This window comes from Triturus cristatus, chromosome 6, assembly GCF_964204655.1.
Source record: "Triturus cristatus chromosome 6, aTriCri1.1, whole genome shotgun sequence".
NCBI classification, from domain to species: domain Eukaryota; kingdom Metazoa; phylum Chordata; class Amphibia; order Caudata; family Salamandridae; genus Triturus; species Triturus cristatus.
Genome location: NC_140589.1, coordinates 1859261150 through 1859322097, shown reverse-complemented (window position 1 = coordinate 1859322097; position 60948 = coordinate 1859261150). Strand labels below are relative to the sequence as shown.

Sequence of the window (60948 nt, the reverse complement as noted above, 5' to 3'; positions counted from 1 at the left end):
TGGAGAGAGAGCCAAGGGAGAGAGAGCGCCAAGGAAGAGAGAGAGCCAAGGGAGAGAGAGAGCCAAGGGAGAGAGAGAGCCAAGGGAGAGAGAGAGCCAAGGGAGAGAGAGCGCCAAGGGAGAGAGAGCGCCAAGGGAGAGAGAGCCAAGGGAGAGAGAGAGCCAAGGGAGAGAGAGAGCCAAGGGAGAGAGAGCGCCAAGGGAGAGAGAGCGCCAAGGGAGAGAGAGAGAGCCAAGGGAAAGAGAGAGCCAAGGGAGAGAGAGAGCCAAGGGAGAGAGAGCGCCAAAGGAGAGAGAGAGCACCAAGGGAGAGAGAGCGCAAAGGGAGAGAGAGAGAGCCAAGGGAGAGAGAGAGCCAAGGGAGAGAGAGAGCCAAGGGAGAGAGAGAGCCAAGGGAGAGAGAGCGCCAAGGGAGAGAGAGCGCCAAGGGAGAGAGAGCCAAGGGAGAGAGAGAGCCAAGGGAGAGAGAGAGCCAAGGGAGAGAGAGCGGCAAGGGAGAGAGAGCGCCAAGGGAGAGAGAGAGAGCCAAGGGAAAGAGAGAGCCAAGGGAGAGAGAGAGCCAAGGGAGAGAGAGCGCCAAAGGAGAGAGAGAGCGCCAAGGGAGAGAGAGCGCAAAGGGAGAGAGAGAGAGCCAAGGGAGAGAGAGAGCCAAGGGAGAGAGAGAGCCAAGGGAGAGAGAGCGTCAAAGGAGAGAGAGAGCGACAAGGGAGAGAGAGCGCCAAGGGAGAGAGAGCGCCAAGGGAGAGAGAGCGCCAAGGGCGAGAGAGCGCCAAGGGTGAGAGAGCACCAAGGGAGAGAGAGCCAAGGGAGAGTAGAGAGCCAAGGGAGAGAGAGAACCAAGGGAGAGAGAGAGCCAAGGGAGAGAGAGCACCAAGGGAGAGAGAGCACCAAGAGAGAGAGAGAGCCAAGGGAGAGAGAGCGCCAAGGGAGAGAGAGAGCCAAGGAAGAGAGAGAGCCAAGGGAGAGAGAGCGCCAAGGGACAGAGAGCGAAGGGAGAGAGAGCGCCAAGGGAGAGAGAGCGCCAAGGGAGAGAGAGAGCCAAGGGAGAGAGAGCGCCAAGGGAGAGAGAGAGCCAATGGAGAGAGAGCCAAGGGAGAGAGAGCGCCAAGGGAGAGAGAGAGCCAAGGGAGAGAGAGAGCCAAGGGAGAGAGAGAGCCAAGGGAGAGAGAGCGCCAAGGGAGAGAGAGCGCCAAGGGAGAGAGAGCCAAGGGAGAGAGAGAGAGCCAAGGGAGAGAGAGCACCAAGGGAGAGAGAGAGCCAAGGGAGAGAGAGCGCCAAGGGAGAGAGAGAGCCAAGAGAGAGAGAGCCAAGGGAGAGAGAGCGCCAAGGGAGTGAGAGAGCCAAGGGAGAGAGAGCGCCAAGGGAGAGAGAGAGCCAAGGGAGAGTGCCAAGGGAGAGAGAGAACCAAGGGAGAGAGAGCGCCAAGGGAGAGAGAGCACCAAGGGAGAGAGAGCGCCAAGGGAGAGAGAGCGCCAAGGGAGAGAGAGAGAGCCAAGGGAGAGAGAGAGCCAAGGGAGAGAGAGCGCCAAAGGAGAGAGAGAGCGCCAAGGGAGAGAGAGCGCAAAGGGAGAGAGAGAGAGCCAAGGGAGAGAGAGAGCCAAGGGAGAGAGAGAGCCAAGGGAGAGAGAGCGTCAAAGGAGAGAGAGAGCGCCAAGGGAGAGAGAGCGCCAAGGGAGAGAGAGCGCCAAGGGCGAGAGAGCGCCAAGGGTGAGAGAGCACCAAGGGAGAGAGAGCCAAGGGAGAGTAGAGAGCCAAGGGAGAGAGAGAACCAAGGGAGAGAGAGAGCCAAGGGAGAGAGAGCACCAAGGGAGAGAGAGCACCAAGAGAGAGAGAGAGCCAAGGGAGAGAGAGCGCCAAGGGAGAGAGAGAGCCAAGGGAGAGATAGAGCCAAGGGAGAGAGAGCGCCAAGGGACAGAGAGCGAAGGGAGAGAGAGCGCCAAGGGAGAGAGAGCGCCAAGGGAGAGAGAGAGCCAAGGGAGAGAGAGCGCCAAGGGAGAGAGAGAGCCAATGGAGAGAGAGCCAAGGGAGAGAGAGCGCCAAGGGAGAGAGAGAGCCAAGGGAGAGAGAGAGCCAAGGGAGAGAGAGAGCCAAGGGAGAGAGAGAGCCAAGGGAGAGAGAGCGCCAAGGGAGAGAGAGCGCCAAGGGAGAGAGAGCCAAGGGAGAGAGAGAGCCAAGGGAGAGAGAGAGCCAAGGGAGAGAGAGCACCAAGGGAGAGAGAGAGCCAAGGGAGAGAGAGCGCCAAGGGAGAGAGAGAGCCAAGAGAGAGAGAGCCAAGGGAGAGAGAGCGCCAAGGGAGTGAGAGAGCCAAGGGAGAGAGAGCGCCAAGGGAGAGAGAGAGCCAAGGGAGAGTGCCAAGGGAGAGAGAGAACCAAGGGAGAGAGAGCGCCAAGGGAGAGAGAGCGCCAAGGGAGAGAGAGCGCCAAGGGAGAGAGAGTGCCAAGGGAGAGAGAGAGCCAAGGGAGACAGAACGCCAAGGGAGAGAGAGCCAAGGGAGAGAGAGCGCCAAGGGAGTGAGAGAGCCAAGGGAGAGAGCGCGCCAAGGGAGAGAGAGCGCCAAGGGAGAGAGTGAGCCAAGGCAGAGTGCCAAGGGAGAGAGAGAGACAAGGGAGAGAGAGAGCCAAGGGAGAGAGAGCGCCAAGGGAGAGAGAGAGCCAAGGGAGAGAGAGCGCCAAGGGAGAGAGAGCACCAAGGGAGTGAGAGAGCCAAGGGAGAGAGAGCGCCAAGGGAGAGAGAGAGCCAAGGGAGAGTGCCAAGGGAGAGAGAGAACCAAGGGAGAGAGAGAGCCAAGGGAGAGAGAGCGCCAAGGGAGAGAGAGCGCCAAGGGAGAGAGAGAGCCAAGGGAGAGAGAGAGCCAAGGGAGAGAGAACGCCAAGGGAGAGAGAGCCAAGGGAGAGAGAGCGCCAAGAGAGTGAGAGAGCCAAGGGAGAGAGAGCGCCAAGGGAGAGAGAGCGCCAAGGGAGAGAGAGAGCCAAGGGAGAGTGCCAAGGGAGAGAGAGAGCCAAGGGAGAGAGAGAGCCAAGGAGAGAGAGCGCCAAGGGAGAGAGTGAGCCAAGGGAGAGAGAGCGCCAAGGGAGAGAGAGAGCCAAGGGAGAGAGAGAGCCAAGGGAGAGAGAGAGCCAAGGGAGAGAGAGCTCCAAGGGAGAGAGAGCGCCAAGGGAGAGAGAGCGCCAAGGGAGAGAGAGAGCAAAGGGAGAGAGAGAGCCAAGGGAGAGAGAGCGCCAAGGGAGAGAGAGCGCCAAGGGAGAGAGAGCGCCAAGGGAGAGAGAGAGCCAAGGGAGAGAGAGCCAAGGGAGAGAGAGAGCCAAGGGAGAGAGAGCACCAAGGGAGAGAGAGCGCCAAGGGAGAGAGAGCGCCAAGGGTGAGAGAGCACCAAGGGAGAGAGAGCCAAGGGAGAGTAGAGAGCCAAGGGAGAGAGAAAACCAAGGGAAAGAGAGAGCCAAGGGAGAGAGAGCCAAGGGAGAGAGAGCACCAAGGGAGAGGGAGCGCCAAGGGAGAGAGAGAGAGCCAAGGGAGAGAGAGAGCCAAGGGAGAGAGAGCGCCAAGGGAGCGAGAGCGCCAAGGGAGAGAGAGAGAGCCAAGGGAGAGAGAGAGCCAAGGGAGAGAGAGAGCCAAGGGAGAGAGAGCGCCAAAGGAGAGAGAGAGCGCCAAGGGAGAGAGAGAGCGCCAAGGGAGAGAGAGAGAGCCAAGGGAGAGAGAGAGCCAAGGGAGAGAGAGAGCCAAGGGAGAGAGAGCGCCAAAGGAGAGAGAGAGCGCCAAGGGAGAGAGAGCACCAAGGGAGAGAGAGCGCCAAGGGAGAGAGAGCGCCAAGGGAGAGAGAGCGCCAAGGGAGAGAGAGCGCCAAGGGAGAGAGAGCGCCATGAGTGAGAGAGCCAAGGGAGAGTAGAGAGCCAAGGGAGAGAGAGAACCAAGGGAGAGAGAGAGCCAAGGTAGAGAGAGCACCAAGGAAGAGAGAGCGCCAAGGGAGAGAGAGAGCCAAGGGAGAGAGAGAGCCAAGGGAGAGAGAGAGCCAAGGGAGAGAGAGCGCCAAGGGAGAGAGAGCGCCAAGGGAGAGAGAGAGCCAAGGGAGAGAGAGAGCCAAGGGAGAGAGAACGCCAAGGGAGAGAGAGCCAAGGGAGAGAGAGCGCCAAGGGAGTGAGAGAGCCAAGGGAGAGAGAGCGCCAAGGGAGAGAGAGCGCCAAGGGAGAGAGAGAGCCAAGGGAGAGTGCCAAGGGAGAGAGAGAGCCAAGGAGAGAGAGCGCCAAGTGAGAGAGTGAGCCAAAGGAGAGAGAGCGCCAAGGGAGAGAGAGAGCCAAGGGAGAGAGAGAGCCAAGGGAGAGAGAGAGCCAAGGGAGAGAGAGCTCCAAGGGAGAGAGAGCGCCAAGGGAGAGAGAGCGCCAAGGGAGAGAGAGAGCAAAGGGAGAGAGAGAGCCAAGGGAGAGAGAGCGCCAAGGGAGAGAGAGCGCCAAGGGAGAGAGAGCGCCAAGGGAGAGAGAGAGCCAAGGGAGAGAGAGCCAAGGGAGAGAGAGAGCCAAGGGAGAGAGAGCACCAAGGGAGAGAGAGCGCCAAGGGAGAGAGAGCGCCAAGGGTGAGAGAGCACCAAGGGAGAGAGAGCCAAGGGAGAGTAGAGAGCCAAGGGAGAGAGAGAACCAAGGGAGAGAGAGAGCCAAGGGAGAGAGAGCCAAGGGAGAGAGAGCACCAAGGGAGAGGGAGCGCCAAGGGAGAGAGAGAGAGCCAAGGGAGAGAGAGAGCCAAGGGAGAGAGAGCGCCAAGGGAGCGAGAGCGCCAAGGGAGAGAGAGAGAGCCAAGGGAGAGAGAGAGCCAAGGGAGAGAGAGAGCCAAGGGAGAGAGAGCGCCAAAGGAGAGAGAGAGCGCCAAGGGAGAGAGAGAGCACCAAGGGAGAGAGAGAGAGCCAAGGGAGAGAGAGAGCCAAGGGAGAGAGAGAGCCAAGGGAGAGAGAGCGCCAAAGTAGAGAGAGAGCGCCAAGGGAGAGAGAGCGCCAAGGGAGAGAGAGCGCCAAGGGAGAGAGAGCGCCAAGGGAGAGAGAGCGCCATGGGTGAGAGAGCCAAGGGAGAGTAGAGAGCCAAGGGAGAGAGAGAACCAAGGGAGAGAGAGAGCCAAGGGAGAGAGAGCACCAAGGGAGAGAGAGCACCAAGAGAGAGAGAGAGCCAAGGGAGAGAGAGCGCCAAGGGAGAGAGAGAGCCAAGGGAGAGAGAGAGCCAAGGGAGAGAGAGCGCCAAGGGAGAGAGAGCGAAGGGAGAGAGAGCGCCAAGGGAGAGAGAGAGCCAAGGGAGAGAGAGCGCCAAGGGAGAGAGAGCGCCATGGGAGAGAGAGCCAAGGGAGAGAGAGAGCCAAGGGAGAAAGAGCGCCAAGGGTGAGAGAGCCAAGGGAGAGTAGAGAGCCCAGGGAGAGAGAGAACCAAGGGAGAGAGAGAGCCAAGGGAGAGAGAGCACCAAGGGAGAGAGAGCACCAAGAGAGAGAGAGAGCCAAGGGAGAGAGAGCGCCAAGGGAGAGAGAGAGCCAAGGGAGAGAGAGAGCCAAGGGAGAGAGAGCGCCAAGGGAGAGAGAGCGAAGGGAGAGAGAGCGCCAAGGGAGAGAGAGAGCCAAGGGAGAGAGCGCGCCAAGGGAGAGAGTTCGCCAAGGGAGAGAGAGCCAAGGGAGAGAGAGAGCCAAGGGAGAGAGAGAGCCAAGGGAGAGAGAGCACCAAGGGAGAGAGCGAGCCAAGGGAGAGAGAGCGCCAAGGGAGAGAGAGCGCCAAGAGAGAGAGAGCCAAGGGAGAGAGAGCGCCAAGGGAGTGAGAGAGCCAAGGGAGAGAGAGCGCCAAGGGAGAGAGAGCGCCAAGGGAGAGAGAGCGCCATGGGAGAGACAGCGCCAAGGGAGAGAGAGAGCCAAGGGGGAGAGAGTGCCAAGGGGGAGAGAGAGCCAAGGGAGAGAGAGCGCCAAGGGAGAGAGAGCCAAGGGAGAGAGAGAGCCAAGGGAGAGAGAGCCAAGGAAGAGAGAGAGCCAAGGGAGAGACCCACGTGTTAGGAATCAGACAGGTGCTGAGACTCAGAGCTCTACCATGAGAGGGAAGGCTGCACTGGGACTTGGAGAAGCAAAGACTAAAGAAGCCAGAAAGCACAACAAAGCAAACAAGGAAACCAGGACCGGATCAGAGGTCAGACGGAGGACAGTCCGAAAACCATATATGGATCAGTCCGTGGATCTGTAGAGTCCAGGAACCAAGATTAAAACCAGGGCTCCATCTCCAGAAGGTGGTGTTGGCAAAAACCAGAACTCAGTTTGGCATCCTGAATACCAGGACTGGAGTGAAACCGTGGACTGGGGATTGCCGGTGTCTGGTGGCACTCTGGTGTAAACTGTGGCAAGGGAAGGACCTAGAAGGGCCTTGTGGTGGCCAGATGAAAGAATTCCGACAGGTAATCCATGCTAAAGGCAAAGAGGCGAGATGGGAAGACACAAGTGAAGGAAAACGAATACGGGTCTCAGTTTTTGTTGGAAACGGTAGAAGACCACGCAGAGTTATATCCCAGTAAATTCAAAAGAGGGAAAGGCCATGAACATCTGGGAAGACAGGAACTTGTCTGCTGCAACAAGAGTATTCAAATCCATCTTTCCCCGTTGGTAAAGAAAATGGTGATGTACCAATCTCAGCGTGAAGGGGTGACCTCTGACCTCTCTGGGAAAGGTCAGCTTGAGTGTGCGACTCTGGATGGTTCAGGTTATTCCCTGGGAGTCCACACTCAGCTCCCAGGAGCCCCTGGAGCCTTGGGACCCTCTTCAGAGGTGGGCTGAGAAATGCACCAAGTGGAATTATTGTTCTAAAAATGTTTCCAAGGGGGGCAGAGAGAGGCGGACCCACCAGACTGTACTCGGAAAGGCTGGGCAGGCTCTTTCCCTGCTCAGTGCCATGCAGAATATGGCTCAAAGTGTTAATGTATTGATGCATATTAATCCATATGTGTCTGTAAAGGTCAATGCAATCAGGCAGTGTCCTTATTCCAGAGTAACGCTGCTGCCTCCTCGTGTCCTGGGCTCTGTGCACCGTCACCTACGACAAGGATCTTCATTTAATGCTTCCTGCCGCAGCTGTAAAGAGTTCTAGGCGCTGCACGTGGTCGCTGGTACTTTCATGTGTGGCTTCCAGTCAGACTGTGTGTTGTATTGCCTGGCTGTCACTGGGCATGTTTTTGTGAACATTGCATTGGGTTCACAAAAACAAGAGCCAGCGTCTCTCCAAGATATCCAGTAACTACACCTTCAGTTCCCACTGAAAAACACAACACAGAGAAATCTGGGCTGTTGACAGTTTTTGAGGTTTTCTTGCAGGCACTGGAGAGAGGGCATGGAGGCCTGGTAAACTGCTAATCCGAGAGTAGGGGGTGGGAGTGGGCACGAGAGGGGGCATTGCCAGGGTCCTGGAAGAATGGGCCGGGTGCAGGTGCCCTCCTCGCCCGTGCCTGTGAACACCTCTGGTTTGGGGGCCCAGCCTGTTTTCGCAGCTCTGCTCCCAACGTTTGACCCATCAGTAAACATGCGTGAATGCTTTGAAGGTTGCGCAGTCACTGTCTTCATTTTCTCATCCAAATCTCTTGAGCAATTTTAAAAGAGCGAAATCCGCCATTGCAAAACACCTGTTCCTGCTGCCGGAAGGGACAATAGCCAACAAGAGAGATGCGTCGCCAGGAACATGCCTCGGGCTGTGACATGGACAGTAATTAAGTCATGATTGGCTGATGCCTGTGCTCCGTAGTGTCACTTCCCCCTCCTCCCCCACCTGTAATAGCCCATAAATACCAGACACAGGTGCAGCAGAGATTCAGATATCACTGGCCAGACAGGATGAAGACTGCAGCCGCCATCTTGCTAATGGCCCTCGTCCTTTTGCTCTGCATGGCGCCCCTACTGGAGGGACAGGAATCTCTTGCATGCGAGTGCACAGTCTTTGGGCCTTTAGGCCTCCCAGTATCTCTTTGGAGATTCTATTTCTTTGTTCAATTCCCAGAAATAATTGTCTTGTGTTCAGGCCTGGATCAAAGGTGGGGTGTGGGGGCTGTTTGGAGCAACCCCTCACAAGGTACTCCGACACTCTCACAAGGTCAGTTCACTATTGGAAAAACATCTTTAGTTTTTCTTGGTAATGAAACACATGAATACTTTTGTCTATTTCAAGGGTCTTGGATCGGTGCGAAGTCAGTGGGGTTGGGGGCTATTATAATGCACATGCAGGGCTGCCTGTGACACTCATTTATAGACTGCAAGCTTCCTTCACACACCATACAGTATACATATGTGTCTGATATATGTGTATGATTGTGTGTGCATTGTGTGTGGGTGGGTGTGTGTGAGCATATTCCATGAAAAAAATAAAAGTTAAAAATAACATAGTTAGGAAACCTTTATTTATTATTTCAATAAAAACTCAATTTATACAACACAAATATTAGAATGTTAGAAGTTATAGTTGTAACTAAAATGTATAATTTACGCAGCACATTCAAGGTACTATCATTCGCACACCTCTGTGCACACGTTTACTTATAACTTACATTTGTACTTTACGCACTTTGATCAAATTACCATACATTGCGCACCTCCGTACACAGAATTGTCAACTCACTCGACACACTACATTAGCTATAACTCGCGACTCTACCGTGCACTGTGTTGATCAATCATTTCCTTTGAGATGTCATAAGTGTTGCTATGAAAGCTATGATTTCATATGCTCAAAGTGATGTAATATGTGCATGGAGAAGGGGCGAGGTATAGTTAATGTACACGAGGTTGTACTGGAACTAAACAGTAGAAATGAAGGCTATCCCCCTGGTGTGTGCCAGGTGAATATTACAACCCCTTGCTACATGTAGCTCATTAAAGCCCATGTCGAGGTAGCGCCAATGAACTGTCCCAGTGACACATCTTACAGTAAAATGCACTGTATTACAGTGTGAAATCGAACATGCCATCCATCAGTCAATAAACCCGCACAAGACACGTATTATCAGAAAGAACAGTCCTGCAGAAGAGAGGATTCACAACTGCGCTGAACACACAGCTCCACAATGACATTCTACATGTGACATTTTCCGCGGAAGTGTTTCTTTTAAGGTATCTCTGTCCAGGTTATCAGTGCCGAGAGAAAGTAGGGTCAATCAGGTGAACTCTCCACAATACACAGTGTATGAATAAATACGACCAAATGGTACACTCTGGGCACCATATCTGAAATATGTTTGCAAATGAGGGATGAGTTTTAGAGAGTATCCAGAAAAGTTCGCATGGCATATTTCATGCTTCAACATGAGGAGGGATGTCATGTTTTCAGCGGTCTAGTGACTTTCCACAAGGTCACAGGGTCACCCTCGCAGAACTATCGGATTCAGCTCGTCACCATGCGCTGTCTCTGCTCTCAGGGCTCCCTGTCGGACTCTTTGAAGGTTCTGAAAGAAGAGGAAAGAGCATTAAAACTGGCAGATTGGAGGGAGGAAGAAGAACAGGGACTGGGAGTAAAGAGCGAAAAAAGAGGCAAATAAAAGAGACAGACAAAGAGAGAAAGAGAAGAGAGAAGCAAACTCAGCGAATAGATGGGAACATAGAAGGAAGGAAATGAGAACTGTGACAGAGTAAAGAGAGGCAAAAAATAGAGGCACATAGAAGGGAGACAGAGAGTGTTTAAGGACAGAAAGTGTGAGTTTGAACGGTAGAGGGGAATTAGGAGAGAAGCTGCTGAAAAAGATAAACTGAGAGAAGTATGGGTGAGAGGTAAGAGAACGGGAGTCAAATAGAAAGAAGAGAGGTAAGAGAAAGGGAGCAACGAAGAAAACTAAGGACTTGAGACACAACGCAAAGAGTAGAATAAAATAGGAGTAAAAAAGAAGAGAGGCACAAAGAAAGGAACCAAAGAGTGGAAAATAAAAGTAGACAAAACCAAAGGAAAGAAAAATAAGACAGAAAAGGGCAGACATGAATATAAAATAACAGACAGGGAGGAGAGGGGAAGAGCCCTAAATGTCAAGGAAAGGAGTAACTCTAACGGCTAGACCTCATAGCACTATAAATGCAGAAGTCACCATTCCACACTGTGCCAACTAGGATTCAATTCTGTGTCTTTCTGGTGTCTCTCACTCACTCACGCACTCACACATACACACACACACTCACACACACACACACACACACACCAACACATACACACACACACGCATACAGACACACACTCACTTACTCACACACACACACACACACACACACACCCCTGCAGTAATCACATTACCCAAGGGAGGTTTCATATTTCCCACCAGTTCTTTTTTTTTTTTTACCTTAAGGAATTGGGGCCCGATGTATCAGCATTGTTATGGTCACAAACAGGCCAATTTGCAGAATCATCCTATATGCGACTGGGATAATGCATACGTAAACTGTGACTTGTTACAGAATCGCAGTTTGGAATTGTGCATGCATACTAACTCAGTATTTGAAAAGGGGGGGGGGGGAGTGTCCTTTCCAAATACTGAATCTGAATGGCATGTGTGAATGTTTTGTGGCCAAATTACGGTCACAAAATATTCACACATTACCACTAACTCGAAAATAGTAGTACCCCATTCACAAATGGGACCCCTTTCCCTTTGAGAATGTTAAAAAACAGATTTTTTAAGAAAAGCAGTGGTTCCAGAGACTCTCAAAAATAAAAATGAAACTTTTCCTTTAAGGAAAACAGGCAGCATTTATATAAAAAAAGAATTGCTTCAATAAAACTCAACCACAGATATCATGGGCTGCTGACCCCACCAGGCCCCATCCCTGCCATTCCAATTGGGTCGCAAATTGTTACCTACCCAATTAACACGCATGAGGTAGGTCTATTTGCAACCCACTTGGAATCGCTAATGAAACTCAAAAGAGCCTAATACATTAGGAATACTGATTTTCTAATTGTGATTTGGAGGGAATCCCAATTAGGAAATCGGTACTCCTAATGTTAGTACATATGCCCCTTTGGAGTGCTTACAAGAGCACCAGTTACCTCAATCATGGACGCATCAGTTTTTGGGCATGGAGAGATTGTACAAAGCATTTTTCTGGTCACAACCAGAACCAAGCTTTTTAAAATTTGCAAAATGCAATTGGGTGACTTCCGTATTTGTATAGGCATATTAGGGTAACGCATTCGGACCCCTTCCCCTTTGAGAATGTAAATAATTATATTTTTAAGAACTTGTAGTAGTCGCAGTGACCACAGCCTATGCTTAAAAAATACAACTTTATGGGTTTATTTTTTTGTTTGTAAACGCCACATATTGTGCTTTAAGAAAATGGGCTGCACTGTTAAAAAAAAGATTGTTTCAATAAAAAGCAGTCACAGACATGATGGTCTGCTGACCTCGCCAGCCCACCATCCCAGTGATGGCTGTGATTCCTAATGGGTTCAAACTGCAACCCACCTTATTAATATTCATGAGGTAGGTCAATTGGCGACCCACAAGGAGTCACCAAATGAAACTCAATTTGTTCCATACATTAGTACTACAGATTTTCTAATTGCGATTTGGAGAGAATCATAGTCAGTAAGTCAGTATTCCTAACGTTTTTACATCTGGCGCTAAGTGATTTGCAACGGATCACAGGATGTTTAATTTGCATCATTTTTTCATTTCACTGTGTGCACATTGTATTATGTACAAAAAATAATGAAATATTCTAAGAATACTTTGTTCTTTTTAGCCTCGTCTTTGAGTCTGCCACCATAATCTATGACCCCTGTGGCACTCTAGATCACAGTTCCCATGCTTATATGCACTTCAAGGTCTGTTTGTAAATGACAGTGGCCTGAAACCGGTCTTGCTTAGGCATTTGTGCCCCCCAAAGGAAGGCAGATACGGACCACAAGGAGGATGCACCCATCTGTGGCTTCGCTGTGTGGGTTTGTGAATTCCTGAATGGCGGTGAGGAGTTCCTTGGAGTTGGCGAGGATTTTGGTTTGGATGAAGTTCCTCTTGGTAGTTCTGATTTGCTTGTGGTAATCTGTCATGGCATCCTTGAAGGTGGAGTAGTTTTCAGTTGTCTTGGTGTTTCTCCAGTTCTTCTCCGGTTGTCTGCAGGTGCACCTGGCTTCTTGGAGATCGGTGGTGAACCAGGCGACTTTCCTGGGGCGCTGTTTGTCGGGGTTGCGTAGTGGGCCGAGCTCATCTGCACAGTTGAAGATCCAAGTGTGGAGTTCTCTGGCTGCGATGTTTGTGTCGGATGCCCAGGTGTGGTTGTCTTGGGTGAGGGTGGAGCTAAGTTGCTCGTCCGTTACCTTGCTCCAGTTCCTTCGTGGTGAGCGTGGGGCTGGTTTGGGTGCCTTGGGTTTGTCGACGGCGAAGTGTACGCAGTGGTGGTCAGTCCATGGCGGTTGCGTTGTTTGGCTGATGTGGACGCTGTTCCCTGCCACGAAGATGGGGTCGAGGGTGTGTCCTGCTCTGTGGGTCGGTGTGGTGACGAGTTGTTTAAGTCCAATGTTGGCGAGGTTGTCACAAAGGATGGTGGAGTTGGGGTCAATGGCATTGTTGAGGTGGAAGTTCAGGTCTCCAATGAGTGTGTAGTTCATTGAGGTGATGGTGTGGGGGGCAATGAAGTCAGTGATGATGATGGTGGTGATGGGTGTCCGGGGGCCAGGGGGTCTGTAGACGAGGGTTCCTTGGAGTGTGGCGTTGGGTCTGGTCTGGATCTGGAAGTGCAGGTGTTTGGCGTAGGGAAAGGTTTCACTGGAGGTGGTGAGGCAGAGGGTGCTCTTGTGGGCGATGGCAAGGCCCCTCCCGGGTGGTTGGGGTGGTCCTTCCTCTGGACATAGTATCCGTCCGGGATGGCGGTGTTGATGTTCGGGGCGGAGGAGGCATTTGTCCAGGTGTCCGTGAAGAAGGTGATATCGGGCGAGAGAGAGTCGAGTTGGTTCCAGATTTTTATGGCGTGTTTATACAAAGCGCACGTTGAGCAGGATGCATCTTAGGGTGTTGCCCGTGCTGGCGTCGTTGGTGTTGAAGGCTGGGGTGGTGGTGAAGGTGTGGCGGCAATGGAGGCAGGAGAACTGGCAGTGGGGCATGTCCAGCGAGGCCTGTTGGCAGTCTCTCAGACTTCTGGGGTTGAGTGTGTGGAGGGTGGTGGGGTCGTAGTGATGGATGGTCTGAGATCCAGGGTTCCTGGTGCTGGCCGTGGTCTGGTCGTAGACAGTCGCAGACAGGCTTGCCTTAGGAGCACCTCATGCTCCTGCTGCGTGCGACTGCACAGCAGTTGCCATTAAGTAGGGGAGGGGGGCGGGACGCAGGTCGGGAGGCGGGAGCGGGCTGTGAGTGGGGAAGGGGCTGCAAGGGCAGCAGCGGCGGCGGGAAACAGGTGAGGAGAATAAGCTTGAATTTAAGCTTAATGTGGAACTGAAGTAAGCTTCAGTAAAAGTAAAAGTAAGCTTAAGTGAGCTTAAATTAAATTTAAGTGGGACCAGAGGAGTCCAATGAGGGTGAGGAGGGGACACAAGGTGGGCGGGGAGCAGTGGTAGAGATGAGGCTGGAGGGCGGAATGCTGGAGGCTGCAGGCGCGAACCCTCACCAGGAGGCAAAGTGTGAGATAGCGTGCAGACATACAAACAAAATAGTGTCTGAATTTCTAAGCGATCACAGCATGTCTTCCATATATCCATATCTTAATTAAACATTGTCTTTTCAAAAGCTTACTTTTATTTGGTGACTGTGTGCAATGAACTTCTGATGACAATAATGTGTTAATTAACAATGTCCGCCACTTCCTGCTCAACCATATCTAAACCCAAATTGCCCACTTCAAACAAAGCCTCAGTTAGGAGCCAAGCTAAAAGGAGGATGAATAAATGGCTAAATATTTGGATTCTTTTCTAAGAAATATTTATGTGGTACAGCAATACTCTACAGAGACCTATGTGAAATTCCTGCAGCACTTTGTATTTAAAAAAAACAACATATAACCTTTCCAAAGCGTATTCTCTACATATCACCACTATACTGAACTAATAATTATTCAAAGTAGAAGAGGCAATTTCTTTTTAAAGTCATTGTTCAGATGTATTACAAAATACTGTACAAAACAAGATGATTGCCTTCATGTTTTGCAAAAGAACACATTAGCCAATCAGTTAATCCCTTGTCATCACTATGTACCGAGGTAATGCTGCAGTACTACACAATAAGCATGCCTCATTAGTAAATTAGCTTCCTACTGGGAGAAAATGTGACACAGCGATGAGACTTTCTGAAGTATGTCTCCCTGTTGTTCTGGATAGGTATTTTTGCATTTGAAGAACTCAAGGATGAGTCGCGTAGTACTTCACGGTCAACCAAAAAAGTTAGCGTAAACGGCGATAAAAGTATCCCTGGAAGGGATCTTGAACAATAACCACCCACCCTGGAAGAGAATGGGTATTGTGGGGTTCATTGAGCTCCCCACAGCCCTGGGCCTAGCCGTCACTGCACTTGTTACACAAGTGATAGCTAACACTGGACATTGGGGTATGTCATTTAGATACCTGTGATGAAGTAACGCCATTGTCTAATGGAAGAGCGGTTCAATTGCTCTGCAACAGCAAGCTGTACAGGAAGCTAACTCCCAAAGTAACTCGAGTAAATGCATGCAATTTTTAGGTCAAGCATTTGAGACCTCTTGTATATACTTTAGTATATACTTATATGTGTATGTACTTTGTTGGCTCTGGAGATCAGCCCTAGGACTTGTCTGCTTCTGTTTAGGGACTTTTATTCTGTTCAACTGCCCCTATTTAACTGTCTTTATAGAAAACAACCATTAGAGGTCAGTAAAATACCAGAATTGCAGTTTGCTTATTTAACTGCCTCTATTTAAATGTCTTTATAGAAAACGCCCAGTAGAGGTCAGTAAAATACCAGAATTGCTTTCTGCTGAGGGGCTTTCTTTTTTTAATTTTTCTGGCAACTGCCTCAATTTCACTTTCTTGATAGAAAACGACCAGCAGAGGCCAGTAAAATACCAGAATCACTTTAGCATTCTCTAGATTCCAGTCCATAGGAATTGTCTTCCACGAGCACCCGTAGACAATAATATTTTTTCCAAAACTTATATTTTCAGTGATATGACCACAGAAGGGCCTGGTTTTATATTAAAAACAGAGCTTTGGACTATACCATTTACCCGCTGAAAGGCAATATTTCTTCCCATGTGTTCCCACACCTGGTGAGTCACGCAGTTAGGTGCTTACTTTCCCTCCATGTTAAAGTACAGTGGATGTTTCAGCAACCAGGCTAATGTGCTGCATAGTTAAATACATATAAGGTCCCAAAGGTGAGACCGATTGTATTGCAAATGCTTGTTTCTTGTTCACATGAGTAATCACAATATTCAACATTAACCACCAGATCAACTACTAACCACTCGCCCTATAGCGTTTCAACGACTCATCAGGGGTAGTACTCTACTCGCTATATAAATAGAAATTGCAATTACACAATCTAATTTTCCAAACATTGGATGCAGAATTCCACAGCAGATAGAAATCCTTAGATCGGGACTACTGCAACAGTTGGATACAGTTGCCCCGTCTGCATAGCTATGCCCAAACAGTTTGAGCACTCTAGCTGCGTGACAGCCGCATAATATTTGTGCTCTGATACTTTATGTGTTATACCTTTGCGTCACCAGCAGGTGTCGTTGTACCCAAAACAATCATACACATGTTGAACAGTGTTCTTTCAACATTCAAGCTGAAAACACTTGGAGAATAACTTGCAGGCGCTAGTGGGCCCAAAGAGGATTTCCAGTAGGAGGCAAAAAGCCATTGAGTCACCAAAAGGCCATGTGTAGCAGAACTGATAGCACCCACTCTCTTTAACCATCTATGGCATCATGGTATTGACCCCTTGTCAGTAAAACCTTCCTCTTCGCTACTGAAGAGCTCAGTGTGCAAGGAGTGCAAATTAAAGCAGAGCCTTGTTTATCATTTCCCTGGTGCTGCCTTCATGACCCATGAGGTCAGAGACACAAAAGAGCAAGTCAAGGGTAGTGACTGCTGTCCCTGACTGCCCTTGGCTGGTGTCCTTTAGAGAGACAGTTGGGGCCCAGAAGGCTCAGGCCAAGCAGAGATGCAGGTAGTGGGTGTAGTCACAAACAATAAAAACGAATGAGTTAGGTTTCAAACTGAAAGCAATGTCTCTCAGTTAAAATATTGTACTATTCTGCATTACACAACAACATAGCTCAAGGTGTGTTTTCCTTGAGCTAATATAAGCTGACAATCTTCTGTGAAGCAGGATAGGTTGACACTGTGATAGAAGAAAGAGGGTTTAGCAGTCCTTGTTCATGGATTTTGGGCTTAATGCACAAGTGTGGGAGCACTTGCAAAGCCTGAGATGCGCATGGTCACATGCTTTGTAACTTTATGTAGGAAAGGCATTTCTGACTTAGAATATAGCCTTGCGACTCACTCCCACTCCTCTTGCGCTAACCTACAAAGGAATGGAAGTTCAGGCAACAACTTAAAGCCTGGATCTTCAGTTTCTACCTTCACATTTTTCTGTGCGTTCCAGCATGCCTTGGCTGAGAGCTGTGTGCATTATAAATCTTATCTGATTGATTGATTCTGAATTGCAAATAGGAAGGCTCATTCTTCTACTTTAGAAAATTAGGATTGATTTGGAATGGTGGGAGTCAGTTTTTTGTGACCTCAATTCTGATTGCAAACCACTGATCAGTTACTGCTCCCTGACTTGGGGATCTGGGGGGACGGTCTCATCTTTGAAAACTGCAGTAGACGGTATCAGCTGGGGTATAAAGTTGGTCTAGTGGTGCCTACTCATCTCTAACTTTTAGACAGAAATGTGCAACAAGTTATCAAAGGTCACAGTCAAGAGGTAAATGGCTAGCCCTTGGTTGCACCTACTAGGTGAAGTGATCAACACCCTCTAGGCGTACAGGATTTTTACAGCAATGGCCATGTTACTTGCAAAGAAGTGGGTGCCAATGGGCTAGGTACATGGTACCCCTCCAGATAACAATGGGTGGCTGCAGGGTATGGTCTATTACAATGGCAATTTAGGAGGATCCATGTGTAAGTAATATCACTGCTATCACTGTACATTTCTGGAACCCACTGCCAATTAGTTATTTGGTGTTCATGCCTATACAGCATGTCTACTACCTCGTAGACCAGTAAATTATATCACTCTTCCATATGTTTGGCTTGCCTTGCTACATTTTTTATTCCAAAGTTTGTCACCCGGCTGACTTTGGCATGTTGCGTACATTTTTCCCATATGCTCATTGTAAAACACCCCATATGCTATGCAAGGTGACTTGCTCTACAATTCACAGAACTACCTAACCTCAAAGAATCATATGTGTGTGTGTTGTCTAATTCATTACAAACACATAAGATTTAGTATTTCTCACCTTGTGTGATGTGTGTCCTTTTCAGTGTTAATGAAAGAAATAATAGTTTTAAATAAAAGAATTGATCAAGGGATAGAGAGAAGAGAAACAGAGAGACAATATAGGTTGAACAAAGTCATGGAATCTAGTGACTTTTGTATGTAGAAATTGGTTTGAGAAATGCAAAATTGTATAAGTAACGTATAAGGTACTCTTGATATAAAGTAAATCTCTTTTCTCCGTATTACAGCTCATACTGGTCTCTGTACAGTGCCAACACCTGCTGATTTGAAGTGTTCTGAGATTGAACCAGCCTGCCAGGATGACTCACAGTGTCTCACTGATCAGAAGTGCTGCATGAGCATGTGCAAAAGAAAATGTGTAACAGGTCTACTAGCATCATTAAATAATGTATCCAATCAAATGCTTAATTCTGCATGCGTATGTGGAATATGTCCATGAACAGCTTTATAGGGGCTAAGGCAGCAGTGCAGCACATACAGCAGTAACTAGATGATCCTAGATGTACAACAGATATCAGATTACACGCATATACAAGTGGAAAGCCTGGCATGGAATCAGCGCTCCATGGGGGTAAGGCTAAGGTGGCTGTGGAGTGGGATGGACTGAAGCTTAGACAGTATCAGAATGGGATGAAGAGAGGCTGGCATGGAATCATGATGAGACAGGGTAAAGCTAGGCTTGACTGGAGTGGGATGGAGTGAGGTTGGCATGGGAGCAGAATGAGATTAGGTGGAATTACAGAGGGATAGAGTGAGGCTGATGTGGGGTTGGAATATGATGGGGTAAAGTTAGGTGGGATGGGAGTAGGATGAAGTGAGGCTAAAATGGGTTCAGATGATATAGGATACAGCTAGATGTGATCCGAGTTGCTGCAGAAAGGGCATCACATATAGAGGCAAGAACTTGAGGTGAGTGACTCAAGCCTGATGAGGACTACGAGCCGCATAAAGCCTATTATGATCTGCTTCTGATGCTTGTTTAGTCCTGCCGGCCACTGATATGGCCTCCTAGCACTTGCTGGCTGTCTGGTCATATGTTGCCACTCTGTACATTCACAGGAAAGCTTAGTAGGTGTGATGGTCTGGTTCTTACAAGAAAGCTGGTGCAAGCAGGGTGGTGAATGAAGTAAAGATTTGTAAAGTGCTAGGGCTAGAGAGCTGTGGGTTAGTAGCTTGAAGGATGAGTATGATTAAAGGCAGTTAAGTCATTTTAATGTGTCCATTACAGAGTTGGTGACCGGGGTGGTAAGGGGTAGAAAGCAAAGAGTCAAACACAGACAATCCGCCTTGCCATCCATTCGTTTTTCATAGGTGTAAAACCATGAATGCCATTCATCTGCCTCCAAGCTAACTGCAGTCATTAAAGCCTCTACCAGCACTGCTGCCTCAACAAGAGCAACACTAAGAGGAAAGCGAGGGCGTGGAATGATTACCCCTAAATAACTGGGTCATCTCCTCTTCACCCCAGTCCTAACTGACAGGAAGATGCACCCAATCTCATATATGAGGCAGACACTGTAACAGAACAAAAAGTTTGTAATACCCAGTGTAAGGTTTCACTGAGGAATACCAAAATATAGGTTTCACAATTCAACAGCAGCTAGCACCTGCGCTCGAACATATTCACCTATTTGCAAGAAGTGTGCCTTAAATAAATGAGAAGACCAACTTGTTGCCAACAAATATCCTTGACTGCAATCCATCTAAATGTTTCAAAGAAGTAGCTATTCCCCAGGGAGTCCTAACTTGATCAAGACCCAATGAGGCTCCCCCTTCGGAAGACTAGGCTAGGGACACTGTAAACCACAACTGACCACTAAGCATCATTGAGGATGGCTTAAGACTCCATTTCTATGGACCAAACGTAAAATATTATGGTGCCAATTTTCATGAAAGCGGCTGTATACTCTAAATAAATTGACAGGCCTCTGTGAACGTCCATTATATGAAGGGGTTTCTCTTCCTCAGGTGAAAGAGATAGGGGGAAAACGTGATGATACAGATCCTAATCACTGTGAGAAATTGATAGAGCTCAGGCCAAAATGACAGACCAAGCCTGAGAATAACTTTGTCCCAAAAAAAGAAAATGCAAAAAAGGAGAAGTAGAGCGAAGAGTCTGAGTTCTCGAATATGGCTTTCTGAACAAATGGCTACTAGGAAAAATACCTCAGCAAAATGGTATTTCAGATCAACTGATTTTTGACAGGCGAAAACCTACCAATCAGTTTTGAATCCAACTCTGAAATTGATCCGACATCTGCACCTCAAAAGGCTTGAATTGCTTCCTATTGGCATTTTAGCGTCAACACTTAGGGACTGATTTAGATCTCAGCGGATGGTGAATTTAAATCCCATAGGATGTAATGGGATTCATATTTTGGTGTGCGGGATATCAGTCACCATTGTGATGGAGTAACTCATCCGCCAAGAGATAAATCAGGCCATTAGTGGGACTCCATCATGAACAAAATTACGGAGGTTGAAAAGTTTGCCATATTTGAACAATTTTCAATGAACATTACCTATGAAATTTCTCTAATGCCATGCTTACACCATAACAGAGTGGAGCGGCATGATAACTGTTTATTTGATACTACTTTTTCAGTGTCTTTCAGCATTTATTCTTAGCCTAACAAACTCCATACACCCAACTGAGAGCCTCTGCAGGACTGTAGAGAGAGGGATATGCGGCTAGATTGACAGTTGAATGAGCAACAATTAACAAGGATAGTAATGCCAACAAGTGCCCTCCACATGATCGTCCTCCATTTTTCAGGAGAATCAGTCACTTCAGCATTGCAGAAATAATTTTAGCTATATCCTACACTGTTGTGGATAGGTTTAAAGGACACAAATTTTGGAGTGGCAACTTCTCTGTTGCAGCAATTTTGGACACAGACACATGATGACTGTTGAGGGAAATGTTTTGCTTAAATGATGTGCAAACACATTCACCCTCCCATGCAGTTTGATGGCTGTAAGAGATGAGTATTTGCCCAAATACCGATCTCCTGTGTTAGGACTGCTAATTGTGGGGATTGGGCACCTGCTAGGCGAATTATGTAAGTGATCATCAATTTGTTGTGTGTTAGAACACAAATTGGATGTTTATCTGAAAGAGGCGCACAATCTCATAGGGTTTGAAGCAATGCTCGCCTAGCCTTCTAGTTGCAACAATTGGTCTTTTGTACATGATTCCACAAAACCTGACTGAAGCTTCCCACAGCGTTGTTGCCTATGATAATACAACTTGCATCTCTTAGGATCAATGGGGGGTGACAGAACATCTAGGAGAGAAAATAGATTGTGTTGGTTTGACCACCACTGAAGCTCTTGTCTATCTGTGGTGTTACTGGAATCATGCCTTTCTAATCCTCCTTGCTGGATGACTAGACGTTGAACCAACGGCTGAATGTACAGACCGGCCCATGGAACTACTATCAAACTGACTGAAATCTCAATGTATCCATAAGAAATCTTGAGTTGAAGCTTCAATTTTTTTGAGCAGATTGTTTTTGTCTTTTAGACAGAAAAAGAAACACCAGACCAAGGTTTGTGCAGAATTTTGCTCTAATGTATTGTAACTGCTGAGTCAGATCCAGGTGGGTCTTCTGCAGGTTGGGAAGAAAAAGGCTTTAGTGAAAAGTGGTGCATACTTCTTGAGCATTGTCGCATCAATTTGAAAAAGAAGAGTAGCAAATTAGCCAGTGAGTTAGGCGTAGATTTTTGTATGGATATACTTGCACAGCTTTAAAGAGTAGAATACTCGCCAATGGTACTAGAACATTGGTGAACATCCTTGGTGCAGGCGTTATGCTGAGTGGAAGAACTTGAAACTAAATATATTCCCTCAGGACTTAAAAACATAGGCACGCTTAGAGTTTGGGGGAATTGCCACATGTGGCTATACATCCAAAAGGTCCAGTGATGTTAGAAAATGTATTATAGATTGGAGAGTATACGAAATATAGACTAGAGTGCCTAGAAAGGCAGTGATTTTTTTATATCTAGCACAAGTCAATAATCCGGAGGAAGTTACTGCACATGTAGTGGTTCTTGGAACTAAATTCGTGAAAAACAACTTATAATCTGCAGCGCACAGTTGTCTAGAACTATGGATACTGCAAACTTCAAACAACGAAAAACCTCAAGAGCCTCAGTTGCTTATGTGTTTGCTTTCATAGCAACATTTGTAGTGGAGCACAGCCACCTGTAGCTTCCAATCCACAGAAATGGATGGCGATGAATCCTCTACAGTAATAGTAGGAAGAAAGCTAGCTCACACAACTTCTTTCCAATCTCGAGCCAGAACATTATGTGCAGTGGAATTAATTCTAGATCTTTTCTTCTGTAACACTGAAAAAACTTCTTTTTCATCCTGGATTTGGAAAGGATAAGTGTTTGTGCAAATTGTATAGTTCCTCTATTAAAATTAATTCTCTGGGAAAAAAGTGTCCTCATGCTCCACCTCCCCTCCTGAAGGATTACCTTTAGCTTCCATAGGAATAGGAAACTAGTGTAGTAACTATTTTGACTTTTAGGGCTTCTGTTGCAAGGCTTAAGTTCATGATGTAAGTACTGGGCGAGGAAGACTAGGACTTGGAGTAATCAAGTTTACCAGTAAGAAACTGCGGCATTCTATTTACTACCATGACATTCCTTACCTGTGCAGCATATGTCTTTGTTTGTTTGCTAAGCACAGGTAAAGAAACCTTTGGACTCATGCTTGTTGCCCTTCCTGAGTTTATGCTGATGACAATATTGAGAGCAGCCAGGGGCATATGCAACTCTATTTCACTGAAAACCGAGCAGTGCTTAGAAGCAAATGTGTCTTTCTGTGCACAGACCAGTGATTTAATGTGTTCAGTGTTTCAAGAATATGGAGCCTCACAAATGTTTCAGAAACAGGCATCATGTGTCATCATGAGCTATCCCTTGAGTTCAGGTTTTGGATTTGGCTGAAAACAATGAGAGAAGGAGGTTCCTTCCTTATCTGTATTTTTGAAGATAACAACAGCAATGAAATGTGCACAACCTCATTTCATTGCTGTTGTTATCATGGAGGTGATTGACCTAATGGACATCGAAGAAATTGCAGGAGGGCTGGTGGGCAGAGACACTTCACAGGCCGTTAGGATGCATGCTACTGGAGTTCCTTAATGAACAAACCTAAAAATAACATTGAGTTTGAGGCTTGTGGGAAAGATACATATGTGTGGGGATTTGATGTCAATGGAGGGGAGGTGAATAGTGGTGAAGTTTGGTGGGTAAGCCTACACAGGTGTAAGTTGGGTTAGAATGCAAACATGCATGGGCTTACATGATTATATGCACAGGATAATACATTAGAGTTTCATAAATATAAAAGGACATGGCACAGGGAGAGGTCAATCGTCTTTATTTTTTGTGATTTTCTCTATTTGTTATTTCAAAATGTACAGCCAGCACATTTCGACTCCTGTTGGCCGGAGGCCTATGGCTTTTTGGAGGCTGAACACAATACATAATGAGATATTTGTTAGAATTATTTACACATCAGTATAAAATCAGCTTTTTGTAAAAATATTTGAACTAACTTGTATGTGAATACACACTGTGATTTATACTCAGTGAAGCATAGCAAACATTGAATATTCATGTAGGAGGTGAGAGGAAAGACAAGGCGATTGTGACTGGGTGAATAATGAAAACATGAAATTGCTTTCAATCCAGGTTATTATGACTTTGAGAAAAGCCTTTCACACAAAGAGAGGACGTGGGCAAAATAGAAGTCACCATAAGAAACAATGGCCCAGGAGTCATAGGTGGCTGTGATTATGACTTATGTGCTTGGTTCTAAATAGAAGATCAATAAATGAGGACATCATAAGCAGGAGGATTTGAAATGGTGAATTAGAAAACTGCAAGTGCTGGCAAAATATATAGTTAAACAGATAATGTATCATTCCAAATGTTTGGTGGCATTTGTGGTGGGTACGAAGTCATGGTGTTTCTTAAGGAGTGGATCACAGTAACAGCTATCAATATGTGGCTTTATAGGTAATGATATCCCAGACCCTGCAGTGTGGAATGTGCAATGGTAAGGTAGGATGGTTATCTAGCTCCCTTGAGTGAGTTAGCGCATGTGAATGCCCTGTCTACTAGAGGTTTAGGAGTTAGGACTAAGGATCCAACAGACAGGGGAGCAGATTCACAACTTGTGGTTTGTAAATGTGAGGCGGTAATGGTATTAATTTAGAACGCACTTGTGCGTAGTGGGGCCCGAAGGAGAATGTAGAAAAATAGGAGTTGTTAAATAAAAAAAGCCCTAAAAGGAAAAAAGTGGAAGGAGAATCAATCAATAAGTATAAACTAAACAACAATTGTGGTTGTTATGCTCACTTAAGGGTGCAAAGAGCATACCTGCTGTTCCTGCGGTCACGTCCAATATGCAGGATTAAAGTTGTAAAGGTCATAAATGCAGTCTGGAATTGCGGGACTACAGTGATGTATTCCATGTTTAGGACGTCAAGTCATTTTATGAGTTTGAGGTGCTATGTTAGAATTCTATGTTAGCACCAGAGGCTCCGGTTATGCTTTTTTTAATACTCCATTTCTAATATGTCTATCAGCCAATCAGGGGATCTAAACTCCTCTTTCTTTGCTGCTGCAGCCAACAGGGTTTCTTTTTTACAATTTTTTTGCCTGTTAATGCACTCTTGGAAGTGTTATTTTATTGATGTGGTACTGCTGAATGCTGCATTCTCCACATCCTGTTTTTTCCCAGTGCACCACCTTTCTTGCTCCTCCCCCTTCAGAGGGCCAATTCTTGTACCTGCTTACGCATGTGCTAGCCTTGTCTCCTCCTCTTTGCCGCATCCTTTCAGTTTAGGGGCCCACACAGTGAGATCAGAGCTCCTTTTCCTCATGTTGTCGGCTCTGTGCTTTAGACGATCCTGTGCCCGCAGCAGTGTGCTCTCCCGCAGCGTAATCGCACGAGCACCTCATGGGTGATTGGCTTGTGAGATTGACTGGTGTAAACTGTTGGTGGGTCTGTCTTTCCTCTCCCATCCTTCCCCCCCTTTCACATTGTTCGATCCCTGAATGGATTTTTCTGGTTTTCACTTGCCTGTTCCGACTTTACATCCCTGATATTGAGCTGAGGTCACGGTCCTAATTTTTGGAGCCACAGTTGATATGATGAGGTGCTGACCTCTAGACAATCCACAGTATTGGGATACCTGCTACCCTCTTGATTGTACTTGGTACACCTTTTTCCCTCCCCTTATAATTTTGGCACTCATTGTTATACTCAACTATGGATATGTCAGGCTCCAGAACTTCGGTGTGGCTTATATGGCGGAGAATTTCAGATTGAGAGAAGTTCTGGCTGAAGCTTTGGATTAATTGGTTCAGCATTCTATGAACGAAGCTCTGGTTATTGCCCTGCAACCCTTCACTTGTCAACTGTGCATGACTGTGGAGTGTGTCCATATCTTGCTCCTGCCTATCCCTCTGCATCTCTTTGAGCCCTCTCCAGGCCACTCCCTGTAGCCCATGCCCCAGACCCAGGGCACTGAGCTTCCTCACACTGACACTCTTGCCCATCTCTCACAATCCTCTTTGATGAACCGCATTTACAGCACCCCCCGTCCCAGATCCCTCCTCTACTCCCTCTTTTAGTCCTCTTGCCCAAGACAGCAACACTCAGCCTGATCCTTCCACTCCCCAGGATGACAGCTCAGTCACAGCCAAGAAGAGCTGCCCTGATCCCTCGCAGGACTGACCTTAAGTTTGCCCAGGAGGACATTGTTCACCCCCGATTTAGTGATTGGACTTCGCGTCATGACGTTGTGGCATACCTACATACACACCTATGCAAGGGGTTTGACAAGAACTTTCGTCGTAGGCTCAGGTCAGAGTGACACCCGACTGAGCTTAGATGACAAGATCTCCAATACCCCAGAGGTGGATAACAATAGGAATACCTTCCTGAAAAATATATCTCTAAATACAGGCATTATTAGCGCTAAAGAAAGGCATTAATAGGGCCAGGTGGTATTATCAGGATCACTTGGCAGATTTTAATGGCCCGATAGCTTAGATCCTTGAGATGGTGGTAGACACTGTAGAATTGGGGAGTCCTGTTGATCCAGAGGTCATGGGGGGTGGGCCCAACGTGCCATCTGCCAATTGAAGAATGTTAACTGAGCATTTTTTGGAGTGCAGGAAGTCAATTCTGCTGTGTATTGACCCAAAGCTTTCTGAATAGGCTTCTGCAGAGGAGTACCCTGTGGCGAATTGTCTCCTTTTCTGGGATCCCTTTATCAGGGATCTGGGCAAATCTGTCAATATGTTTACAGCCTTGTACAAGGCCAATTCTCCCTCAAGAAGATCTTCCACTCAAACCTTTTTGTCAGGGTCGTCCTCCTGGCAGGATTATATCAGAGAAAATATCTTCTATTCTTCAGCAGAGGCAGGTACTACAAATTTAACTCCTGTGATGAAGCGCAATAAAGGAGCACAACTTTCAATTACCTGATATCCCCTTTCAATGTCTCTTTGGTGGATCGGATTTGTGATTTTTCTCATAACTGGACTCCAATTACTCAGGACTCTTGGGTCCTTCAGATGGTTCCTGTTTATCATAAGGAGTTTTTTGGGACCCTCTCTCAGCGGGTCCCTCCTCGACCTGTGTTTTTCCCTTCCAGACCAAGCTTTTATCGATGAGATTGGGAATCTTTTTTCCAAAGGTGCCATTACCCCCACATATACACATCCGAGGGGGTTTTGCAATACTGTCTTTTTGGTTCCCAAGTGGGGAGATAGTCACAGGTTAGTTCTCAACCTTAGAGATCTAATCAGATGGGTTTGTTTCTGCCACTTAAAAATGGAGGGCATCAATTTACTCAGCCATCTTCTCAGGCTGGATTGACCAGCTTGATCTAAAGGATGTCTATCTCTTGGTTCCAATCTTCCCTCCCTACCATCGGTATCTCCAGCTCCAATGGCGAAACTCCTCGTTTAAGAACTAAGCTCTTCCTTTCAGTCTGACGATCTTCTTCTCATGGCTCAGGAGCCAGACGTTCTCCTGTCCCATTTGAACATGGCTGTTTCACTTCTTCAGCAGTTGGGAATCCTTTTGAATATAGCGAAGTCTAGGTTGACTCCTGCACTGACTATAGTGTTCCTGGGGTTCCAGAAGATTCAGTGATGGACCATTTATTGTTGCCTCCTCACAAGATTAGGGAGGTCAAGAAGGAGCTGAGGTCCTTTATTTCCAAGGAGTTAGTATCTCTGAGATAGGTGGCTCGGTTTGTGGAGTTACATGCCTCCTCCAATCAGACCATTTTTCTGGGTCCCCTTCATTATCAGTCTCTCCAATGGCTCAAAATTTACTTCCTCTGGAATGGCCTGTCCTATTCAGACTTGGGGCCTGATTTAGATTTTGGCAGATGGGTTACTCCATCACAACAGTGATGCTTATCACATCCGGCGAAATATAAATCCCCTAATTTCCTACAAGATTTATATTTCAGAAAATAGAATTTACATCAGCGTTGTGATAGAGTAACCCATCCGCTGAAATCTAAATTTGTTCATCTGTCCCAGCACAAAGAAAGTGGAGAATGGAATGATAGTTGATTGAAATGGAGGCCTGGAACGGCCAGGCGATTTTCAGGTCTTAGCCAGACATAGTCATCGAGTCCAATGGGAGAAGTTGGGATCTGGTTTGGAGAGTGGCTAATTGGTCCTTTGACTCTACTTTCACACATTTCTATTATTAACCAATTGTAAATGTTGCGTCTGTGATGGTGGATCAGCTTTAAACAGGTATAACTGGAGCCTCTGGTCCTGACATAGAATAAAGAATTTTCAAGCATTTGCTCCAAGAATTTTCAATTCTATTAAGGACAAGGAGGCGAGGATTATCCCACCCATTGATCAATTGTGTTATAATGCTATAAGTATGTGAAGCTGTTCCCACCCTATGTAAGTAGTTGTTTGTTTTTGTGAAGATTACTCCTTTCTTTTTCTTGACAGGTTCAGACCAGATGCAGAGTTGAGCATTTTTGGAGCAAAAGGTTTAAGGTCTGGTTCCTGTTGGCAATGTTTTGTCGATGGTCAAGGTTTTGTGCAATGGCAGCTTCCTCTCTAGCGTTGGTTTGTTATGGAGGACTGTTGGAGCTTTTGCTGGTTGCAATCATTGGGCCTGTTCAGAGTACTTTGAGCTGTTTAGACTAGTTCTGCAAAGAAAGTGGAGAAGTCCTTGTAGGTTGTCCATGGTATAGGGTTTGGTGGATCCTGATAGGCTCATGGACTTATTGGAAATATAGTTTTTGTGTCTACTGTGTTTTGATTGGCTGCTGAAAGTTTTGAAGTAAAAATATAGAAGCAAAACCCTTACCTCCATGGCCTTAATTGAACTGAAAATTATTAACACGACTGCTTACAACGTTTTCTTACTCGTTTAATCAGAATTGGATGTGATATTAGTCATCAATAAAGTATGTTTAAAAAATAAAAATAAAACAGAGCCTTAATAATGAAGAAGAACAATTGTTCTCATTACAGTGGCCAGATTGGTCATGTCAGGGAAAGTATTTAATTTATGGATTTATTTCAGTAAAAGTAATTCCTGTGTAAGGAGCTGAGCGGGAAAACGTTTTAAGTTCATATTGTATGCGATGAACTGCTAATAGTATTTAGAGCAAGAGTTCTGTAGACGAAGGGCATGGATATTGGGTGAAATAGCGTAATATTTGATGACATGCACATCTGGACCATGATTCTCTTGTCAGCAAGAAAAGCATGCAGGGATCTACAGCGATCCCTGAAAAAGACTGAATAAAGGGCTGATCCCCTGTGGAGCAAGATATGCCAGATTATTGCTACTTTAATGAGGGATCAGGGATTATGAGCCTGATTTAGAGTTTGACGGAAGGGTTACTCTGTCAAGACGGTGACAGATATCATGTACGCTGATATATAAATCCCATAAAATAAAATGGGATTTATATTGTGACGGAGTAACTCCTGCGCCAAACTCTAAATATACTGACAAAGAGAAGCAGAGAGATGAAATAGGTGCATGTAGGAGAGAGATTAAAAAAACACAGGAAAGTACAGAGAAAAGCAAGATACAGAGGGAAAAGGCAGAGTGAAAGTGAGGTAGTCCAAACAGTAGAATAGAGAAGCACAGACGTTAGAAACACTGAGAGGCGAGGAAAGACACACAAAGCAGAATGAAAAGAGTAGAGTAGAAAGCAAGAAAGAAAATGGAGTGAGAACGTAAGCAAATAGAAGAGATGCTAGAGAACCAGGGTAGAAAAGGTAGAGGGAACAGAGCAAAAGGGACATAGCAGATAGAGAGTTCTGGGTATAGTATTTGTTTTATCGGTATTTGTTCAGGACATACAGTAATATACAATTTCCCTCCCTTTTTTCCTCTCCTTACAGTTCATGATGGTTTTTGCCCCTATCCTGGGAAGGATTTTGGTCTATGCTTTTTGCAGACCGAAAAAGTACAAGTCACATGCAACGATGACTCCAATTGTGCTGCTGACGAGAAATGTTGTTATGAAATGTGCGACAGGAAATGTGTGAAGTCTCTGCCAGGTGCGTGACTGGATCCTTCTCCATTCATTTATTTATTTATTTGCGTGTTACCAACTTTTTGCTAACCACTTCCTAAATCTTAAATTAAAAGTTCAGCAAATACAGATGCAGTATGTGAACCTACATGTGAACCAACATGTGAACATATATGTGAGCCCACATATTAGCCTACATATAGCAAATAGCATATTGTCTTAGAGCAGGAAATTCTAAGACAATATGTGAGGATGATGTAACACAGAGTAGGTTGGGATGAGGTTGACGTGGCTTGAAGTGGGTAAGGAAATGTGTGGGATTAGTGGGGGTCAAGGTGACGTTGATTAAAGTGGGTTAGTAGGAAGTAGAGTGAATGCGGGCGATGTGGGATTAGAGTGTGTGAGAACAAGGAGGAATCAGAGTAGGATGAGGTTAGGTTGATGTATAATTTGGATGGAATAGATTGAGGTATTATGAGGTTGATATAGGGGATGGGTGAGGGTAGGTGGGGTAAGGCTGACATGGGTTGGAGTAGCCTGGCATTAGTATGGACTGGAATTGAGTGAGGCTGAATGTGGATGGGATGAGAGTAGGTGGAGTAGAGTAGCTTGAACTGTCAGTGGGATGCAGCAGGATGGTCTGACTATGGTGGCAGCAGCTGGAGCCCTACCTGAGTCACTCTAGCACGTATTCAAGCTTGTTCAGGTCTCATACTAGCTGCAGTCTCTCAAGCCCTTGATGATATCAATTATTCAAAGTAAGCCACAGTGGTGACTGCCAGATATCCATCAAGGGATTAATCAGAAAAATAACTTCCCAAATGGCACTGAGCAACTTAGCTCAGCAGTCACTTTGGCAGACTGATCTTCCTGAGGGTATTCTTAGATCCTTTCTTTCTCTCCATCCTTCTTCCAACATTTTGTCAGTTTCCTTATGCCCTCCTGCTGTCTTTTGTCAACTTCATTTATGTTCTTCAAGCTTTACAACCTTCTTTCTGTTCTTTCTATATTCCTTCACCCTTCCATGTCTCCATCATTTTCCATCCATCATCCTCCATCCTCTTCATCCATTTAGCTTCCCATTTTTCTTTCTGTCCTGTCATCTATTTTTTCATTTCTCCATCCATCCACCCTTCCTTGAACCATCTCGCCATCTATACTTTATCCACCCTTCTCTAAAAAGTCTGTCTTTCATTGATCCATCCATTTCTGCTCCAATGTATCCATCTCCTATTCATCATCCCTCTATCCTTCTCTAAATCCTCCACCCTTCACTCTAATTATCTCTGCAGCAATACATTCATCTCCCCAATATCCTCCATCCATCTTTTTCTAAATCCATCCATCTATCTTTATCCATTAATGCATCCATCTCCCAGTATCTTGATTTTGGGGGGATGACAGTCTGTCCCAGTGTGTGTCTCCATGTCATCTGCAGGAACAGACAGCATGTGCTCAATGCTGTCCATGCCCAGGAGATGTGACTGTCCCACAGTAGGTGGGTGTATTCTTGTCCTTGCATCTGTGCCTCAGACCTCATTGTCTGGATTGATCCTGCCCTTCTGTGGTGCTGCTTCAGAAGAGGGGATCACTGGCGCCTTCATGGCACCTGGGGCAGCTGTGTGAAAGGACTGGTCCGCACTCATCCAAGAGTGGTGCTTGCAAGTGTCTCTGAGTGTTTGGAGGGCAGTGTTCATCAGCCTTATTCGTTAGTTGGATTTCATTTATTTTGATTGTATTGTCATTGTTTGTATGCTCCTCCATGTTTTCCTTTGTAACTAGCATTTCCTAGTAATTTACTTCTTTTTGCAGGGTGTGTTTAACTTGCAAATTGCAGGTTTTCTCTCAAGTCATGACACTTTGTCACTGATGTGCTTTTAGTTGGGAATGCTCAAATGGGGTTACATTCTACCTCATTTGTAAATGTTTGCCCTGCTTCATGGGGTATTAGTATGTTGTCCTGGATTAGAACCATATTTCATTCAGGCAAAGAAAGGCAGAGAGGTGAAATGGTTGTGGAGAGGTGAGATACAGAGCTGATAGGCAGAGGGAATGGATGTACAGAGAAAAGCAAGAAGGAATGCAGAGGGAAAAGCATGACAGAGAATAGAGGAAGAGTAAAGGGGAAAAACGGCTGTAGGAAAAGAGGTAGCGCGAGTAGTGGTACCGAGACCCATGGGAAAAAAGAGACAGAGGGGTGGCAAAAAGACAGTGACGAGAGAAGAGGGAAAGAATGAAAAGAAAGGGAGAGGGTAGGCAAATGGAAGAGATGGAGAGAAGAGGCAAAGAGGAGCGAGCCAGTGAGGAAAGAGGCAGAGGGAAAAGAGGCCGAGAAGGGGAGGGAAGAGAGCCAGTGAAGCTAGTGAGTTCTGAGTCTGGCATTGGTTTTACTTGGTTTTGCACGAGGCACACAATGCTCACGTTTTATCCTCTTCCTCTTTCCTCTAGATACAGACCATGCTGGAGTCTGCCCATTCCCTATTATTCCATTTGTATGCTTTCCAGAGCTCCAACAAGACATGTGTGGCAGTGACTCAAACTGCACTGCAGACGAGAAATGTTGCAATACAATGTGTACTATGATATGTAGGAAGTCTCTGCCCGGTAAGTTACCTTCTTCATTTATTTATATCATTCTGCTTGTGTGTGATGTTTTGTAAATCACTTCTTCCACCTTAAATCAACAGAAAAAACTGCTGAAATCTATGAACCTATAATGTGAACCGATGTGTAAGCCTACATGTAGCAAAGAGCATATTGTCTAGGAACAGGAAGTGAAAAGAAAAGTGAGGCTGAAGTAGGTGATGGTGATGTGGATTAGGGAGAGTGATGTGGGATTAGAGTACAGTGGCGTGGGACTTGAGTGGGTGAAGGTGAGGAGGGTTTAGAGTGGGTGAGGTGGGATTAGAGTGGGTGAAGCTGATGTGGGATTAAAGAGGGTGACACAAGATTGGAGTAGGGTGATATTGGATTAAAGTAGGGTGACATGGATCTAGAGTGGGTGAGGCTGATGTGGGATTTGAAAAGAGGAGGGTGTGGTTGATTTGGGATTAGAGAGGGTGACACAAGATTAGAGTAGGGTAACATAGGATTAAAGCAGCGTGACATGGATCTAGAGTGGGTGAGGCAGATGTGGGATTTGAAAAGAATGAGGTGGAAGTAGAGTGGGTGTGGTTGATTTGGGATTAGAGAGGGTGACGCAAGATTGGAGTAGGGTGATATTGGATTAAAGTAGGGTGACATGGATCTAGAGTGGGTGAGGCTGATGTGGGATTTGAAAAGAGGTGGGTGTGGTTGATTTGGGATTAGAGAGGTAGACGCAAGATTAGAGAAGGGTAACATTGGATTAAAGCAGGGTGATATGGGGTTAGAGTGGGTGAGGCATGGGAGGGATCAGAGTAGGTTGAAGTTAGGTTGGCGTGGGATGAGTCTTGAGTTGGGCAGCATGGAATGTATGAGGCGACCATGAGATGGTCTGAAGGTAATTGGTGTGATGAGGCTGCCATGGAGTAGCCTGACGTGACTATGACGTGGAAGCAATGGAATATGGCGACGTGAGGCTATAACGATATAGGGTGAGGATAGGTGGGGTGAGACTGGCGTGGGGCTGAAGTACCCTGGGGATGAGACTGACCTGGGGTGGCACAGGATGCAGTGAGCCTGACATGGGATGGGGTGAGCTGCCAGGGTGGGGTGCAGCAGGATGCAGCAGTGGAAGTGGACTTGAATGATTGCATCACGCATTTGGGCTTCCCAGACTATCTGCAGGCCCTCAAGACCTCAACGACACTGTTGACTCAGGAGAAGATCAGAGAGAAGGTCCAGATGCCCATCAAGGGAATAACCAGAAAAATACCACAGACCCCACTTTCAGCCACATCGCAAATGGCTCTGAGCAAGTGAGCCAGGCTGTCATTCAGCGGACTGCTCTCCCTGAGGGAAGTTTCAGACTCCTTCCTTCTTTCCTTCCTTCCTTCCCTACAAACCAACAGAACCTATTCAGGCGGGAGACTCGCGATATTTTAAAGCAAAATTGTTTTTTTTGCTGTCTCCTGCATAAAAATGACTCTGCTTCAATATAAGTAAATTTTAAGAATAACCAATTTGTATTTTCAAAATATTCCATCTTCCTATTCTACAAAGTTTGTATGGTCTTTTGTTATTATTTCTTTCCTTCCATCCCACTGTCCTTTTCCATCCCTCTATCCTTTCTCCCTTCTTTCCATCCTTCTCTATGACTTTTCTATCCATCATCCCTGTTAGAAATGGCCCTCTCTGCAGGGTTACCCCAAACATTTCACCTCCTCACTGCCCCACTCTTTCCTGAATTAATTGTTGTTGCCCTTAGGACTCTCTGTACTTTCCCACTGCTAACCAGTGCTTAGGTGCTTGTGCTCTCTCCCAAAAACATGGTTTTCACTGGTATATACCTAATTGTACTGATTCGTTTTTAGGATGCAAGGATGGGATTTTACGCCATTTTAATAATTCGTTTTTAGGGAGAAGAGTACTGAAAATTGATACTAAGGATTTTGTAGGCTCTGGGTTGTGTAGAGAATAATGGTTGTATGGAGATTTTAGATTTCAGGCATTGGTAGAGAATAGAGCTAGTAAGTAGTTTTTAGGGCTCAGTGGTAGGTAGAGGATAATGGTAGCAAGGAGGCAAAATTAGTTAGGAATGAGTATTGTTTGGGTCCAGGGGGTGTCAGTGGGGGAATATTTTTTAAGATTGATAAATGGGTGTAAAAATTGTGGTATCGATATTTGTGTACCATGTGGTTTGTGGACTCACTCAGTAGATTTGGGAAGGGCGCAGGCTTTAGAGACTTGTGCTGGGATGATGTGTGTAGGGTTGAGGGAAGCAACAGGATGATGCAATGTATTTAAGTTTAAGGATTTATATGAGTCTGTGAGACGACAGGGGCTAACATATAACATCTGTGGCTTGCACCCTGCCTTGAGTATAAAGTGACCATTTAAATAAACAATGTTTACAGCTCCACTTATCTAGAACAGCGACTCTATTCTGCAAATAAAAGCTCAGGAATTCTTCTGTGCCAGAATATCAAATGCAGCTGTGGAGTAGGGGAAGAATTACAGGGATGGATGGAATTAGGGAAGGGTGACGAGAAGGTGGATATCGAGATACTTGTATGAATGCAGACATGGATGGAGGATTTAGAACAGGATTGAGGTAGGATGGATGGGGAAATTGATGAATAGATGCAGAGATGTATTGATCAATGAAGTTTGAATAGACGTAGAGAGGGCTGGACAGAGGATGGGTGAGTTCAAGTTTGGATGAATGACTAAAAAGAAGGATACATAGATAAAATGAGAGAGAGAAAGAAGTGAAGTTAGATGAAAGAAAGGATGAAGAGAATGAAGGAAGATGGATTGAAAGGAGAATGGAAACACAGTCAGAGGGATTTTTAGAAATTGGGTTTGGCAGATATATGGACCCTGTCAAAGCAGAAACCACAATTTTAGGTAGGGTAAGTTACGAATGCACACTAGGTTGACCTGTGCTCGGATGCTGGTAGCTTGATACAGAGCAGTAAGGCTTAACTTAAGAGGTAAGGTTTAAAGTATTTGTGCAATGCTTCAAACAGTAAAACATTAAAAATATACCACACCTAGGTTCACACATCCACTAAGGAGAAAGTGAGTTATACATTTTCAGAGAATAAACTGTAGAAAAGCACTTAGAAGCAAGAAGCAGCAATCAGGAATATATGATTGTGTCGGACTGTGACAACGTCAAGAGTTCACACTGACTGCGCTGGACCGTGGGCAGGATACAGGGATGCAGTTAGGCCTGTCTATCAAAAGTACCTTGTGTCGATGTCAAGGACGTTGAGAAGTGCTGCCGAGACAATGCATTGGTTCCAATACTGCAACAGAAGATCAGCTGTTTTTCTCCACGCAAAGTTGTTAATTCATCAGTTCTGAGAGCGATGCCCTGGGCCTAATGTGATCCGTTGGGTCTGCTCCTACAGCAGAGTATGCATCAATTCTGTGGGTAATGCTCTGGTTCAGAAGGCAATGGTTTGGGGCCACTCCATGAGGCGACGAGGAAGCACTGGTTCCGGTCCACACAGAGGCAAAGGTGCATCGGTTTTGATCCCTGCAAAAGCAAAGATGCACTGATGAGGATACATGGGTTAACTGAAGAAGCACCTTTGCCCTCAATTCCAAGGGTCCAGTACTGAGGTGGTACCACTTGGCAAGGAAAATTCACAGATGGTAGAGTCCAGGTGACAATGCAGGTAGATTGGAAGTCTTTTATGTCCCTGGGACTTCATAATACAGGAGACTAGTCAGCTGGCCCTGGGTCCTGGGATAGAGAGATGCAGGTCCAGTCTTTCTCACTCCCAGGCAAGAGGCAGCAGGTCAGCACAGCAAACCAGGAGTCCAGCAGAATAGCAGTCCACCAGAGTGGCAGTCCTTGTAGCAGCATAGTAGTCCTTCTTCCAGGCAGAGTATCCATAGGGTCCAGAAGGGTAATAAAGTGGTGGTGTCAGAGATGCAATGCCTATACCCAGTTGTTCCTTTGAAGTGGGTCTTTGAAGTACACCAAGGTCCTCCCTTCCTTCCTTGGTTCCAGACTCACTACACAGGAGTATGCAGCCATTTGTGTGCAGACAGGACACAGTCTATTCAGGTGTGAGGCTGTGCCATGATCCTCCCTCCTATCCTGCCCAGGATGGCCCATCAGGAGGTGGATGACCCTTCAAGTCACACCCAAGCTCCATTTGTGTGTGGCTGTCTAGAAGAAATGCACAAAGCCCAGCTGTCACCCATCCCAGACTTCTATTCAGAGACTAGCAAAATGCATAAAATGGCTAAATTAAGAAAATGTCAACTTTCTAAAAGTGGCATTTTTAGAACTGCAATATAATATGTGACTTCACCATACGTTGGCATTTTAAATTTTGCGTCCAGAGACACCAAATTCGAAGAACTAACCTCTTCCAGATTATGAATCACAAAGATGAAATAAGGTAATCCCAATGTCATCCAATGGGAGTAATAGGTCTTGTTGAAGTGAAAAACGACTTTAGGCGTTTTTCACCAACAGGACATGTAAAACTTAAAAGTACATGCCCTGCCTTCTAAATACATTGCCCCCCGGCCTCTGGGCTGTCCAGGGCCTATCTTTGGAGTGAAAAATGTTTAAAAAGGGCAGGTTTGGGCCCAGCAAGAGGCTTATTTTGGCACGTCAAAATGGCAGTGTAAACTTCACAGATGGGCTTTGCAGTTGCAGTCCTGGGCCATGGTTAGAGGGTGACTTAAGTGGGTGGTACAATGAGTGCTGCAGGCCCCCTAGTAGTATTTCATTTGCGGGCCCTGGGCACATCTAGTTCCCTTTATTAGGGACTTATAGGTATATTTAATTTGGCAATTAAGGATGAGCCATTATTACCATGTTTTAAGGAGTGAGCACAAGCACAAGCACTGGTTACTAGTGGTAAAGTGTACACAGTCCTAAAGCCGGCAAAAACAAGATCAGAAACATAGAGGAGGTAGGCAAAAAGTTGGGGAGAAGACCACCCTAAGGATGTCCGGTCTAACAGCGCTCAATTTTGCACCTCATATAGATTGATTTCTCACTCATGTTTAACACTGAGTCTTATTAATTTTGTCTATGCTGCTCGCAAATTGGGTGCAGAGAATAAGGGTCTATGTAAAAACCTCTCCTGTTTGTCAGGCTTGTTTCCTTTTTGCTTTAAGCCATCTCTAAAATGTTGAAGGAGACATCAGTGCACTAATCATCTTGTCAGAATACCGTCTAATCTAGGGACAGAGTCTGCTGAGCCTTCACAGTAACCTCTCTATTCAGCACCTTGTTCATCCAGAAATGGGGAATGACACAATTCTCCTGCCTAATTAATTAAAATCTCTTAATAAAAATTCCTGTACTCTCGTGTGGTGTGTGGTCTAAAACCTTCACTAACAGGCACTCTGGGTGCTTACCTCAATGCTCAGTTTCAGCATATATCAATAGCTTTACTTGCAAAAACCTTGTCTTGAAGCTCCAAGACCCATGGAGGAGATGCAAATCAGCATGCCGTCATGTAACTGTTGCATATTTTACATTTCAACCTTTATTTTTGTTGCTTCTTGCTGGGTATATGAAAGTGATCACTTGATTTACAGAGCAACCTGCAAGAGATCTAAAAACAATATTGCAGCACTTTATCCCCATAGTGTGTGACAATTAGTGACCAATTAAAATGTGCCTAATGTCACACAGCTCAACTAGGATCCAAGCTCTACACCTGCGTGAGTTTTCTTCTATAGTCTCCTTTTTGTTCTGCATCCAACAGACCTAATTCTCTTCTTCACTAGTCCCCTCTTAACATTCTGATGTTACAGCAAGATCAATCCCATGCCCACAACAGCACCAGCCCTCCTGCAATTCAGGAAGAAGCTGAAACATCACCTCTTCTTTTAGATTGACTTCCCACCCTACCACTATTTATTTTATTTTTTGGATTTATAAAGCGCGTAGCTACCCGGGGGCATCCCAGCGCTGATGCTTAGCCTGCTAGATCCGGGAGGGGACCGAAAGGGGAGTAGGCAAATGTCGAGATACAGAAAGTGTTTTAAGGAAATAACCAAGTTTTCAAACGCTTACGGAAGGACAGCAGGTTCATTTCCGTTCGGATGGAAAGGGGAAGTGCATTCCATAGCTTAGGGGCGTTAAATGCGAAGAGATGGCCTCCTGAGCGTGCTCTTCTTATTCTAGGGGTGCTGGCCAGGGAAAGGGTATTTGATCTCAGCTGTCTAATGGATTGATGGGGAGTGATGAGAGGTCTCAATATGGGTGGGTCTCTGCCGTAGAAGATTTTATGCGTGATGCAGAGGGTTCTGAAGGCAATTTGTTCCTGAATTGGAAGCCAGTGAAGTAATTTGAGGGCAGGTTTTGCGGAGCACCTGCATTCTGGACTTGCTGCAATTTATTGATAACCGAGGTTGGGGCGCCCAAGTAGAGGGCATTTCCAAAGTCCAGTCTTGAGATAATCAGGCCTTGAATTAAAAGCTTTCTGGACTGGGGAGGGATCAGGGAGAAAATCTTCCTCGCTGTCCGCATAAGGCCGAAGCAGGTGCCAGCGGTATACCTTGCTTGGGCTTTGAAATTGAGATCTGGGTCCAACCAAATGCCCAGGCTCTTGATTTCCTTTTTTGGAGTGGGGGGAATCCCCATGCAAGGCGGCCATGAGAGAGAAATGGGGAGTTTGCGTGGATCCCCGAGTAATAGTATCTCAGATTTCTCTCCGTTAAGTTTAAGGCGAGAATCACACATCCATTTGGAGATGCTCTGAAGGCAAGAGGCCAGGTTCTCCATACAGTGGGCTGACTGGTTTAAAGAGACGACTAGTTGAGTGTCGTCGGCGTACATGACTACCTTTATTCCAAAAGGTGACACGATATCTTCAAGAGGGGACATGTACACGTTAAAGAGTGTGGGGCTCAGGGAAGAGCCCTGAGGAACCCCACACTGGAGGGGGAGCGCTCCAGAGTGTACGTGTCCATCGGCTACCTCGAAGGTCCTGTGTTCCAAAAAGGATTTAAGCCAGTCCAGAGCGGAGCCGATGACTCCTGCCCTGGAGAGCCGGTGGACAAGGATGTTATGGTCCACAGTATCGAAGGCAGCACTTAGGTCTAGGAGGATCACTGCCACTGATCCTCCTGTGTCCAAGATGGTTCTCGCTTCTTCGATCACGGCTAGAAGGGCGGTGTCAGTGCCCTGACCTGGTCTGAACCCTGTCTGGGAGTGCCGGAGGAGGTTGTTGGACTCTAGGAAAGACGAAAGTTGCTGGTTCACAACTTTTTCAGCCACTTTACTGATGCCTGGGAGGAGAGAAATTGGCCTAAAGTTCACCAGATCAGAAGTGTCGAGATGAGGTTTCTTCAAAAGGGCGCGAACTATGGCTCTTTTCCAATTTGAAGGGACGATACCTTGGGTAAGGGAGGCATTGATGAGTTTGGTGAGAAGGGGGTATACAATGGGGGCAACCAATTTTAGTTTATTTATGGGAGCTGGATCTGTAGGAGCTCCACTCTTTATTGAGAATAAGGTGGTAAGTAGTGTATCTGTGGATACTGACAAAAAGGAGCCGAGGCGAGGGGCGTCAGGACAAGTGGGAAAGTGTAGCGAGTCCGGTGGGGTGAACTGGGAGGGAAGTGTTTTTAAAATATTAGTGATCTTGGAGGAAAAGAACTCGGCTAATTGATTACATCTGGAGCCTGAGAGATCAATGGTGGGCAGAGGATCTGGGGCTTTCATCAAGGAGCGGATGATCCGGTAAGTTTCTTTGGAGGAGTTGGCTGCAACTCGTATTTTACCTTCATAGTAGGAGGCCTGGGTGTTTTTTAGTACTCTCCTTTGCTCTTTGTTTCCCAGTCTTTTCTCCAGAGGCGCTCACGTTTTTTACAGCTCTTTCTTAATTCACGCAGCTCAGGTGTAAACCAAGGAGATTTAAAAGTTTCCTTTTTACCAGGGAGTAATTTTTTTGGGTTGAGCTGCGTTGAGGGAGTTAACGATCCAGGAGCGAAATTGGTGGTCTGCCACAGTTGGGTCTGGGTCAAGGAGAGGAGTGGTGGATAATAGTGTGCTGCTCCAGACTTCTATATCCAGTTTTGACCTGGGGCGGGAATGAGCCTGGGGAGGGGAACTGGTTGGGGATTCCATGGAGATCAAGTACTTGAAGGGAACCAAGTGGTGATCTGATCAGGGAATAGGAAGGGGCTCAGAAGCAATCAGTTCGGGGATGTTTGTAAAGATGGGGTCCAGGAGATGGCCCTTAGTATGAGTAGGGTATTGGTTTTTCAGATTAAAATTCCGGGAGATTAAGTCTTCCTTGAGGTCTGCCGCTAATTTGTCTACCGAGTCATCAAAGTGGATGTTAAGATCTCCTAGAACCGTGAAGTTGGAAGAAAGGCAGGCTAGGGACATAATAGTTTCCACTAGAGAATAGGCGAACTGACCTTGTGGTCCTGGCGGCCGATATACAAGGATGCCTGAAAGTGTTTTAAGCGGGGAAAGGTGAATAGAAAAGTGGATATTTTCACAATCCTGGATAGGGCTGTCTCTAAAATGACAAGATATATGTGTTTTAAAAATGATGGCGACACCACCCCCTATCCGGGATGGTCTATCATGGTGTTTGATTAGATACCCCGGTGGCAGTGCTTGGACTATATCAGGGTCCGAGGCAGTGTTAATCCAGGTCTCTGTAAGGAACAGAACCTCAAGGTCTGTCTCTAACAGAAGTAAATTAATTTCTGCGCAGTGTTTGGGGAGGGATCTACAATTAAGTAGGGCCATCTTAGCCCAGAGTTTTTTTGGGGGGATGGGGGGTTTCAAGCTAAATGAACAGTGGTGGCAGCTTGTGTGTCGGTCGGTTGGGGAGAGCGAGTGGAGGCATGGGACCAAAGTGGGCCTCCTAAGTTGGAGAAGACTCTTTTGTGAGTAGCTAATTGGTGCAAGAATAGAGGATACCAGAGTCCCAGACCCGTGGCCCGGTCTGGTGCGGACGGGCTCAGACGGGCTTACCTTAGGCGCGCAGTCGACGCGCCCGCTGCGCTCGTCCGCTGCGCTTCCTGAGGGGTGTGGCCATTTATACTGTTGATTCGCGGGAGGGGCGAGCACTAGACTGCTGACCCACTCCTCCTCCAATATGGCGAACCCCACCCAACAGCAGCCCCAACTCGACTGCGTCAGTAAGAGGGAGGTGACAGCGCTTGGGGACCCGTGCGGCAAGACAAGGATGCTGCAAGGATCGTAGCAGCAGGTAGGATTTGAGCAGTACAAAATATTAAAATGACGGTGGTCAAAATGACAAAGCTTCCCCGGCTTCCGCCTCAGGGATACAATGCGGGCAAGTAAGAGCGCAGGTCAAACAGCGCGGCTTTTGTACTGTTGATTGGCGGGAGGGGCGAGCACTAGACTGCCGACCCACTCCTCCTCCAATATGGCGACCCCCACCCAACAGCAGCCCCAACTCGACTGCATCGGTAAGAGGGAGGTGACAGCGCTTGGGGACCCGTGCGGCAAGACAAGGATGCGGCAAGGATCGTAGCAGCAGGTAGGATTTGAGCAGTACAAAATATTAAAATGACGGTGGTTAAAATTACAAAGCTTCCCTGGGCTTCCGCCTCAGGGATACAATGCGGGCACCACTAGTTCTATGTCCTTCCTGCCTCTTGTACCCCCAAGAGAACCCCTGAAATATTGGATTCAGTGTAACTGATACATTTGCACTGCCGCTTCCTATGGTCACACCGCATTCACTGCAACATTACATTAAATTGATAACAAGTATATTATATATTTTTACAATAATAAGCATCAATTGATAATGCATTGTGCATTTACTTCTAAGGCCTGGTTTGCCTGAGGGTTAATGTTGAATATTATGGGCACAGTGTTTATGTAGAAAACTACACAAATATGCTAACCCTGTTCCCTCTCAGTTGAATGTTTAATTTAACCATGGCCTCTAGGTTGGAATTCAGATGTTGCCAGATGATGAGATCTGTTGCATGGTGGGTTTTGGGTGGGCACAGTATGGAGGACAGGGACCCAGAGAGTCATTGAGGATGGCAGCGTGCATGGTCCAGTCCATAGGCATTGGCAGTTGGTTGCTGAGGGAGATGTCATGGAGAAGCAGATAAGGCTCAATCGGTTGCTCGCGCTGCTGTTCGTGTTCTGTTGCATTTAGTGCTATATTCTTAGCGTAACATGCAGTGTCAAGTTAGATGCAAAGATGCATTTTCTACTAATAAACTAGCGCTAAATGTTAAGAGTAAGTTGGAGTAAAATTGTGCCCCAGGTGCACAGTTAGTAGGTGTGAGTGGGTGGACGCACTGCTGTTCATATTCTGGTGCATTTAGCACTACTTTGTGACGAGCAATGCATTGTCCATTACTTTTGGGCTCAAGGGGGGCATTTCTTCATTAAGAAAATAGCATTACATGCATAATTACTCTTCTTGAGTAATTCCACATATTCTTGCAGAATGTTTTGTTAATTCTACATGGTCATGCTACACAGAATTACGGGAGGTACACCTACCCCTCAGTAGTCATTGCCCACTATGAGTGGAGGTACTCTTTGACTGTGTCCCATTTCCAGATTAATGTAGTGCTCTATGGGAGAGAAGGAGTCAATCTAAAAATGCAAACCCAACTAAGCGGGCAAGATTTTATCGTAAACAATCCAAAGGGGCATGTCACCCGTAGCAAATAAAAAATACGCTTAAACCAGTTGGTAGGAAATGTCCTGCAGGCAGCTGCACAACAAACACTTTTAAGGGGTGTCAAACGAGTCGACTTCTGGGTAGAATTGCTTGGCTTTGTATGTAGAGACAGTAGATGGCATGTGGATTTTGTATTAGGTGCAGTCTGTATCTTGAAGCTGGGGAAGATATTCAGGTTAGAAGCTTATGGATTTGGTGCTGTCGATCAACTACGATCTCTGTTAGGATCAGCTAGAGAAGGGAAAAATACCACTTTGACTTGGAACACCATCTACCCCATTAGACTTCCTTGTGCCATCCTAGACAAGTCCCCCTGGGCTTATTTATTGGGAATTGGCATAGGGCAGCACCACAAGTCTTCTTGCTGCGCTGCTCTAACCAATGTGAAAGGATAGGGATCCACCATATTTAAGCAATACGTTGTATTCCTGTCCTTTCTCCCTGCGCTGGTGCTGTTTTGGATGCCTAGTGCCAATGTAGGCACCCTTGCACCAAGGTGCAAGAGTGCCTCCGTTGCATTCTGAATTGTGTTTGTGCTGCAGGAAGGGGCACCTTTCTGCGAAAAAACAGTCCTGAGCGGCATTTTTCTTTTTCCATGATGCATGGTGCAGAATGCAGCACACATGTAAAGAGGAAAAACTAGGTGAAATAAAAATATTTCTCCTTGTTTGCCTCACCCCTGGAGGCTTAAAGTTTTGACTCTTTTGCCCAGGATAAAGTGATTAAGTAAATCTGGAAATGTGTCAAAACCCATGGGAGTTACGTGCGAAAACCCACTGTAACACCCATGGAATCCCTCGCTGGTGCAGAATAAGGCTACGCAGCAATTTGCGCTGCTGTGCCTTACTTCATGTCTATGAGAGCATTCAGTGCCAAGGAAAGTGGCTTTGCATGGCCTCATAAATATGTTTGAGAGGTTTGAGCCCTCGGAGGGACATAACAATTGATGCTCCAGCAGTGCAAGCCTCTCATAAATATCCCCCTTATGTATGAGTCACATTATCTCTCAGAACTGGGAGAGCTTAGAAGCAGGTCACTCTCCCATATCTAGCACTATAGAGGCAATCCGTTTAGTTCTTGCAAGTTACAAAAAAATTGTAATCCATATTTTTATCCTAATCATGTCGATATTGCAAGAGTTTATGTGGCTTGTGACAAATATTAAAAGAAAGTATCAGAAAAAAAGTTTTGAAGAATGTTCTCAAGTGCTTTAATACATTTGGCTTCTAGTATTCTGTTTATTCTAACTTATTACAAGCCTATGTGTCAGGAAAGTTTTACAGTGAGATTTTATGGGTGTGTTGCTATGCACATTGCTAGATTTTCAACTCTTTCACTCTTCTTTTTTGTTTCCTGTAGCCCCATAATCTGCATCCAGCCACAACTGAAGTTCACGGTGCACTCATTGGTCCAGAAGGGTTGTGGTCCATCGTGTCCTTCTCTGCCGCAACAGGAAATGCACCATCCACAGAAAGAAGTCATGGCCTCCTTGGGATTTTGAGGGTGGACTTTGCTTTGAGTATCACACTGCTTCATAGGATAGAATTATGGAAGGATAATGTCTTAGGGATTTGTTTATTCATATGCTTGAGCAGGGGAGTGCAGAGTGAGGATGTGAGCAACATAGCATGGGTATTCCTGGCTTGGCCTTGTGATTTGCTGGGACAGTACCTATTAGTATGACATGATGTTCTTTTACCCATATGCTTCTGTCTTCCCTATGCTGTGTGCATGCATGCATGTATTTATGATGTATACGCACATATACACTTGTTATTACGCCAGTGGCTCACATTCTTCTTCAAATACTCTAGGACGACTATTACAATCGTAATTCGCCCATTCCTACAGTAATATTTGAATATGCATGTGTTTAGTATCTTAATATAGCAAACATTGTAATCATTTTAAAGATGTTTTTCTTATTTTCAGGGAGACCAGCTGAAGTGGTAGACAAGTTTAGAACACAAACACAGGCTGCCACTCTATTGTGTTTTTGTCAAACGACAGTGCATGATAGGTTAGGTCTAATGTTAATAGCATGAGTAACATATATTACTAGCAATCACCCATTCCATTGTCAATCTTCTCTAATAGTATTACTTCATGTCAATGATATGGCTTTGTGTGTGCACATCCTCTCAAATAAAAGGTGAATAAAGCAATGCATCGCAAATAAAGCTCTTACAATGGATACAACTTGTATTGTCTTAAATTTTCCGAAACTACTGCAGTTTAAAACACATTTAATACATCATCTATCAGTTAGGTAACAAGCACTGGCAAACCCAATAGGTCTCACTTGTAACTGAAAGCGTGTCTATAGTCACTGGTAAGTGTAGGCTCTTAATAGCTCATCGGACATGCAATTTGTTACTCATCCTTGGCCCTGGTCATCCAGTCATTAACCATAGGGTCATTTTTTCATTCACCCATTCATCCATGCAGAACAAAATGCATACAGCAACTCAATAAGTATATGCAAAATACATTTAAAAAGAAGACAAATGGGAAATTATTGGTGTTTAAACATGGTGATCCTATCATTGCAATCAAAATAGGTTAAAAACTGAACTTAGCAGTGAGTGTCCATCTTGCAATGGTATTGTGCTTAGTATATAATTGTTTTATTTAAAGTTCCATCATGGCCACTACATCTGGAAACAACATGTCGGCCATGGGTGGAGTGGATTAGAATACAAAAGAGAATGAATCACTCGTCCTGTTTATAGCCAGGGCCTAGGGATCTTACCTTCTTTAAAAAAAAACCTTATTCATGTGAAAGTCGTAGCTGTGGCATATCTTGGTTTTCCGCAAGGATCATTTCGTGAGAAGCATCATGATCGGGTCTTTGACATGTTTCAGCCCTTGGGTGCCCAGACGGGTCGCTGGGCTTTCTTCAGGAGCAAGTGGTTGCACATTTACTGTTTCGTAACATGCATAGGTAAGTAATCCACTCACCCTTCTTCTTACTTGTGCTTAATAGTACAATGACTTGTTATATGTGAGTTATACCTGTAACTAGAGAGGGAAAAAGACCATGAAAACAGTTAACAAGAGTTGCTCTCTCATCCTGTGACATGTGATGCTCAAAACGGTACGAAAGCATTTGCTGAAAAACGTTCACAACCTATGTGCCACTATGCTCCAAATGATCATGTGGGAATTGGAAGTATACACATCTTATGTTCTTAAGAAACAATGCAGTAAGTCATTTGCAAGAGGAATAGGTTAATGCCAATAAATTGTCCACGATAGCTAGAAATTACGCTTCGCAGTGAGGCAGTACGTTCTCGTACCTTCTTATTGGTGCTGTGTATTTGAGCACCTAACTAGTGCAGCTGTTATTATAGTACAGGTATTTCTAGAGTTAGCAGTTGTGGTGTTTTTATTCTGTAAGCCGCGCTTTTGGTACTGTCCGCTTACGGTATGGACAATTTCTTGAGTAGAAAATAATCAGTAATGTCTTATAATTGTAAAGAGGCGCTTTCGTTATTGTCCCCACTGTTCATCCCGTAAGTATGAGGCACTACGTTTAGACGAGGATTGTATATGAAACCAGGCTTTCTGAAAATCATAGGCGGCAGTGTTTATTGTGCTCGTAACTTCCAAACACTTTTGTCGTGTCTACGTGTGCTTAGATAGGTTTGTAAGCTTCCCGTCTGTATCCCTGCCAGAAATGACATTGGTGCAGGGAACGTGTAAGGCAGTCATTAGGTCTCGCCTAGCAGCAGCATGCGCTGCTTGGAAAAAGACCTTTAGCCATCGATGCAGCTTTTGCCCTAAAAACGTGCACGCATTCCATTGCCTTCAATGGCAACGCGTGCACGTCTGGCGATTTCCTTGCGGGAGCGAGCTTGACACCATATGTTTGTAATTACCTTACAAACACATGGTGCCCCTGGCTCGCTCCCGCAAGGGAAACGCTTCGTGTGCTCTTGCACTCCCCCCACCCCTCCCACTTGCAGCACGAGGAGCGCGCTTTTTAAGTGGTGCTATTGGTCTCAAAACGGAAACCAGAACAGAATCTGCTTAATCCTCTGGTAAGTGGCCTTCCATTGACAACATGACGTAGTTGCCTCGGACTGCTCTGCAGCACACACTCGCACATTACACATTTCAAGAATGAGTTTAGTCCCTCGTACAGTCAAAGAGGGAAGGGTAATTACACATACAGGAAGGGCTGACTTAAACATATTATAGGGGGATCAGCGGCGAACAGGGTTTAAGTCGCATAGAGCAGAGCATCTGCAGGATAGATGCCCGGATGTCGCTCTTGTATCGAATACTTGTATTCACAAAGGGACACGCTCATTATTGGGAATACAGAGAGGATGTACAGACAGTGCGGCCGGGAAACATTTCTCGTGAAATCCAAACATTCTCATAAACAATACTGGCTCCTAGGCACACTACATTTAGAAACAAACTAGAAATCTATTCCCACAAAGGTGTATCGATGTAGGCAAGGATATATATATATATATTTTTTTAATGTGCTAAGTTCCAGAAGTATACGTTGGACAGAAACGCATGCATGTTCCTGTGACTGTAGCAGAAAACCTTTATCCCCAAAAAGAGACACCTTCTCGTCCAACTGCTTACTTAACATTTCATAATTGAACCTATGAAACACCTATCTTACAAAAATATATTTTTTATTCACTTTACGCTAACATTGTATTTTTCTCTGTGAATGGGGTGACCAATTTTGAAAACCCAAAACGCGTACGTTTCGCAAAGATAGAAGTAGGACCATAGCTTTCCATGGACTTAGGACCAGATAATGACTTAACTGACAGTGCTCATCACCATGGAAACCAGTATTGTCATAGCCAATAGGTCTCGCCTTTGGGACCTTATAAATGTTTAGCCATGCAACAGTTAATGTTGTTGCAGTAAGGATATTGTGCTGCATAACTAAATACTTAAAGGTCCCAAAGGCGAGACCTATTGGCTATGCCAATGCTTGTTTTGTCAAGTTGTTAGCACGTGCGGTGCTTGGTAAAATGTCAATGCAGGCGACGGGAGCGTGCGGCTATACTCTCGACTTTAACTATTTAACAAAGTCGTTACCTTTGTTGTTTGGCAAGTCAGCTCTGCCGGGGGACGGGCGGTGAGAATCTCTCTATAAAGATTGAAAGATATGAAGAGAGGTTACTGCGGTGAAGCCGATATGCGGTGTGCGGTCTCCCCGTCGGCTTTGAACATACCTCTGGGACGTCTTCCCAGCGATTTATGCAGCCTCAGTCTGCCGTGCCGCGGTGACGGTACCGGCAGAGCCCCAGAGGAGTCTATTAATAGTGAAGAACCGGGAGGTGGCATAGCAGAGAGAATCTGCTTTTTAACAGACGTATTCTTTTCTTTTGGGTGTAAATTTTCTCCTCTTGTCAAAATACATTAATAACGCTTCAGTGATGTGGGACAGGATTAATGTGCCCTGATTTTTGTAGATTATATCCGATGTCTCTTAAATCGGATGGGTGTTTTTTGGTTGACATTGTGGAAAGACTTCCTAAATATTATCACGGTTCTTTTGTGTTTAAGAGAATTGCTTTTATTCGTGTGAGGCTTCACACTTCGGTTTAAACAGGGTTGAGAAGCTGTCTTGTGTTTGCAGCTCCTGTGTCTTGTATGGTACATTAGTTGCAGCGGGATCTCTTCACCCCATAGTAGTCGGCTACATCTCCTGATTCCAAATATTTTCTCAATCAGTGTGGAATTGCGTGCCAGGGTGTATTATCGTTCAACCCTACATCATAGGTTTTCAGATGGCGAACCCATCTCTGTTCCTTTTCCAACAGAATGCGTTCTGCATTCTAATTTTTTGCTGTTAGGTTTTCTAGGACAACCCCGTTTATTTTTTCAATCATATGTTTTTGGTTAATGACATTGGTGCTCATTTTTGTTGTCATTTTTTTACACTTAATTTTGCTCCTGTGTTCAATAATTCTCTGTTTGATCTTCCAACAGGTCATGCCTATGTATTTAAGGCTGCACGGGCATGTGATCATGTAGATCACATGGGTCATGTTGCAATGCGTGTGATATCTTAATGTCCATTTGAGGTCAGGTTTGAGTTGTAGAGTTTTGGTGACTTTCGTTAGAGCAGGACCCGCAGGGGCAGTGACCAGTAATGGGTGCAAGGTTCCATGTGTTCATTATTGATTTTGTTCTCTGTGTGTTCGTCTGTGGTCTTGTGTGGTCTAGGAAGTCACAGATGTTCTTCGTTCCTCTGTTGGTGAATCTTGATTTCGGCCATTTAAGGGTCCCTGATGTGAGAATGCGCCAGTTCCTGTTTACATTTTTTTTACTGTTTTGGATGCTGTATTGTACGTTGTGACGCAGGTGACTATGTCTTCAGTTGGTCTTTTTGCAGTGGTTTCTAAGAGACTGTCTCTGTGTTGGTTCCTTGCTCTCTTTTGGCACTTCTGTATTATTATATCTGGATAGTTTCTCACTTTCAGTTTTATGCTCAAGTCTTTTTCTTGCCTCTGATAGTCCCGGCTTTCGCTGCAATTTTGTCTGATCCGCAGAAATTGACTTTATGGTAGGTTTTTTCTTAGGGGATGTGGGTGAAAGCTGTAAAAAGAGATGAGACTTTTCTTCACAGTTGGTTTATAAAATGTTTTTGTGTTGATGTTGTCATTTTTTATGTTTATTGTGATGTCCAGGAAATCTAATTGGTGCTCATCAGCTGTATATGTGAATTGGAGGAATTCATCTCTGGTGTTAATCCATCTGTGGAATTCTGGTAGGCTGTCTGGGATGTCATTACAGATCATGATGACATCGTTGATGTAGTGTTTCCAGAAGATTATCTTCCCTCTGCAGGGATTCATGTTCTCTCCTCCCCTGTGTGCTCTCCTCCTTATCTGCCAACCTTTTATTGCAAAGAAGAAACCATTGTAGTATTCATCTAGCGCTTCATACCTCAAAAGAGGTCGAAAAGCTCTCCGATTTGCAACAGGATCCAGGGTGACGATAACGTAGTACGTTGGAGACACAGGGTCTTATTTGAGGAATGACCTGTGTAGGGGATACTGGGGCCTTGAGGTTGAGAGATGTGCTGGTGAATGCGAGGGCTTTGCAGCACTTAAGAAAGAAGTGTTGCTGAAAGTGTGAGAGTGGAACATGCAAGCAATTACCAGAATATAGCAGTGCTTAATTTGTAAAACAAATAAGTGCCAGGGCCCTCATCAAGAGGCAACTGCAGCTAGAACCACCCATTACCCCTGCCAGTGCTGTCACTGAGAGTACCAACACACTACTAATCATCAAACTCCTACAAGTGCAACAAAGCTATAAGAATGCCATGGGAGGCAGGTATGAGTGATATTTTAGGTCTCGCCTAGGCATCCCTCTGCATGATGGGAATTGAGTTTGCTCTTTCACAATGGTAGTATGTCACCCCCCACAATTATCACCCCGCGTGATAATTCAGACAACTGCTGGAGACACTCTGTGTAGAGACTCCATAAAACCCCCTGGAAAGAAAATCTCAGAACCCACCCCTATTTAGATTCCCTTTTGGTCTACGACAGTCCAGACAATTTCCTTCAATACATCTCCCTTCCGATCCCCTTAATCACGCCATACGCTTTGGCACTCTTTGCTCAGTCCACATGCTCCCTCCGAGCTACAGATGTAGCCACTTTCCAAACATGGAAATCAATATATGTCCACACTCCACCTTCCACTTAAAGTACACTGCACCAGCTCTCCCCACTGCTGCACATGCACAGTACAGACGCTCCCTGCCCAAATATTTTGTTATCTAGCCTTCATATCCCAATTGGGTGTTCCATAGGTAGGATGCCGCAAGGAGTTATAGATACCAGATCGCGGCAGTAAAAAAGTGGACTGAACGTGTTTTCCCATTGACACATAAAAGGAAAAACACTTTGGTAGGTACATCAGGCTCTTCAATCTTTAAGTAGTTGTTTAATTTTCAGTACTTGGATTGGCTTGGTAGGTAGGAATGCACCAGTGACGGGCACCATCGCAGGCCATTTTTTGGCGTGGTTCTCTATTGCGCTCAAGTCCCACCCGGTTAGGTCCCAGAGCCTCATTTAAAACAGCGAGCATCTTGTTATCATGTTGCTGTGCTGTAACTATAACACGTACCTCTGAAGTGGAGGGCTGTTGTGGCACTGGCAGAAGTTCCCAGCTCCACTGCAAACTCACTGACTGCTCTGGGGCATGCCCACATGCACTGTGGTCCCTGCAGGCTGGCAGAACTCTAGCATAGGCGGGCTTCTATGTGAGTGGCGAGTTGGTATGGCATGTAAGTGAGTTACAATTTGTGAACTGCCCCAGAGTGTGTGTGTTTGGAAACAATATGTGCTTCCGAACTTGTCACACTTGCAATCTTCTTCACTTAGGTAATCTTTCCAATTATCTCCAGATCTCCCATGGTTTAGGGTGGGACACCTTTCCATTTGTAATTTGACTAAAAAGGGACACAATATGTTTTTTTTGCACCAAAATATGTATTATTTACCAGTACCAACTTACCTAATAGAAGCATAAATTGATTTTCCAATAAACCATAAATACAATAGCTGCACAAGCTTAGGTGTGTCTGACCCATCACCAGTGACAGGAGAACTAACAGTAAATGTTGTAGCTCACAGGATAATCCGATACTTTGCTAAAAACTTACAAAATCCAAAAGGCAAGACTTATTGGCTATGCCAATGCTTGTTGTACATTGATGTTGAATTTAAGGCTATACAAGTTAGATGCCAGGGCCATACAAAAATACTAAAGAATACAAACAAATAAAGGAAATCTAAAAAAATAACAATGGGTAGAGATAAAACGACTTCAAGCTTACAGGTAAGTGAATATAATGATAATAATAGACAGTGACAAAACTTAATCGCATTTAAGTATATTAACTCAGTAAAAATGCATAGAAAGGTTTGGCATCCCCAGATTAATCGACAATATGATCATTATACTTGACAGGTAATTTGACCTGTCTGCCCAGACCCGTAATCTTTGCTCCACCTTCCACATCTGAAGCTCTCTGTGTACCCAGCGGCAATCGTGACTCACTTACACCCCTTGAAACACAGCACTCCCCATGTGTACCATCAGTTTGTGTATCGTCTGATGACACCCAAGGACTCCCATCACTGCACTCCATATTGGAATTGGTCCCGTACTCACGTCATCCAAGATGTTCTAAACCCAAATCCATGAGCCCAAGGAACGGTGACAGCCCCTCTTCCATGACACGATTTTGTTGCATTTGGCCAGTTTGCTGAAATGCCAAGCCTTGCCATCTTCCAATTCAGCAGAAGATGCAAAAACTTTCTTCACTCTCAATGGTTCTGAAAAATGTCTGCTCTCTTTCTTAACCAACCAATAAGAATTGACCTGCACCCACTCCCCTTCACACAAGGGTACAATTTTGGCACTCCTCTTTTTGTCAACATACTCCTTGGGCTTTCTCCAGATTAGTTTTGACCGCCTCTGGTGACCATTTGGACTGCAATTCCTAAAACATCCATGACAAATTATCTCTGGTGAAAGGATCTCTACCCCTCACAATCTTAAGAGGGCTTTACCTTATTACCATAGGGATGATACGATACGCCCACACCAACAAATTAAGTACCAATATTATTAACTGCTTGAATACTGCGAATGATGACTCTGTTGATCTTATTTACAGGACTATTAGAAGCAGGATGATACACAGGAGTCTTTTTTCCTTAATACCAAAAAAGTTACAACAGTGGCAGCATCATAAGTCTCACAGATCCTCAACCTCAGCCATTTGGAATACATGTCAAACTACACTAGGTTGTATTTAGGCACACCCCTACTATCCAATACAGGACCCAGGGTGTCAATAGATAAATCCTTCCACGGATCAGAAGGTATTACTCTAGTGTCCGAAGAAGGTCTCAGCACAACCAGCGACTTATCCGCATTGCTGCAATGTTCACATGTTCTGACAAATGTTTCCATGGCAGTGTCCAAACTGGGCCACCAATATTAATTCTTAAGTCTATCATTTGTGAACTCCTGTATTTTCTTCCGCAGAATCTGTGGCGCAATAACTCTATTATTCCCCAGAAGGAATCCTGAACTTATGATATATACTTCACCTCTGAGCTCCCAAAATGTCTTACATTCTTCATCAATCATCTTCGTATCTGGCCAACCTTGCAATGTGTAATCTTTGACTTTGCTCAAGGTAGAGTCCTTTTTGTAACCAGTTTCCCAATCGGCCTCAGCAATGCTCCCAGCATCATACGCTTGCTACACTATAATCATCCCAGTCACACATTTCTTTACAATCTCCTTGCAAAGGTGACCTGCTGAGATAGTCAGCTACTCTATTCTTTTTCCTTGGGATGTTGTCAACATTATATTTGTAATCAAGTAAGCGAAGGGACATTTTAGCTATACTGGGAGTAGCAATGCTTGACCCCTCGGTGGTTAACACTTTCAGAAGTGGCTTATGGACTGTCCATATAGTGAACTCTTTCCTCCACACAAACTGTCTGAACTTAGGCGTGGCCCATACACATGCTACCATTTCCTGGTCTATCACCAAATATTTCCCTGCAAGAAAGGTGAAGGATCATGAGCCAAAAGAAATGATGCTTTCTACCCCATCACTTGAACTCTGGGAGAGGACAGCACCAAGGGGCATATTATCAAGCACGGCGTTAAAGTTATCGCCGCTTTAGCTGCAGAAAAGTGCCACTAAAGTGGCAATAATGGGCTTGATAATATGCCCGTGAGAATTCCAATAGAAGCCCATGTTGACACCAGAACATGGGCCTCTATTGGAATTTCCAAGGGCATATTATCAAGCCCATTATCGCTGCTTTAGCAGCAGTTTTCTGCCGCTAAAGAGGCGATATTTTTAACGCCATTTCTTGATAATATGCCCCCAAGTCCTTTACTGCTGGCATTAGTGGTAATCAATGTTTTAGCTCTATGATCAAATCCTTGTAGAGGTATTGCCCCACAGATGCAAAGTTTAATCAGCTCAAATCGCTTGTGACACACCTTACTCCATTCAAACTCTTGTTTTTTGCCTAGGACTTGCCTCAAGTGATACGTTTTCTCTGCAAATCCCCCAACAAAATTGGCATAAAATTCGGCTAAGCCCAAAAATGACCTCACTTCATCTTTACATGCTGGAGCTGGGGCATCCCTAATAAATTCCAGAATATTTTTTTTTGGGACTGATACTGCTACCACCCAACTTGTGCCCCAAATAAGTCACTGATTGTTTTCCAAAACTACACTTGTTTATTTCAGCTGTTAAACCACAGGCTTTCAACTTATCAAAGACTCCATAAAGTCAATGTTCATGTCCTCTTTGCTCTTGCCCATAATCAGCAAGTCATCCTGGAAGTAGGCTACACCGTGATATGTTTGAAAAGTCTATGCAAAAGTCTTTGAAAGACTGGAGCTGCTGTGGTCACTCCGAATGGAATGTGCATAAATCTGAAACACCCAACAGGCATTATGAAGGCAGTTCAATCTCTGCTGTCAGGATGTAGGGTCACTTAGTGGTACGGTGACACCAGATCAATAGTAGAGAAACACTTGATACCTTTGGTCAACGCCAGCAATTCACTTATCTTGGGCAGCGGGAATTTGTCCACAACTATATTTTTATTGATGTCCCTCAAATCTATACATAACCTCAATTTACCATTCCCTTTCCTGGCCACAATAAGTAGAGCCATCTACTCAGCACACTTCACTGCCTCTATGATACCTTTGCGTTCAAAGTTCTCCAATTCTTTCGAAACTTCTTCCCTCACACTCTAAGGATTATTCCTCACTTTATGTATAAAGTTCTTAAGATTGCCAATCATTCTTGAAATCATCTCTGGATACAGTTTTTTAAGCTTGCCTACAAAACACACTCAGGGGGTCATTAGGATGGTGGGTGGATCGCCACTGCCGTCTCGGGGGTGGCGATGCGCCCTCCATCCCAACTTGGTTAACCACCGCCATGTTATTATGGCGGGGGGTATTGCGGCAGACGCAAAGTGCGTCTGCTGCTTTTCCGCCAGTCGGCAATCATTACGATTGCCGTCCAGTGGACTTGGCCACTAATATGGTGGTGGTGCCTACCAGGCACCACCATCCATATTAGGATGGGTGCAGTAACTGGCCTGGCTGGCGGGATGTGCTTTGGGGGCCCGTTGCGGGCCCCCAGGGGGGATGGAGGTAGGGGGTGCTCTTGCCAGGTACCCATGGTACCCCCTTGCATTCTCATGCACAAGGTGGCAGGCACTGCGCCACAACTTCTCCCAGCATCAGACAACCCATGAAAGTACCTTATAAGCTCTCGGCTCTTCCTCCTCACAGTGGTGGACAACAAAGCGAGAAAGACTGGCCGTTGACAGGATTACTCACTGCAGGAAACTGCAGAAATGAAGGACATCTTCTCGGAGCATACGTGGCTCTCTGACAAGGAAACTGCACGCATGGCTAGCTGGTCCAGTCCTCACCAAATTCGGGTAAGTACGACTTGTAATGGTTAAATACAATTTTATTTTTCCTGAAGGAAAGTGGCAGAGGCATGACCAGATCAGCCACGTAGCAACTGTCAATTCACCAACTTTCACAACCTAACATTTGGATCTAGGCATTCTCCCCCACACACTCAGTAGCAACCTCACGCAACAGGGAGAATGCCAACATGACACTGTCATGGTGAAAACAGCTTCATGATTGGCTTAGGGGAGCCTATGTTTGCTTCCTACCCCAGTCAGGAATAGAAAAGGACAGAGCTTGACAGAGGCGGCGGACCAAAGCCAGGTAAGTAATTTTAATGATTATTCTACCCCCGGCCCACCTGTACTTTTCATTTGTAGACGCCACTGACTAGGACTATTGTAATCCCCCTTGCAATAACACCTGCACTCCAGCACTAGTCAGAAGTCTGAAAGAAAGGGATCTGGGGGGACACTGGTGGTCAATTTAATGTTACACAAAAACATAAATTTAGTAACTAGGATTTGGACCATTGTATTTTTCAATATTACTTGGAGTTGGCGCAGTTTTTTTCTGCTAATTAGTCACTCTAGAATCTGCTGGAAGTGACACGTCATTTGTTAATTTTGGCTTCTCTCATGATTGCTGTGAGAAAATACCTGTCTTTGTGAAGCTATACCCTCAGTTTTTGCAGACTTTTTTCAAATCTGCACACTGTGGCACTTCTGACCAGTCCCCAGAGTGTGTGCTCTGGCCCCTAAAACATGTTAAAATCAGGATATTCAACTTTGCAGTAAGGACTGCTCCCCCCGCTATTGCCACATTCTGGCACCTGTCTATTCATTGCTGGTGCGGCCTGTTCGACCTCTTTGGTGTTTCTTTTTTAAAATAGATAATTAAAAGCACACAACTTGTGTCACAATATTTCTATGTCATATCACTCAATTGTAACCCTTTTCATAGTCAAATCCTGTTAAGAGAGGCCTGTAGTCAAAAATATTTATCTCAAGTCTCCCAGGATCATTCAAAGAAAATGTCTTCAATCTTCTTGAGTGGAAAATGTTTTTATTTGTCATTCTTGTGTCTTCTTAACCCCTTCGGTGTGTCTGACGTCCGATGGCTGTCCGACGCACCAGTGCTCATCCTCGCACATGGCACAGGAAAAGTCCTCTGGTGCAGCTTCCCCAGCTCCCGAGGCCCCCCTGATTTCCCTGAAATGACGATCAGCGCGCACATCGCACTGACGTAATTTCAGTGAAACCGAAACTGAAATCAGCCAAGAGGCTCATTTCAGTTTCCCTTTCTACATGCTCTGGGGGCTATCACAGCCCCCTAAGCACGTACAAAGACGGGAGAGGTATCACTGGAAAGGGGAGAATCTCCCCTTTCCAATGATACACCTCCCAGTGGGGCGATGATGTCCTCTTGTGTCCTGAGGATCTCAGGACACAACTGGACTTCAGCGTCCAAGCACCAGTGCACCAGAAGCCGCGTTTGCAGTGTGTTGTAAAAAAGTGCATGGCCTAGGAACACGTCTCTGCAACGCAGCTCTGTGGTGCTTACTGGAGGTACCTGTTGGGCTACTCGGCCACCAGGGACCCTTAGGAATCAAAGGGACTTAATAGGGATTTTATAGTTAGAAATTAGCATTTATAAAACCTTAGAAATTCACTAAAAAATGTAAAATTGAAGGCTGCCAAAGGAAGGGGGTGCTGTATTATGTTGACGATGTCCAATCTCGCTACCCCAAAAAAAATATCCAATTGCTAACTACAAAGATAAGGCAGGCAGTCCAATGAGCATTCCATTATATAATATTTCACTTTTGGTTTTAATAATGCTTGATGTAATATACAGGGAGGGTTTCTATGAAATGTTTGTAAGGTGACGGAGCATGTGGGTGTGGGGACGTGTGGGGTGGGGGGCCTGCAGCAGCTTGAGGTGAGTGCTCAGATTGCCACACATAGGTCTGACTGACCTATTTGCCTATGTGGGGAGTAGGGGGGAGGGGGACGGGGGAGGTTCTGCCCAGGGGGGGTTCAGGGTTCGGGGGGGGGGGTAGGTTACAGCACAGCACAGATTTACAAATGTGGAATATTCATAAAAGTTCTAGGAAGCATATAGCTGGACTTTGGTTTAGAGAGGTTATGGAGCACAGGGCTGCATTAAGAGAGAGGAAGAGCAATGATACTAAGTATTAGGAAAGGCACCAAAATCTTAATTATGAATCTTGTTAATCTTAGAGTTGTTACGATCAATATCTGTGGGCTCAATGATCAAGCCAAACGACAAAGGGCTGCCATTATCCTAAAATCTATGCAAGCTGATATTTTATGTCTACAAGAGACTCATATAGAGGGTAGTAGAGGAGGAATCCTCGAACAACTGGAGTTTCGTTTACAGATGGCTACCAAACATGGCACTAAGACAAGAGGGGTTGCGATTTTGACTCGAAGGAAAGACATAGTCGTCAAGAAGAAATTTTCCGATAGGTGGGGCCGGTGGGTAGTATTGAATTGCGTATATTTGCTGGGGAGCCTTTTACTCTGCGCTCACTGTATCTCTCCACGGCCGACGATCCTGAGGCACTGGAGTATCTAGATGCTGAGCTAGCAAACTGGCCTACCCCACTGCTAATATGTGGTGATTTTAATATTGATGGTCTCGGTGGGTTGTGGGGGTGTAATGGAGACATTTACTCTGGACATAAAAAGAGAGTTTTCAAGGCTCTCACAAACTTAGTTAATAATCACGGTCTAATAGACTCATGGCACCATTTAAACGGAAAAGACCCTGGCAGTACTTTCTTCTCTGCTCCACATAAGGCAGTCTTTAGGCTTGACTACTTCTTTGTTTCAAATTCTTTAGCGCACCGGGTTAAAATTGAGAAGCACCCTAGGATACTATCTGATCACAACCCCCTTGTCCTCACATTCGCTTTCACTAATGTAGTACAGGGTAAATGGACCTGGACGTTCGAAAGAGGGCTCTTGGTAGACCCCGATTATCTTACCCAAATGAAGAAATGGATTAAGACATATTGGGATATAAATAGATATAGTGCTCGTGCCGGGGTTGTATGGGACGCTTTTAAAGCCAGGATCAGAGGGGAGACACTTAGTTTTAGTCTTTCGCGACAGAAAAGGGAGAAGCAACGGGAGGCACTGCTGTATAAAAACTTAGTCAAAATCGAGGAGGAACTGGCAACTGCAGTGAAGGCAGGTTTAGCTTCAGAGAATATTATACTCAGGCTAGCCTGGGCCAAGGCAGAAATCGTAGACCGCGCTGCCTCAAAGGCGGCATAGCTCTTCTTAGCTAATAGAGAACATTGCCATGAATTTAGTGAACGGGTGGGCCAGATGTTGGCAGTCAGACAAAGGAGTGCTGGATGTGAAATAAATGAAATTATAGATGAACATGGTAGCCTAATCACGGACCCACCTGGGATTCAAGAAGTGTTTTGGCAATTCTACCAACGACTATATGACGCAGAACGCCCGGTACAGCAGAGTTTAATCCAGGGCTATCTCAATAACACACCACTGCAGAACATTGAAAGTGAGGACAGTATCAAACTCGAGGCCCCCCTGACACAAGATGAAGTCTTTTGTGCCTTAAAGAATCTCCCTTCTGGGAAGGCCGCCGGACCTGACAAGATCCCCCTGGAATTCTATAAAACTTTTTGGGCAGAAGTAGGACATGATCAGGTCGAAATAATATGCTTGGCACAATTCGGGGGTTGAATCCCTGACTCGTTGTCAGGGGCCGATAAAATAATAATTTTAAAAAAAGGGGACATTACCCCAGGAACCTGGGTCATATCGGCCAATTACTTTAATAATCAGCGATGTAAAGATACTATCTAAAACTCTCGCTACTAGATTAAATCTCATTATCGGGAAGGTAATATATCCATACCAACATGGGTTTATCCCGGGGAGAGGGACCTGCCCAACACATCGGTGGGTAATAACCTTATTTGACGCAGCAGAAGTCTCAGGGGACCCTATGGCTATTCTGCTTTTAGACGCAGAGAAAGCTTTCGATAGGGTCTCCTGGGATTACTTATGGGAGGCAATGAGATGGTTCGGTCTAGGACAGGAGTTCATCAAGGCCATTAGCAACTTATATAAAGCACCAACAGCGTTAGAATTAATGGGAAATATACTGCACCTTTTGGGATAAAAAGAGGCACTAGGCAGGTGCCCCTGCTCACCTCTTTTATTTGCAATTTATATAGACCCCCTATTACGGCAACTCGAATACATCTGGGAAATTAAGCCCATTATATATCATAAGATACCCACAAAGGTCCTCGCATACATGGATGACGTTGCCCTGGTAACCCCTAATCCCTTCGCAGCAATAAAGGCAGTTGTGGATATAGCCTTAGCTTTTGGAGAGATCTCGGGATATGCCTTAAACAAACAAAAGACTCAAATTGTACTGAATGGGGAGATTGTCCATTCTGATCCGTGCATATTAGATTCAGCGGTGTATTTTGGGATTACCATAACCCCAGATTTGGAAAAATTAGTGGTTGTAAATATTGATCCGATAATACGGAAGGCCAATACAGATCTTGACAAATTCCACAACCTGCATCTGTCACTGGTTGGCCGATGTAACGTGATTAAAATGTTTTTTCTCCCAAAAAATGTTATATTTGTTCAGGGCAATCCCCTTGGAATTTGAGAAAAAATGGTTCACCACATTAGACAATATGATTAATCGATTTATATGGGCACATGGCAAAACAAGAAGGGCTTTACCTTTGGACAGAGGAGGCTGGGCAGTCCCAGATTTTAAGCTTTATTATTGAGCCGCAGCACTTCAGTATATGTGTGGGATGATTGGCGGGGGACTTAAAGAACCCGCCAATGTTGATAAGATACCAGATGTATATAGGTTATTGGTGGGGGAAGATGCAGTAAACTGCTTTTTGAAATCTAGTGAGCCCAGTTATTTTAAGAGAACCAAATTCAAAACTATGCAAGCAGCTTTAAAATCTGGTCTGCCCTAAAGAAAAAGTCAGGCGCAGTCTCATATATGTAATTTCTAAAGGAAATGCTCTAGGTATTACAATTTTGATTACATCAAGATGACGTCAGGCGTTCCACACTTTTGTAATAAATATAGCAATCTAGTTGTTCATTAAGATACTGTTGAGAGGCAGAGGCCAGGTGCACGGACTCTGAAAATTGAAGGCAGGTAGGAGGGTGCAGAGGCAACAATTTGACCACACTGGGTAGGCAGGAAGGGCAGTGACAGCACAACAGACTAAGGAGGGCAGTAGAAAGGGGGGCAGGGGCAACAAACCAACAATACAGGACTGGCAAGAGAGGCTGTTGCAATATAATAGACCATTGTGGGCAGAAGGAAGAGGCAGTGGTAGTACAACCATACATACCAACAGACCCGATTCAGCCAGGAAACGTCCAGTGTTTTTAAGATCAAATGGGCTTTATTTGATCTGTCTCCTGTCTACAATCTCCTCTTTTTCAATGTAACTCAAAGGAGAAAATCAATACCCCAGTTTTTTTTCAAAATCTCCCTCTTACCAAGTTCAAAATGTTCGCAAGTATGGTACATTGGATCATGGAAGGCAGGAGGAATTGGGGTATGGACATGGACTCGGATAACAGAGGACAGGAGGGACATGGAGAGGTGCACCAAACTGACCCTACAGGGCAGGCATCAGGGTTTGCAGCAGCACAATACACCACACGGGGCATGCAGTGCGGGAGTGCAGCACAACAATCCATAGAAAGCAATAGGGAGGGGACAGTACCATGCATATGGACAACAGATAACTGAGGGGAAAGAGGCAACGGTAGCTAGCTGACCATAATGGACAGACAGGAGAGAAAGCTGCAGCATAACAGACCATAAAGGGCAGGAGGGAAGGATCAGGGGCATTACAATGGAACAGATAAGCCAGGAGGGAGGAAATAGGGGTCTGCACATGGAAACAGAGGGCTGGGGGCTAAGGGGCAGGGCAGGAGCAGCAAGATGACCATGGAGGTCAGGCAGGATGGGCACTAGAAGCAAGACACACCATGGAGAGCAACAGTGAGACTGTGATGGCATACACACAGACCATGGAGGAAAGGTGGGAGGGGGTCAGGGGCAGCTAGCTGACCACACAGGGAAGGTGGGAGGGGCCTTGGCAGCACAGAAGACCATGCATGGCAAGCGGGAGGGTTAGTGGCAGCACAA

General features: G+C 45.6%; 1 protein-coding gene across 1 annotated transcript; it reads left to right on the top strand.

The window, feature by feature from the left end:
• Positions 1-7803: 7803 nt before the first annotated feature.
• LOC146822213 (uncharacterized) lies at positions 7804-44436 on the top strand. Its single transcript, XM_085613364.1, has 5 exons — positions 7804-8074; positions 17630-17767; positions 28842-29000; positions 31424-31579; positions 43603-44436. The coding sequence occupies exons 1-5, from the start codon at positions 7819-7821 to the stop codon at positions 43608-43610; spliced, it is 717 nt and encodes a 238-aa protein (XP_085469490.1). The 5' UTR covers positions 7804-7818; the 3' UTR covers positions 43611-44436.
• The last annotated feature ends 16512 nt before the right edge of the window (positions 44437-60948 follow it).

What these genes read in the sequence shown, in the direction of transcription:
- LOC146822213 (XM_085613364.1), top strand. Translation starts at nt 7,819, where the DNA reads ATGAAGACTGCAGCCGCCATCTTGCTAATGGCCCTCGTCCTTTTGCTC. An exon ending in CAAAAGAAAATGTGTAACAG is followed by an intron (nt 17,768 to 28,841) that starts GTCTACTAGCAT and finishes CTCTCCTTACAG; the next exon opens with TTCATGATGGTTTTTGCCCC. An exon ending in ATGTGTGAAGTCTCTGCCAG is followed by an intron (nt 29,001 to 31,423) that starts GTGCGTGACTGG and finishes TCTTTCCTCTAG; the next exon opens with ATACAGACCATGCTGGAGTC.